At 34.5% G+C, this 72,089-nt stretch overlaps 1 protein-coding gene across 1 annotated transcript; it reads right to left on the minus strand.

Moving 5' to 3' along the window:
• Positions 1-3,384: 3,384 nt before the first annotated feature.
• LOC141712135 (G patch domain-containing protein TGH) lies at positions 3,385-27,240 on the minus strand. Its single transcript, XM_074514952.1, has 16 exons — positions 27,013-27,240; positions 26,683-26,773; positions 26,508-26,602; positions 25,135-25,238; positions 24,888-24,949; positions 24,730-24,804; positions 18,993-19,144; positions 17,522-17,597; positions 17,352-17,438; positions 17,161-17,238; positions 16,486-16,630; positions 7,853-8,342; positions 7,389-7,673; positions 7,182-7,313; positions 5,525-5,725; positions 3,385-4,900 (listed from the first exon to the last, which is right to left on the minus strand). The coding sequence occupies exons 1-16, from the start codon at positions 27,148-27,150 to the stop codon at positions 4,118-4,120; spliced, it is 2,994 nt and encodes a 997-aa protein (XP_074371053.1). The 5' UTR covers positions 27,151-27,240; the 3' UTR covers positions 3,385-4,117.
• Positions 27,241-72,089: the final 44,849 nt, after the last annotated feature.

Here is a 72,089-nt window from a genome sequence, read left to right on the forward strand (position 1 = left end):
TAAAAGTCAAAACTCATATAAAAATGTTTTGTTTTTATCTACTCAAGTTAATTCAATCTTTTTTACCTTCTTCCTCTTTTAAGTATATATTTTTACTTTATATAAAGAATTTTTTTATTATTTTATTCCGATTACAAACATAGTTTACTTAATTTTGTGACCTTACTTTTATATACTCACTTTTTATTTTACAATAATTGTTATTATTTGAATCAAGTATAAATAATTTTTATTTCAATAATAGTATTTTCATATTTTTTTCAAATAATTGTATTACATTAAATTATTATTTTATCAAAAATATTAGTCAATAAAACAATTTCAGTTTACAAATTAGTGCAATTTGATTAGTTTTGGTTAATAAAAGATTACAATATTAGGAGTAAATCTGCAAGATTACAAAGTTGATTTTTAATGTTGACAAAGTTAGAGGCGGAGCAAATTTTTACTACATTTAATATCACTCATTTTTTTAAATTTATTAAACACATAACAAAAACCGAACTCTTAAAAACCATTGCACACCCATTTTGTGGGCTCTGCTTAAGTTTTACCCATACTTGAACAATGTTATTGGGATATAATATTAGAATTGTTGGTTGGGTGTTTAAACAAGAAACTGCCCCAAAATTACTAATTTATAACTAGCATGGCAGGGGGTAGACTACCTAACAAGAAAAATGTTTGGACAAACAAACATGTTACAAGGGTCACAATCTTCGGCTGAATTTTTTCGGCCCCAACTGTCCAAAATATCCGGATGCGCGCGAACTGTCCAAAATACCGAAGGATTACACATTACATTACTGCGTATAAAACCTCAAGTTTTTTTAAAGGATACGCATGTGTGTTATGCGTATTCACTTTTTTGAAAACAATAAATACGTATTTCACACATGCGTATTCCCTAAAAACAAAAAAATAAATACGCATTTCACATCTGCGTATCCTTTATAAATTTTAAAAAAACGAAATTCGCATGTTAGACATGCGTATTCAACATTCAACAGGTAATTTGGACACTTCGTCCCGTCATATGATATTTTGGATACTAAGCTCCCAAATGGTGAATATTTTAATTTTTCACCCAGCTTAGTAAATACATTGTTTTGTTTGTACTCCAATCACCTCAACGGACAATAATTAAGTGGTCTTAGTGGACCTTTGCCCACTCAACACGGTGCATCTCGTCAACAAAAAAATGAAAAAAAAACAACTTTGTGCATCTTGGTCATTGATGTCACAAAACCAGTAAAATATGGTCGTTTGATTTACAGACTATTATGTAGTCTCATACGTATTTAAAAAATAGTGGCAACAAATTATTTACGATTAAAAAAATAATAAAATATTCAGTATCTAAAACTATATAAAAAAAGACCTATCATATACAATGGCGTTTTGAGAAAAAATAAAATATTAAGAGCAAGAAAGAATTGGCACTACAAGTACAACTCTACAAGAAAAATCTAGCAGATACTTGTTTCTTTTAAATACTACTTGTTAATCTTAAGAATTGTATACATTATAAATGGTATTGTACATTTAATAACTCCAAGAATTGATATTTTTGCATTTATATATAATACAATTAATACTTATTTTACTAAAAATACAAAATATATATATATAGTTACATATCAAAATTGAAAAATTGAAATTAAATTTTTGAATTTTTTTCAGGTAAACTTGTTACTATTATACGAATATACTCATAGTCATAGATAACAATATTCAATTAGTAAAATTTAGCAAAAAATAATTTAATTATCAATGACTAATTGACTACTTAGTACTCCCTCCGTACCACAATACGTTTTCCATTTTGACTTTTGTCATTGTTCACATTAAGCGATTAACTATTAATTTACGGTTAATCTATAAGATCAAACATAGTCATAAGTGATCTTGTTGTATTCGTATTTACGAGTATTTTAATACAATGAAGTTTTTATATTTAATACTAATATGAAATTAAGAATATTAACAATTAAAAACGTGCATTGACAAACATGTCCGATAAAAATGAAAATAGTATTTAGGGACACGAAGTACTTACTACTGTAGTAAAGGAGGCAGAAGTGGTTGGGGATCAGAAGATTGATGACGGATAGTAGCTGGGTAGTAGGGCAGATAACGGTTGGTTAGTACGGCAGTTGGCATGCATCTTGATTACCTAATTTATTCGACACACACTCATTTTTCCGCGGTCTAGAAACAGCAAATCGATTGTAAACGGAGGGAAAATTTTTTAACACTTAATCGGTTAAGCAGATGTTTAACCGAAATTTTAAGCAGGTCTATAAGCGGATAAATAATATTTATTTAAAATTTTAAATATAATAATATGTGTAATACCAAAATAATAAAAATAAATAAAATATCAAGAATATAAATATGGATTTCTCTTAAAAATTATATATTTTTTAATTTTTTAATCAAGATCATTGTTTTATTAAAATAAATATTAATATTTATAATTAAAAATTTGACAAGTCAAAATCGGTTTGACTACTTAATGGCCGTTTAATCCGCTTAATAATCGGTTAATTCGATTAAAAGGCCGGTTAATCTTTAAAAACGCTTAATAATCTGATTAGTATAAAATCGAAGCGATTTATGATTCGATTTCGCTTAAACGGCCGCTTAATGCGCTTTTTAGAACACTGATATTTAAAGATACTGTTATAGAAACCCGAATTAGTTTTCAAAAAATTTATCGGATGGCCTACTAGGTACCTCAAATTAATTTTTAAAAATTTTCCCGAATAACATGACACGATTTTGGTCATATGTTTTGCTATTAAAAAAACTATCAACATGTTAAATGTAAGCATTTTAGAACAATTTTAAGATGCAATTCTGAATAGCGAGCATTTTTTATGTTTAAATCACTCACACGCATATCGATTTTATTTGGTAGTTGCCTCTTTTTCCATATATACTTATGTAGAATTATATGGCGTGTATTATCGAGTCTGATGTTTTGCCGACCGGATTTGGTAGTTTTTTTTTCCATATATTTGCAACTTGTAGCGGCACTTCACAATAGTATTGGAAGATAAGTTTCAAAGATTATAACAAGAGGCTGAAAGCCTACCATTTCAAAGTATGATCAGTCTTAGAATTAAAGTGAGATTACATATATCCTCGGCAGCTGGAACTCGGGACTAGTTTCTGAAAGCATCGATCCTCTTAAAATGCGGTTGTGTCTTTAAACTCAGCTAAGCAATTATGCAAATCTATTCGTCAATCATATATTCATAGATGTGTTTTTTTTTTGCACTATCATGCTCAGTGCCACAGTCGTCAGCTGCCTTTACCAACCCCATTTGTATTTTTCCTACCTATCTCTCTCATTTTTTAATATTTTGTAGGCAGAAAGAAAAACAACACTTTATTGTATCATATACATATTGAATTATAAAATGATATTCCATTCATACAAAACAAAGTATGATTGCCAATATTGGCTAGACCTTTCATTCCTATAATCAAGAAACAAATTCTCATTGCCTTGGTTGAGTTTGCAGGATGTCAAGTGAAGGGAGACTAAATTAAAGTGAAATGAAATACTTTACCTTCTTAGCATACCAATCAACATGATAGGGAACAATTATAATTGCAGTGTCGGTGTCGTCCAAATGACTAACTATTTGACTCCAAATTTGAAAACAATTGTGGGAACCCTTAATCCTCAAGACAGTACAACAATACCCACATCACAAGTACAAAAGCCAAGTATAGTTGTAAGAAGTATTCTGGCACTTTTCTCATCGTATATCCACTTGCCGGTAACTTAATATTTTCACAAGCTTAGCACTCCAGGCAGATACATGAAGTTGCATGGGCCACGATCACAAATGTAGCAAGCGCATTAACATATTTCTTCAAATGGATATGCTCCTTGCAAATATCGTACAATATTAAAGCTGCATAGCTAAAACAATAGGATATCCATCTTTCCATAACTAGGGTTCTGAACCTTTTCCTGATAATGTCATTTCCAAATTCGATTCCCTTTTAAGTAACAATATAATAATATATCAAAACTGAAACTTGATATTCCACCTTTCCTGTCCAAGCTTTACGAACAAGAGCCTCTTAATCCGTCTTCTCACTTTCGCTTTTCTCTCTTGGAATCTCTGTGATCTTTTCTAGACCGGTGATGAGAACTGCTAGGAGATCTCCTACTTCTATGCTTGTGATGCTTAGAGTGTTTTCTACTGCTACTCTTTTCCCTAGAAGAATCATTTTTCCGCCCTCTGGACCTCGAACGATGTCGATCTTCATAATCATCAGACGAATCAGTTGTATCCCCTTCAGAATATCTACTTTTACGGCGACGACTTTTAGAGCTTCTTCTGGTTCTTTCATCGTCTGATGAAGCACTGCTCCGATCTTGCTGGCCTGTAGACGTATTTCCCTTTTTTGTTTCTTGAGGAACATCAAGTCTACTTCTGACAGAAACATTCTCAAACAATCCAGTCCCCCTTGTTTGGCTGCCACTTCCTTGTGTACTGTTTCCAAGGGCCCCACGAGATGCATCATCATGACTGACCTCCGCATGATATATGTTGTCGTTTCGAACCTTCTCTGTTTTAAAACCATCGTCAATGGCACTTGAGGGTATGGATGACTTCCTATCAAATGATAAGATGCTACTGTCACTATCTTTACTGTGTATATTGATGGCTTCCTTCCCCTTGGAATTATGCTCTGACTTTGAAAGTTCAGGAGGAACCTCTAGGCCTAACTCTTTGCCCAATGATTCCAAAAAGTCACCTGCTATTAAACGACTTAAAGTTGTATTAGCAGCGTCCGCATTCTTTTGTTGATGCTCAACTTTGTCAAGACCAGAATCCTCAATCTCATCATCTGAATCATCAGAAAATATAGCCTACACAAGAAAGATATTCAAATACCAACCTTTCAGTTGTGGTTGATGTAAAAAGTGCTTGTAGAATGAAGTGGTCATCGTAGATTGTCTACATCTTATGAATAGTTTTACTTCGGAAAAAAAACAAAAAGCAAAATAACGCATATGCAAATGCAGATGTTATCTAATAATTTTGTAACAGGTTGGTAAATACTGTAAGATTCCTTCGAGCACAAGGCAAGGAATGTATAAATATAATAGATAAACCGCTTTACTAGAAGTTTTTTGATGCGCGAGTGAACATTCCAAGATGATCGATGCGCTCAAAGTTCACATGTTTGAATTTTGACAATTAGTGCCACTTGTACAGTTTACTCATGAGAACTTAATAATGTTTGAATTTTGACAATTAGTGCCACTTGTACAGTTTACTCATGAGAACTTAACAATGAGAGATTAGATGACCAGACTGTACGGATCGTTAAGAGTAGATAATGTATGCTCAATAAATTTAAGAGATCCTACATATATTCATAGAAAGAGGTACTTATGATGCATGGTGTAAAACCCCTACACATGGACACATCTATTAGTGCAAGAGAACCAATTTAAAAATATTGAATCCTATGCATATTGTTAAATTACCTTGTAAAGATCGACCGGCCTCTCGACATTTTCAACTTCCACTTCAACCTCATCTTCTCTATCGGCTGCTCCGTTATTATTTTCATTTTTAGATTGGGATAGAGATGCTCCAGCATTTTCCTCTGGTTTAGCATCTTTAAGTAAATCTGGCATGAAAATGAGAGAATCCATCTTACTCCTTGTCCTTGGTGCCGGAGGTGGCTGCAAAAATTATGTATCGTAAAAATGTCAGTTTCCACATTAAAGCCACAATGAAAAATAATGGACACCAACTGATATATACTTTAGGTGATGTGTGCAACGGGTAAAAATTTAAACTATGACTACGAAAGGGCATACTCGATCCATATATACGTAGCTAATCAGGTATTCCATTTGTGTGCATAAAAAATTTGGTGCTTGTTTGGTTGCACATAGACACTAACTTACCATGGGGAGTTGTACTCCCTTTCCATTAAAATTCCTGGGAAGTGGCATGAACATGTTTGGCTGACAACAGAAGATTTTGTACTTCCTGGCTATTTATTTCCTCTGATTTGGCGGTTTAACCATATACTTCCCATGTAATATATTCTAAATAAATATTGTGCCCTTCACAATTACTACTTTTTTGAGTTATAAATATGTTAGTTCACTGTTAATTAATTACAAATAATTTGGTGTTTATTTTATTTATTTTCTGTTTATAAAACCAAAAAGACAAATCGACTTGGCAGGATCATGTCTATTTTCAGATTTATTTAATCCGTATAGAGTCTTTAACAAACATAAATATTAACATTATAATATGTGAGTTTTTTATGTCAGGATACAATATGTGAGTTTTAATTTCATTTTTGTTAGTTTTTTTACAAGCATTTCTGTTAGTATTCTAATAAATTGTAAGCGTGCATTTTAAAATTTTAAATGAATTAAAAGTTGAACTTGCAAAAAAGTTACAGTAAAATAATCATAGTTTAATTGCAGATTCCAATACTGGTGAGGACTGAAATCTTAAGCACCCACAATTATTAAATGGCTTGAAAGTAAATATTAATACAATGGACACCTATAAAATCTACTTCATTATGAAGAATAAAATAATAAAAACAACAGAGAACAAATTTTAATAATAGGAGTGCCTTGAAGTTTATAGGTGAAATAAGAATCAAGTAGAATTAATGATGAAATCTAACTCTAGTTCTGAACTAGAACAAAGGGAAAAAATGGCTATTAGACACTTAAAAATTTTATTATTTCACCAAACAAATCTATTTAAATCATACCGATGTTTATAACATCAAAACTGATAAGATTTGTCAGGAATTGGGATGCACTGTAGGATGGCTAAAATTTTAAAATTTATTTATATGTTGGAAATAATAAATTATTATAGGTTATGCTTTGTGGATTAATTTTAAATTAGTAAGAGCTATAGATTCATGTCAGTTTTATATTATAATTTAGACTCTAATTCTAATTTTGTAGGTTAATTTTGTCTGATACAGAAAGTGTGATTACCTAGGAGTGGGTGGGTTCGTGACTTCGCACGTTACATGGGTATTTGTACTTCCCATGTAAGGGACTTCCTACGCTACATGAGCAGTCATTGTACAAGAGCTCAAGCGTATTGTGAAACCTAAACAATCAAAGGGCCATCAAATACATAATTAAATACCTTGCCCATGTAAGGATCAATCAAATCAAAGCGCTTGCACAGAATAGATGCAGGCCGCCACTGAAACTCCTCTCGTTTTGGATACAGTTTCTTCGTTATCAGTTCTTCTTCAGCTTTCGTAACACCAGCTTGCTGCAGAGACACTAGATCTAATATTGGCAACTTCAGCAAAGGTAAAACATGAGATAAAGACGGTGGAAAACATACCTCTGTACCACCAGAAGTAAACTGCAGTCCTGTAGTCCCTGATAAGTTCACAAGTTGCTGATCAGGGAGATTCATTTCATTTCCCCACTTCCCTTTCTCTATTGCAACAGCTGCAGCCTCGAACTCCAATCTCTCACGTGCACGATCTGCTTCAGACATGTAACTAGATCCACCCGATTCTTTAGAGCGGAGACCGCCGCGATATTTTTCCTTCAGATACTGCTCAAATCTTGTCTGCTTTGGAGGATCGTCACGGAAAGGCTTTGCAACCTCTTGGGGCTCGGCCTATATATTATAATGCAAAACTTGAAGTACATATTTGGGAAATGCTTTTTTGCAGGCACATATAGTATGAAAAAGCTATAACCCAGAGTGTACCCAGAACCATACAAAGAAGGCTGGATTGGGCAAGACTAATATAACTATTGAGTGGCTATTGAAACAAAGAGGATAAAACAACTCACAAATGATACAGGAGTGGTGAATGTATCAGAAAGATTGACTTGAAGATTAACCGTGGCACCAGAACTGATAGGTGAGCTTATGTTCCTGGAGCTTTTTTCCAGGGGCTTCTCTCCTAAAATCTTCCCACGACTCTCTGCAGTCATTTTCTGCTCAGTTGGATACAACTTCCCACCAAACAGCTGTTTACTGTGATCATTACGCTTCTGGTTCTCCTCCCAGAGCTTCCTAAAATAGTACTGATGGCCATCTCCTCCATTTAGGAAAGAAAACAAGGGATTAGATTGGTTCTTCTCACGGGAAAGATCCTCAAATAGTTTTCCGCAACGGGAAACCAGGGTTGCAACTCCTTCAATCAACACTTTCAAATCCTTATCTCCTGGAGGAGGCACTTCAGGGGGAGGTAAATCAGCAAGCTTGTAGTTATCCTCAAGTGGGGCAGAGAAAACATGACGGGGTACAAAATCTTTGGGAATTTCTGGGGGATTGAATCTGGAAACGGAAAATACAGAACATGATTATTATCTGATTAAATATTAATTATTCTATCAAATGAGCTAAGAAATAAATGACAATTTCAGGTCTGCATCCTGCCTTGACTAGTAATAATCAGTGTGAATAACCTCTCAAAGTAGCTGCAAATAATTAATTTAATATGTTACTGAAATCCTCTAAGATTCTATTCTTTGTGAAATTCTGTAAAATCTTGTTACCTTGGCATTATTTTAATTGTTGTTGGGTGCAGTAAAGCCGAAAAATAAGATTGAATAATATCATTCTTTCTTCAAAGCATGCAAGATTAAGAAGCCTAAGAATATCTTTGCTGCTTCTATAATAAAATCCAAATTTAGAATTCTTTTAAGAATAAAGACACAATAAATAAATTGATAAATTAATATATATAAATTGATATATATATATGTAGAGTGCTACTCCACTAGAAAGCCCCTAATAATGAAAACTAGAAATTGATGGTATTTTTGTAATTATTTACAATTTTCGTAACTAAGGCCCCGTTTGATATTGCTGTTGCAGACAACTACAATAGCTTTTTGTTGAAAAACTGTTAGAAAGGTGTTTGGTAAATTCTAAAAGCTGTTGTCTGGAAAACCGCTTCAATATATATATATATAAAAAGTAGGATACACGGAAGGTTAGGTTGCGCTTTAAGATCGTATGAATCTATTTTTCTAATTTTCTTAGAGTTTTAGAATTTTAAATATTAAAACAAATATCATTTACCTATTAGAAGTATAGAAGTATATTAGGTGTCCGAATTTATAGAGAAGAATCATTTACATATTTGAAGTTTGAAGTAGAATACGAGAATTCGAATTTATGGAGGAGACATGTATTTTTCCTACATATTTAAAATATAAAAGAAATTGTATCTAAAAAGTTTGTCCGCATACAATCTTTTTTCTTTTGCTCTTTTTTTTTCAGCGGGTACATGTTTTCACGTGGTTCAGCTATATGTATTGTATAATTCTTTTTCTTTATGCATGATTTGGTTTTATAGGTGCATAATTCTCTTTTGTGATCTTATGATTTTTTGTTTATGTTTAACAGATTATCAGTATTGACTGTATATGTTATAGGCATGTCCATACAAGTGATAGTAACCAATCCTATTGATTTACTTAATTTTTGTTTATAGTTTGCATGTCAGTAATCATTGTTGAGTTTTCAACGTAAGGTATGTCCATACAAGTGATAGTAACCAATCTTATTGATTTACTTAACTTTTGTTTATAGTTTGTATGTCAGTAATCATCGTTGAGTTTTCAACGTAAATTTTGTTTAAATGCATTGATGCATGTGTGTGCTATTTATGTATAAACGTGTATATTACGTGGTTTATGTTTGATTTAATCACTCGATTTTACCGTCTTAAATTGCTCTTCATAGTGTATTCAGGTAAAAAATCAAATAATCTTTTTCGCAGAAAGACAGAAATTGAGACAAGTCCAAGAAGCTCGAGACAAAGAATATGTTCTAATGCGGTAACCTACACTTGTATTATACAAATTATTGAGAGTGGAAATTGTTTAAATATATATATTTTATTTACTTAGTTTTTTCAATCGTAAAACATCCATTTACATTGATAATAAATTCTTATAGTTGAGTTTGGAGATTGCTATCTTATAAGTTTAATGGATGAGGTTAGTCAATCATGACTTCTCAAGTAACATAAATTTTCTTTACATTTTATGATTTACCATCCATACTTATAAATGTATAAAATTTTTATAATAAATTTAGGTGTTCATGTTCATTGCGTTAAGGTATTGCAGAGCTTTGATGAAGCACTGACACTAAGTTTTCTAAATATGGGCATAACTTTTGGGTTAGTTTAATTAGTTCTGCGAGTGGTTCATTTACTAATAATTTTCACGAAAATTTAGTAAAAGAGGATACACGAAAGTTTAGGTGGCGTTCTAAAATCGTGTCAATCTATTTTCTAATTTTTTAAGAGTTTTAGAATTTTAAATATTGAAAAATAAAAAATAAATTATTTAACATATTATAAGAAGAATAGATGTTCAAATTAATGAGGAAGAATAGTTCAAAGTTATAGAAAAGACATATAATTTAAAGTTTTATTTGAAGTAGAATAAATGTTCGAATTTATAGAGGAGAAGTGTTCGAATATACAGAGGAGAAGAATTCAAATTTATATAAAATATATATAATCAAAAATTTTATTTATAGTAAAGTGCGAATATGGAAAATAAATTGAATTTATTTAAACTATATACAAACATATATAATCAAAAATACTATCGAAAATTAAAAGTTCTATTTATAGTATAATAGAATAGAATTTTAATATTAAAAAATAAAAAAATATATCATTTAACATATTAGAAGTAGAATAGGTGTTTGAATTAATGAAGGAGAATAGTTGTTAAAAGGTGAATTATATTTGTTTAACATATTTAAAGTGGAATAGGTTTTTCCAAAAAAAAAAGTGAAATAGGTGTTCGAATTTATATGAAATAATAATTCGAATTAATAGGAAAATAAATAGATAAAACTACTTATAATAAAAAAAGGGTTAAACAATTCCTAATTAAAAATTTGTCTGAGCCAGAAGTATACGTAAGAAAGCTATTCTTATATTTCAAGACTAAAATACAATTCTGCATAGCATACTTTTGCTTTATAATTTATCGTATTCCAATTTTTAGGATCATTATGTATTTTATTATGAATTTTACCACTTTTATTCGTTGTGATCAGTACGATGCCTGATGAACGTCATAAGCGATGTCAGGATAGAAGTATTTTACCATACGACTTTACATGTCAATCAATCTAATGGTGAATATATCATTTCGCACAGATTTTACATTTAATTATGTTTTTTAAATAACATTTATGGCAGTAAACTGAAATTTTTGTAATCTTTTACTACACCTTTATTTTGTACATACTATGAATAATATCCATTAATATTTGTGCGATAAAATTGTTTTTATGTCTGTTACAATAATAAATTAATGAAAAAATATATCATGATTTCGTAAATATGAAGAAATGAAGAAACACATTAAAGTTTAAGATTTTTTTTTTGAAAAGCGGAATTCATTAGATTAAAAGGAGGAGTACAAGTCAGCTTAATAAAATAGTTTAAGACTTTTATCGAGCCTCTTATTTATTACTATTATTTATTGTTAAGCTTTCAGAGCCTTTAGTATAGAAAAAAATTCTAGAACACATCAATTTTGTTAGTATTTGTTTTATCGCTTCTTACAAGAAAAGAAAAAAAAAAGATCGGGCCACCAAGATTTAACTTTCAATTGAAATTCATCAAAACAATGAATTTGTCTTGATCTAAAGTTAATAAATATTTAGAAACTTATTTTAGCTGTGTATAAAATCACTCATAGGTTTATTATGTAATGTTAAGTTAAAAATAACGTAAAAAATAATTAGATAATTAGATGAGGCATCTAAGATCGTTTTAATCTTTTTTTTTTTACTTTTTTAAAATTTTAAATATTAATAATTAAAATATGTTAAAAACATGTTATAGGTAGAAAATATATTCTAATTTATAAAGGAGAAGAGTCTAAATTATCTTTTAACATATATTGTAAGTTGAAAAATTATTCTAATTTATAAAAAATAGTTCGTTTGGATTTTATAAAGAACAAATGTATTCTAATTTTTAAACCCTCTAATATCATCTCAATATATTTTCCAATTTTCTTAGTTTTAAAATTTCAAATACTTAAAAATAAAGTAATGCTCCCTTTTAACATATTAGAAGTTGAATAGATATAGAAGAGAATAGTTAGAATTTATAAACAAGATGTGTAATTAAAAGTTCTATTGGAAATAGAATATGTGTACCAATTTATAGAGGAAAAAAAGTTCAAACATATATAACTAAAAATTATATTTAAAGTTGGAGAGGTGTAAATAAAAATACGTATTCTGAATTATAGATTATAAAGGAGAGAGATTCAAACTATTTTTTTACATATTATAAGTAGAATGACTATTATAATTCATAAGGAGAGGGATTTGGATTTATAAAAAAAATATAATCTATAAAATGAGAGGTTATTAGATGGCTCTAAGATCGTCTCAATCGATTTTTTCTAATTTTCTTAGAGTTTTGGAATATTAAATACTAAAAATAAATAAATACACTCATATAACATATATTAGAAGTAGAATAGGTGTTCGAATCTGTCAAGGAGAGTAGTTCGAATTTATTGACAAGATATACAATTAAAAATTCTATTGAAAGTATGATATGTGTACCAATTTATAGAGGGGAAGAGTTCTAATTTATAAAAAAAATCTATATAACTAAAAGTTATTTTTAAAGTAAAAAAGGTGTAACTAAAATAGAAATTCTACATTATAGATTATAAAGGAGAGGATTTCGAGTTATCTTTTAACATATTATAAGTAGAATAACTATCATAATTCATAAAGTAGAGGGATTCAGATTTATAAAGAAAAAAATACAGTAATTTATAAAAAGAGAGGTTACGTGGCGCCTCTAAGATTGTCTCAATCAAATTTTTACTTTTCTTAGAGTTTCGGAATTTTTAAATACTAAAATAAAATAATACTCTCATTTAACATATTCGAGTAGAATGGGTGTTCGAATTTATAGGTAAGACGTATAATTAAAAATTCTTTTGGAAGTTGAATATGTGTACCAACTTATAGATCAGAATGTTTCAAATTTATAAAAAAATCATTTAACTACAAGTTCTATTTAAAGACGGATATATGTTTGTAATACATAATTGAAAGTTCCCAAATGAAGTAAAATAGATGTACTAATCGTAAATGGGAGAGTTTCAGATTTATTAAAAAAAAAGATATCCTAATTTATAAAGGGAGAGGAATTCGAATTATTTTTTAACATGTTGTAAGTAGAATATGTGTCATAAATTATAAAGAAGAGGGACTCGAATTATCTTTTAACATGTTATAAGTAGGATAGCTATTCTAATTTATGAAGGAGAGGGATTCAGATTTATAAAAAAAAACTAATTTATAAGAAAATGAGTTCGGATTTGTGATATTATAAATGTGAATTTATAGTGTTAATTACTCAACTATAATATAATAATGTCACATGAAATCTGGAACCACATCAATTTTCTTTCAAATAGTTTTTTTATTTAAAACTAGGGCGACGTTGAGATGAAAATGTGTTTCCCCACATGGAAACTTGAGTGTTAACGGAGGAACTGTGTAACAGTAAGTATGTTATGAGAGTTATTAATCTTTTTCTATTTATAGAGTAGAAGATTCAAATTTATACTAATAAATTACATTTATAGAGAAAAAGAGTTCGAATTTATAGAATTGACATGTAATTAAATTAAATTAAAATTATTTTAACTCTTCTCCCTTATAAATTCAAAACCTGGATACTCATTTTATTGATTTTGGTTTCATATGAGAGCGGTACGAAACGTGTTTAACGCACTACAATAGAATGTACTAGCTATTATAATTTGATATATTTATATTAAAAATTTTATTTTAATGTAGACTTCAATTTTTATTAGTAAAAAATTATTACAAAAATATTCCTAATATATATTAAAGTTGGAGTTTCGGGTTTAGGGCAATAGTGCTGGAAAAGAAGGATCGTGTTTAATGAAGTCATGGTTTATTAGAGAGGATCGGTAGTAAGGATCGTATTTAACAGGATATGGTTCATTAGATAAGATTGTATTAACGGTTAAAAATTAATATTAACGATCTAATAAATATATAAAAATTAATTTTTTTTAAAAAAAATTATAATGCCGCCGTGAAGCGCGGCTTTGTGGAATAGTTTGGTCTAAAAGCTGCTGTTAGCAAAAGCATGTCTTCCCATGCTTTTGAAAAAAGCTGTTTTCAGCTTTTGCAAGAAGTAGCTATCAATTTCACCATCAAACCTTCTCAAAACATTATTTTTATATATTATATCTCAAAATATGCATAAATTAAAAAAAATTACCAAACAGTCATCTAATTTTCCTGACAACACTTTTTCTCACAGCACAACAGTTTTCAACAGTACTCCCAAACGGAGCCTAAATCTAAATCAACCCTTCCCCTCTGCCCTTCCCAACTACTGACCTCCAACACCCACCACCACCACGCACCAGCCCACGCCGCCGCTGCTCCTCCCTCCACCACCGACTCACCAACTCCACCTCTGACAACTCTGCCGCCTCCCGACTTCATCACTATCTGCCTCCCGAGTTCATCACTATCCTTGCTTTTGGATTTGGTGATCTAATATAATCTGATAATTATTAGGTGATTCTATAATGATTATTTTTAAATTTTAGTAATTATGGTGTGGTTGTGATAGTAGCCGAACACGGGCTGGTGATTCCATTGGTGGTTGTGGTAGCTGGTTCTAGCCGGATGTGGTGATTCCTGTGGTAGTAGTGGTAGTAGCCCTATGTGGTGAATTTAATTATCCGGTGATGATTTTCATTTTTTGGTGGTGATTTTTCATTTTGATGGTAATTTTTGTGGTAATTTTCCGGCAATTACGTGGCGCTGACGTTGCAGTGGGGTCCCTACTTACACGAGGGCTAAAATGTAAAATTGGGGAAGTTGTTGTGAATTAGGGGGATAATGTAAATTTTAAAAGATATTTTTAGTTTTCATTTTAAGATCATTTCTACTTGATAAAATGCCTATATATATGCATATATACATATTTTGGCTTCTCCCAGGATTTCCCGTCTCCGCCATTTATATAGCATACATTTATTCCTTTATGTGTTGTATATTGCACTATCCATGTCTAGACCAGTCGCATATCTTTAATTACTTTATCCTTAAGTTCTCAAACTGTTTTAAAAAGTTCGGGTAAACTTATATATTATAAAGCACAAGATTCTTGGCTACTAAATTTAACTTAAATAAGGTAGTTGTCAAATTTATATAAGTATGTATGTGTGCGCGGGCGCGTATGTGTGTGCGTGCGCGTGTGTGCAATAAAAGGTAGCTTTCAAATATATATAACATTAATATTTTTATATGCACGAAAAAAATTCTAAGGAGTCCTTGTTTTTTGTGGAGTCCTGGAGTTCATATATGTTCTGCAATTAAAATATGAGTAATTGGCACTTTGTAACCCATTTCTTTGGGCGTTTTTTCAATTCAGATCTATATTATGTTTCCTTACAACCTGCACCTTTAACTCTGAATTTCGCTTTGTTTCGTTCCCCCGGAACAAAATTCTGTAGAAATTGCTAGTTTCACCAGGGGTAAAATCGGGGAAAAAATTCAAGTTTAGGTTGTAACATAATAACCTAATAATTTCAAATTCCAAATATCAAAAACCGATTTTGAAGATGTTATTGAGCTAAAATCGCAAGTTCTAGTAACCAAATCGAAACTCCAATCAAACCCTAAAAGATTCTGGGCTCCAAATCACTAAAAGAAGTAAAAAAAATAAAAATTAAACTCGATTCTAGGGTTCTTACTTTGAATTGGGGTTTGATTTCCGGGCCTTTTTTTAAGAATTTTGATATTACAGGTAGCTTTTGCTTGTTATTTGCAATTGATTCATGTATTTATTTGTGGGTTTGGACTGAGAAATCGACGGATCCGGCAATTTGTTCTTGGAGACCAGAAATTTCCGATTTTACCCTTGATATAAAAGTTAAAAACGATCCAGGGGTGCAAAACAAAGCGAAATTTAAAGTTAAAGGTGAAACTTATAAGAAAACAAAATATAGACCTGAATCGAAAAAACGCCCAAAGAAATGGGTTACAAAGTGCCAATTACTCTTAAAATATTATGAAAAATATTGCAGAAGATATTATTTTGCGAATCGTATTTTATATAAATATCACTATTTTAATACAAATCTCATATATTTTACAAGTAGAACATCTATTTTCTGCAATGTGAATATGTATATTCTGCATGGTTTGCTAAACAATATATTTTGTGATGTTCTACTTAATGTATGGGATTTGCAAGATATTTATTAAAATAGTGATGTTTGTAAAACATGATTCATAAAATCATATGTTCTGCAATATTTTACTTGCAGAACATATATGGACTCCGGACTCCAAACAAATATGGAACTCCATAGAACTTAACTCTACACATTTAAGCACTAGAACAAATTACCTTTCTGTTTGGTAATCAGTGACAGATGCGACTTTGAAACCATGCAGAACACCATGTTCCTTTTCACCCTTCTTTTTGCTATCTTCCAGGAACAACCTGGTGGGCTCTCCAATCTCTTGAACATAGGAACCTCCAAAGTCGTAACCTAGAGAAATTTTATCATTAGATAACGCTAAATGCATCTTCTTGACACAAAAACAAGGTAATACTATAGCCTGAGATGGGTGCAACTCAAGATTGCTTTGGTTTCTGCTGCTAATTGCAGACAACACTGGGAAGATAACACAGACAATTGTAGCCTACGGACAAGGTATTAAAATTCAAGGGGCTGTATGGCAGGTCTGCAAAAGTTTTATGTATATTGTGTTCATAGACAACAGAATCGCCTGACCTAGGGAAATAGAATCTACCAAGCAAGTAATTTCCACAAACAATTCATCACATTAGAACAATCAAAAACATCATCTTACAGTTAAACAACCCTCCTACTTTATCGGTATCCATTAAATTATAAATCTATTATCTAAGCTCACAAGAAAGTGTGAAGCATCTCTTGCTTACCTTGAAAAGTGGTGGATTTTAAAATTCATTTCAAACATAGACATATTATGCATATAATCGATAAAACTGAGTTGTACTAATGTTAAAATCAGATTACAAAAAGGAGATACCCACCTGAGGAATACACATCTTCATCTTCAGCATCAAGCTCTTCAAGTGCTCCAATGCCAAAACCAGGAGCAATTCTTTCTGCTGATGAGTTTAGACCAACTAGTTAGACATGTTCTGGTTATGAGTAACTGACAAGGAATTCAACTATAAAATTGAAAAAGTACATAGAACTGTAAGGAGATAATGGACTTCACATTTAAAGCCAAATAGACTATTTTTCGTAGATAAAGATTTCCCTTGTCCAACCTCCTTAATTTCAGATACACGAGCTCGCTTTCTCTCTGAAAGTGGAATCACAGTAGTTAGCATTAGCAGTTTCAACTTAAAACACTAGTTGAATGGCTTTTGTCAAGGAACTACATACCCCGAAATTCAGGAGCATTTTTAAAAGGATCAAAACCTAAACCATGCATATCCTGCTTTGGTTTGAGCACATAAACCTGAGACAAAGAGTGATAAGTTCACCTATTTAGCTCTTCTTTCCGATATCACGATTCACGGCCATCAATTAAGAATTAGACATAGATGATTTAAGGGAAAGATGCATGAAAAGACATATGATTGTCTATAGAGCTTATTCATGCAATACATAGTCAAATTCATTTTTTTTTCTTTTTCAATGTCACTTTAGAAAACTATGCACATATGAATCTGCAAGTTGTACATAGATCAATCCTATATCTGCGTCAAAGGTTCCAAACAAGCTCACATCAACATATCCTATATGATAGGGATTTAGCCCTTTCATTGACTTGTCCTGCATATATGACAGCTAAATATAAAGCAGTTAGCAATCATACAAACCACTATGTCAAATCCGTGATGTTGAACACTAAACTCCCAACCAGGGATGGGAATAGGAATACGATTTGGAGGAGCGAAAGTTTCCAGAACACTAAAGACAGATGTATGAGACATACTAGCTTTCAGGAAACCAAATAATTAATATTATTTTTTACATTTATTAAAAAATAAAGGCGTATGAAGGCCTACCCCCACCCACTAATTCTGTCCTTTTTCCCGACTAACTACATCAAAGAGTACGAAACTTCTATATAGAATGTGTACTTGAGAGAAGAATATGCTTATGGAGCAAATGATGACGGGATAAAATAAACAAATTTGGAAATGAACTTACTTAACATAGCCCACCCAATTTACATGGAGGGATAAAAATCATGTATTAAAAAGTTGGAAGATGTTCTATAGCTGTAATGGTTTTAGGTCATAGGACTGAAAAGTGGAAAGAGTTCTGCAACACCACTGACACAAACCTCTTCCAGTTCCTTCTGTTACTATTTGCTTCAACTAGTTGCTTTTCTCATTTTCACCCACTATCTTTTTCTCATGTAATTTATTATCTATCTAGGACCTGCCATTTTTCCGCCATGTACATGTATTTCTGTATCACTCTGTTGATAAAGAGACTTTGTTTCTAATTTCTTCTGTTCTTCAACTTTATTCCGTTTGCATTTGATGATTACAACAACCTTCTTTATTACTAAATCCCATGTCATACTTTTTATTATATCGCTATATTAACTCAAATTTCGATATATTAAAGAATTTTAAAATACAGGTAAACTGGTAACCTAGGCCTTAGGACTTTTGCCTCGTAGCACCTTCCAAGATATTTTCAGTAACAATTTTCCAAGACAATGTAAGGAAATAAAATAAAACGAAGTCATGACTAGCCATTTAATATGCTGCATTCTACACATTAAACATAGTCATGGAATTAGCTTTTCGAAAAAATTGTTGGGTAAAATTCAGAGGTCAGACAGAGGCAAACAGAATGGATGATTCTGTTATCAAAATTAACAAGGGAGACATACCGGCGTGTTATCAAAAAGCTGATTGTCAGTACCAGTAGGTATCTCCGACACCTTTTCAGGGTCACCTCTAACAAGCTCTGATTCAGAAATTGGTGCTTGGACATCTTCAGACGATAAAGCCAGAAAAGCTTTTCTAGCTTCCCGTCGAACATCTGCATCAAGAAAACAAAGATTATAAACTGTCGCGCTGTAAGATTACCTTGTTCAATACAAAAACCACCCAAACTCTAGCAGGAATAGATCTTTGAGAATAATTATATATATTTACAGTAAAGAAAATCACTGCTCATGAGGCACTATATGGTAGGGTATTCTTTATGACTAGGACGATAACATCTCAGTGGCACTATGGTCGTCTGATTCTTTCGCTTATGTGTGGATTGTCCCCCGACTGCTCACCTTATGCCGAGGGAAAATTTGTATAGCATTGGAAAACAGATTGCCTAATACCTGTCCCGAGGCAGCTGAAACTGAAAATTATGCTTTAGTTCAAAAACCAGAACAACAATCTCAGAGAGGTGGACAGCAGTTGCAGAAAGAGGATGGACTTCAAACTTATTGTCCACTAAATCACAAAAGATGTGTCGATCTTTGTCCAATCCTATTCCTTATATACAGAAACAAACCCTTTGCAGATCAAGGAAAAGTTTATAAAAGAACACTCAGCTGACATGAAAGAGAAAAAAGTGTGAGAAGGATCGGGGCAAGCTGAGATCTGGCAATGGTTAATTAAATCAAGAATCCTTATATCCAAGAATGGACAGCTGACCGTACCATAGTCAATAAGTTCAGTTATTTTAAACTAACAAATATCCAATATTTACAGAACCTGCCAGCTGCACCCAGATCCTATACCAGAGCAACGCATAGTTGTAAAAAATGAACTCAAGTCCAAAGCCTACTATGGATATTTGTCAAAAAGTCCAAAGCCTACTTGAGCACTGATCTTGCACTTTATTACAAAAAATCCAGCAACAAAAGGGAGCTGGTTTAAGGAGCTTTCAAGAGGGCTCAATACTGTGTTCAAGGCAACAAAGTTTTGCAGACTAAGAAAGCTGGTCGGAAACAAACGGGAGTGCTGGAAATTAATGCTGTGAGTAAAGGAGAGATATCTCACAGGCCAGAGGTAGCCATCTAAAGATCATAAAGGATAAGTAAGTGATAAGGGACAGAATTTTCAGAAAACAAAGATAGATGACTAACAATTTATGAGAGTGGAGGAATCAGACTTTGTACCAACAGAAATCAAGCCAAAGGTGATACCAGCTGAAGGTAATAAAGAAGTCCAGGACTCACAATCCTCAATAGAAGTGTCAGTCCATGCTATTGAGGGAGCTAACAGAACCATCACTTTGACTGGAAAGAGGGGAAATAGGGAATTTTCTATACTAGTGGATGGTGGAAGCACTCATAGTTTTTTGGATGAGAAGACGGCACTGAAACTCAGATGTGAGGTAGTGGACGGATCCTATGCAAGCATTGGTGGCTAATGGCAACCATTTGGTTCGTAAGCATGGGTGTTCTAATTTTGCTTGAGAGGTGGGAGATCAGAATTATTAAACCACTATCAGGACTCTACCTATGGGCAGCTATAATCTGGTGTTAGGTGTAGACCGGCTGGGGTCTTTGGGACCATTAACTTTTAATTTTCAAATTTTGCTGCTACAGATTGAGCAAGAAGGGGAAAAGGTGACCTTAAAAGGGAATACTCAGCCACTGAAACCGAGTTTACAACAAATGTCTGCTACGGAATTTGAGAGAAATTGCCAGAGGCAAGATGGGTTGATGTATATCATTTATGCTTCTCCCAACATCAGTATGCAATCAGCTAGTGGATTCAAGTGAGACGGATCAGCAGTTACAGCAGCTGTTACAGTAGTTGTTGAAAGAGTATGGAGATATCTTTCAACCTCCAGAAGGACTATCTCCACATAGAGAAATCGAACATTCCATAGAATTGAAGGAAGAGTCACAACCATTCTTTATCAGGCCCTATAGACACTTATTTCAGATTAATGAAGTTGAGAAGCTTATCTTGGGGAGTTGAATTCTGGTGTTATATGTTCAAGTAGTTCTCCTTTTGTTCTCCCCTATTGTTGGTTAAGAAGAAAGATGGTACATGGAGTTTCTGTATAGATTGTATATAGATTATAGGAAACTGAATTCTTTGACAATCAAGAATAAGTTTCCTATACCTCTCATTGAAGAGTTTTTGGATATATTAAGTGGTGCCAAACTATTTTCTAAGCAAGATTTAAGAGTTGGAAACCGTGAAGTGAGGATGAAAGCTACGGATATTGAGAGAACAGCTTTCAGAAGTAATCTGGGCCACAAAGAATTCACTGTGTTGCCGTTTGGCCTCACTTATGCTCCAGCCACCTTTCAGAGTTTAATGAACAAGGTGTTTGTTCCATATCTCAGGAAATTCACACTAGTCTTCTTTGATGATATTCTGATTACTCCAAAGATGAAAAGGAACATCGAAAGCAGTTGGAGATGGTGTTTAAAGTAATAAGGCGTCATAAATTGTCTGCTAAGATGTCAAATAGTGAGTTCCTGCAAAATCAAGTGGCTTCCCTGGGCCATGTAATTTCAAAAGAAGGGTGGCAAAGTGGATGAAAACAAGGTTAAGGATATGTTATTATGGGTAGTACCTCAAAGGGTGAAACCTTTGAGGGGATTTCTTAAAATTAAGTTTGTAAAAAATTATGGTACTATTACTAGCCTTTGACAACTCTCCTTCGAAAAGACACCTTCAATTGGACCGAGGTAGCAACACAAACTTTTATGGATCTGAAGAAAGCCTTAGATAGCACTCCTGTGCTCAGATTACCAAATCTGAAGGCATTTACAGTTGAATCGAATGCTTCCAATACTCAAATTGGAGCCTGACACAAGAAGGCAGACCACTGGCCTACTTTAGTAAAGCCCTAGGGGTTAAAGCACAACCATGTCAACCTATGAGAAAGAATTGATGGCTGTAGTTTCAGCTGTTAAGAAATGAACCCCTTTTTTTATGGTTAAGCATTTTTATAAAAAGGAATACTATTTCCACCGATCTGCTTCTCTCTATATACCTGAATCCCCTCTCTCTAGGGTATTTCTCTCTCTAAGACTATCAATCTCTACTGCTTTTACATGCATTTCTAGTTGCAATTCTTTGTTTCTTCACTTGTTTACTATTCTATACTATAAAAACACACACAGAAAATATGTGTCGGAAACCCTGGTTTCTTGTCAGGGTCGAGCAGTTGGGATCATTTTCGAAGATGTGTTACCTTCTCACTTAACATTTAAACTTAGAGAAATTAGATATTATATCTTTCAAAATTAATAGCATATAAAAAGTTGCAAGCTAAACATTAATTACTATATTTATAAGAAAAACTATACCCTGAAACCTGAATAACATCTGCATTAGAATTTATCAGAGATTAATATTAAGCTCAGTTGGAATAATTAGGGGTGAGCATCGGGCGGTTTGGGCAGTTTCAAGGGTCCAAACCTTACCAAACCCAATTTATTAGTTTCCCTAAATTTCAATCCGAACCAAACTGTTAAGTAAAAAAACCAAACCGACCTGATCCGTTTAAAACGGTTATGTTCGGTTTGGTTTTGGTTTAAACCGTTTTTTATTAAAATAAAAATTCAACAACTAAATTAAACTTTAAATTGAACTTGAAAAATAAGAATCGAAAGTTTGAATCATATTAAGATTCTATATTTTAACTTTAATCGTATTTTAAATAGGATATAAAATTACAAGAACTTGACAAATAAAAAGCCAGTGAATAAGATTATAAAAATGTGACTTATAATTTTTATTAATAAAAATTAAAAAAAATGAAAACATAATATATGCATAAAAATTAAAATCTCAATATTTTTAAGAAAGTCTTTATATTGATCCTTTTATATGTATAATCTTTTCTATATATTGTAGATTATAATTTATTATTATTATTATTATTATTATTATTATTATATATTACTCACACATGCATTTTAATGTTTTAATATAAATATTCAGTTCGGTTCAATTATTTTGATCGGTTTGGAGGTAAAAACCGAAACTGGACCGAAAATATTCGGCTTTTAAAATTTCAAACCGTTTACCAAACCAAACCATTAATAAAGCGAAAAAATCAGTTTGGACGGTTTCGGTCGGTTTGGAGGATTCTTGCTCAGCCCTAATAATAACTGCTGAGTAATACATACTATATCCTATACCACTTTGTTGATTGACACTAGTTAGACTTTTATGTAACAAGTCTTTTTACTTCAATGATAATGACTGCATGCCAAAGGAAATTCATACTTTAAATGAAATTTTGCCACCATATACTCACATAGAACTTTATTCAAATTCTATTCTTGTGGTATTTTGAAGGAGGTACCAAAGGCATTTTCCTTTCATGCAATAATGTGTTGTGGAATAATTCATAAATGATATATTAAGTTACTAGCTGCCCTGTAACCTTTTGTTGTGTTTTGGTTGGAGTGAATAAATGCCCTAAAACCTTCTGCTGTGTTTAGTTGGAGTGAATGAAATAGAAGGGAAAGGAATGGGATGATTTTGAACAATTAAAAAGGGTAAAAGTTCATAAGTTTCATTCCTTCATTTCATTTCTAACAAACTAAATTAAACTTCCAACCGCCAAATTCAAGAAGTAATGATCCATTATGATTTCCCCATAAAACCCATTTTCTACCCAAAATTCATTATAGAAAATTTTCTTCACTCATTTGTTTTTAAAAAAATTTACTCCAAAGTTAACAGTTTCCCATTATTATCATCCATTCCATTCCATTTCTCCTCAACCAAACACAACATGAACATTGGGGTGTTAGAAGTTAAATGGATATATTCTAAAATTGGTCTAGGTCGGCGCTTTGACGATAGCCAGAGCAAAGATTTCTAACTTCTACAAAAATTGGCAAAATATGTTTTTCGCAAAAATCCGTGATTAATTGAGTCTAGGAGGAGCTAGGCGGGTTTAGGTGGGATTAAATGGTCAAAAAATGAAGGAAAAAAAAACCTGAACCACAAGTAAAATTGTAAAATACAATTTTTTAATTGGAAACTTGAGCTAATATATAGAATGCGATATTACCTATTTGTATTTGATAACAAAATGAGAATATTTATATAATTACATAGTTTGCGTGTATAAAAGCAATTTTTGCTTATTAAGTTAAATTTTATAAAAAAAATTATTTACATGCATTGCTTCTTTAATATCCGCCTCACTCAAAATTCAATTATTCAGCGTTGAAGAGTGTATCACTAGTATTCCATATTGGAGCAATATTCATCCTTGGTGTCCATACAAATTTTCTACTAGAATACTCGAAGTAGGAGGGTTTAAACTTGATACTTCTCTCAAAGCTACCATATTATTCGTTCTTCTCTTGGAAAATCGGTGAAAACCAATCTCTCCCCAAAACCTCCTAAGGAAATCCTTAGTTCACTGCTGATAAGTGAAAACTATATAAATGACAAACTTAGGCGGTTAGGCCACTGAAAACAAATTTTATAACATGTCAAACATATATAATATAATACCATAGAACTTGGCAAATAGTTTCGGTTGCACTTGAAACAGGAAAGCTAGGTGAGGACATGATCGATATATAAGTACATATATCAAACAATGAAAATCATGTATTTTCCAATTAATGTGTAGAGGACAGTAACTCTAGCATGTTTGTTATAAAATGTACAGATATAGCATACCATACAGTGAACCAGGACGTGAATCCTTTATGGAGCGACCCCGCCTCCATCCCATTTTTAGCAGTAGGCTTACACCTGACAAATACAAGCATGCGATATTATATATCAGGTAGAACTAAAGCTACAAAGAAATATAGTGCAGAAAAAATCAAACAAACCAATAGAATCTGATGCTGGAAGCACTATTTCATCAGGTGCAGGTCCAGGTATAGCCGATGGTCTGAATTACACAGGCAACAAGTTTGATACAGAAAACTTAAATCCAGGAATACGGAAAAGAAACAGAATTAAATTCAACAGAAAGAAGGAATAGATGGTAACAAGCACAAAAACATAAGCAGTGAATATCCTCTTAAAGCACATACACTTGATAAAACAATTATAATAATAAGCAATTGTTTTGACCTTTGTTGTTGTTCCTTCTCAGCTTGTTTACGGGCAATTTCAGCGGCTGTAGAACCAAATGTGTCAAACTGACTGGATGTTCCCAAGGATTCACCATCTAATTCCTAAAAGTAGACAGCAAGAAAATCGATTGGTGTCAGCACAGCCTTTTTCCCTATATATATTAACGATAAAAAGACATACCAAGACTCATTGACTACCATACGATATATATACGGACAACATTTATAATTTATCAGTACTTTATTTTTTAGTCATTTGACAAAAAAACTTAATGAATTTCCTTAATTATATTCATTCTTTTTCAAATATTTAGCAAGAAAAAAACATCTTGCAAAGGAAAATTTAGCTTCTTTGTTCCCAACATTCTTAAAAGGAAACGTACATTTCAAAATTAGTATTCTATAATATTAGTTATTAATGTCAGTTAATGAATCTCTGAGAAAATTATGATGTCAAAAAGAAACCTAATTGTACTGGGACACTAAATTATAAGCACTGAGCGAACGCACAAGCGAACAGCTAGTTTATATGTAAAACAATTGATAAACAGAATTAGAAATCATCATTTGAAAAGGATTCTGATGATTGCATCTCCTTTATTGTTATGAACCCGTATAGGGTTCCAGTTTTCAACAAGTGAGATCTGAAGAATGCCCCAGTCAATTTGCAAAAAGCTTAAATCTATAACTTAATGAGAAGGTTGTAAAACTGAGAACCATGACAGAGTTGGAAGTGGGTCCGATTAGGGTTGTGCTATCTTCAGGACCCAGTAGCAGTTAGGTCTATGCTTTATGCTAACCCCAAAATAAGTAGCAAACATCACCATTAGTTCCATAAAATATTGAAGATAGATTCCAAATTTAAAAAGAGATTTATTTACTTTTCTACAACCTGTTATACTTATCGTGTAGTAGCAGAATGTATTTAAGTATAGCAGATTGTATTGACATCGACTGGTAAAATTAACAGGCGGCCTGATTCAAAACAGTCGGAATGTATCTATATTATAAAAAGAAATAGACTAATTAAAGGGTACACTGAAACCCAAAATTAAAATGGCAGTGTAAAGAGTAGGCAATCAGCACAGAAAATGATACTCACGGCTATGAGGACTATAAGAACCTCTTCTACTTTTATTTTTCTTAAAAGTATAATAACTTCTTAAAAGTCCACATAGTTTATCTACAGTTTTATCAAACCACAAAGGAATCTATGTATTTTTAATCATAATCCTGGCAGGTAGAGAAAACAAGCAAATAATAATCTTATACTTCAATTCATTCACCTTATGTTAATATAACCACAGCGTGATTCTCCACTACATACATAAATTCATAAATACAAGAACAAAACAACATGATAGAACATACAGCCTTCTCATCTTCATCCAAGAAGCTGAGGATACTCTGCTTTTTAATTTCAGCTCTATTCTTCCTCGACGATGTAAACGTCTGCGGGGTCCATCCTACACAATTAAACACAACATAGTCAGCATACACCAAACCCTCCCAAAACCAAACAATTTAAAACAAAACATGGCATTACCTTCTTTAGATCCCACAGTATTATAATAACCAGCAGAAAATCCGCCGCTAAACGCACCGTGAAACCTTCTCCTACCTTCTTCATCTCTAACCTAATAACAACATCCGCATAGTAAATGAACACAATCCTCAACATAACAGTCACTAGTAACTACATCGAAACTCTAATCAACACATAACACAAACTGTACATAAAAAATATATGAACTAATAAAATCGACACGATACTGTACACCAAAACACTAATTAACACAAATTGTGCATATATTTAGCTATTATAAGTAAATAAATACAGTAATTAGCATAAATTAGCGTAAAATTGTAAATATACCTCTTGTTTCCAGGGAACTAGGGTTCGTAACTGACCAGAAGCTTCGGCAACAGCTTTTTTCTTGCGAGTGGTAGAGACGTCGTCTTCTCTCTCGATTGGCGTGCCGAAGAAGACAAAATCATCTTCGTCTACATCCATTTCGATCCGTGATGATGTAATTTACGCCTGTGTTTTGGAGGTATCGACAACAAAAAATGGGTACAGTACTGTGCTTAATTTACTATATGGAAATTTATTTTAATTTAATTAAGTATAATTAGAAAAATGGACAAGGGACGCCGGGAACGAGGGGTTGATGTTAGAATTGTGGAGTATTTATTAGTTCCAAAAAAAAGTTTAAGTATTTGGGATTTATGATTTATAAAGATGGTAAGATAGATGTTATTTATCATATTTAATTTGGATAATTAAAATGGAGCACTGTTTCAGGAGTATTGTGTGATTAAAAAATTCTTTTAAAATAAAAGAAAGATTTAATCGAATGACAATTAGACCAGTTTTGTTGTATGGGGCATAATATTGGACGGTAAAGAAGGTCCAAAAACAAAGACCAGAGGTAGCAGAAATGAGGATGTGGCGTTGAATTTGTGGTCGTACCTTGTTAGATAGATTGCTGACTGGTTTTTTCAGAAGGCAATTACGAGTTACATCTATAATTATGATAAAAAAAAGGTAAGTGAAGGTAGACTGCGGTAGTTTGGACATGTACGGGGGAGACGTATATTGGCCCCAGTGCGGAGAGTTGAAGGTTTAGTGTTGCCGGGTGCGAGAAGGAAAGAAAGACCGAGAAGAACTTGGGCTAACCTACTTTCACTAAATTTGCATTTTTTAAACGTTCAGGGATATATGGTATTAGATAAAAGGACTTGGAGGCGTCAAATTAGAGGGGTTGATTGACTTGTGGGATAGATAGATCTTGTATTTTGAGATGTTAGTAGTATACCGTGTCAGTTTATTCATTTGTTTTCATTCTATTAATATGCTTAATTTTATTATTAGTGTATTCTGGATTTCATATATTATTGGCACAAATCATTTTTTGGTAGATCGGATGTCTTGTTTTTGACTTTTTTTGAACAGGAAATCATTTGATTTATAAAGCAAAAGTTTTACGAGTGTTCTTAAGTAAGATTGAGTTGAAGATATCGAAAGTGTTTTATGTGGGATAAAAATGACTACAAACAGTCATTATTCGTTATTCTGTATTGTATTTTTTTATAGTTATATTACATATTTACATATGTTCACACTAAAGTCGAGGGTCTTTCGGGAAACAACATCTTCATTCTTTTAAATGAGGGAAGGTTGTGTACATCATACCCTTCTCATACCCTTCTTTTGCGGGATATACTGGGTACGTTTGGTTTGGTTTGGTTTGGTTTAGGAAATGAATATTATATTTTTTCTTTTTCTTTTTAAAATAATTAATGATGTAACTTATTGTAAATACTTTTTAGTATTTAAAAATATTCAATTATTAATATTGAAAAATACGAGTGAGGTTAGAGCCGAGCAAAAAACCGAATTAAAACCGAAATCGTGAAAAAATGGATATAACTGATCCGAATAAAACCGATATGAAATCGAAACTGAACAATAAAAAAATGAATCGGTTTAAATGGCTCGGTTCCGGTTATACGTTCCAATCGAACCGATAAAATTGAACCGAACCGATTCCTAATATTAATAAATGAATACTATATTTTACGAATATAATTTATATGTTATTTATGAATTTTAAAAATTTATAACATTATTATAGTAGTTTTCACTAACAGGTCATAGAGATGACTAAAATTATGTCATATATATAATTAGTTTAAAGGAGTTTAGATGGTATGGTTATCAGGGTAAAAATATAATTTAATCTGCTTATATATATCTTGAAATATTAGCGTCACAATATAAATAACTCCATGATTAAGCAAGTTGAATAATGTGATCAAAAAACTATATACAAAAGTAATACATAAATATCATATTAGATAAACAAATGATAAAAATAACACTTTTTTAGACTAAGTGATAATAATACATATTTTCAATATTTTGGCCATTTTTACCAATCAAATACCCATTCCCAAATTGGGTATTTGAAAAATTTTTATTTTCCTATTTTCTTATATAACATTTTTCAAAAAAAATTCAAAAAAAAAATTGGTTGAAGTACCCAGTATGAGAATGGATATTCGGGCATATACCCAATTCTAAGAAAGCGTATTTCATATACCCAGAATTAGAAAGCGTATTTCAACTTTAAAAAAATAAAAGATTATGTTAAATACCCGGTCTGAGATTACGTATTTTAAATACCCAATAAGAAAGCGTATTTCGTTAGCATTTTGGGCGGCATTTCTCAAATTTGGTATTTTGGTCAACAATTACAAAAAATGTGGTATTTTTTGCCATCATCCCATATTAAAGATAATCTATAGAGAACAGTTATTATAACCTATTTTATAGCAGTTATTTTAAAAACGCTATGTAAGTACCTATCTTCTATAGCAATAGAATAAACACTATTGAAGCTGTGTTTTCCAAGTTTAATTTTTTAATAGTGATAAATAATCCAAAATTGTCAAAAAAAGGTAAAGAAAATACCAACAACAAACATCTAACAAAACAACTTCATTCCTATTCTAGAAAAGGAGTCCATATTTAGTTACAAAATTGAAAAAATGTATAACATATTAATTATTTACAAAAAAATTAATGCACAAGATTTTAACATAATGAATTAAAATCTACAAATATATAAAACTTCATGAATAACACAAGATAAATTAAATAAATCAAAATTTATAAAAATAAAAAAATATATCACCAACCTACTAATAAAAATATGAAACACGATTAATTTTTTTACAAAATTTTTTACACATACGTTTTTAAAACTTAATGAATTGAAATTTACAAAAACATAAAAATTCACGAGTAACACAAGATAAGCTAAATAAATCAAAATTTATAATAATAAAAAATTTGATCAACTTACTAATGATTATTATATATTCACCATTAACTTATTCAGTATGTAAGTTATAAATTATGTATGTATTATTATTTAAAATAAATAATTTTAATAAAAATATAATGAATAAACTAAGTTCCGATAAAATAAAATAATCAAACTAAGCTAATCAAAATTAATACTAATAAAAAATAAAAAATTACCAAAAATACTACTTTTTCAAAATTTGTTTGCAATTTTTTCATTTTTTTTTTCATTTTTATTAAAATATGGTTTGCAACCAAATAATCACATATGTAACTTCTTGTACTGTAAAAGAATGGTATCGTTACTCGTGAAATCAAGGCTGGGGTAAAGTGTGGAGGTTGGCAATTTCTCATGAAATGAAGATATTTATGTGGCGTTTCTGTCATAATAATGTTCCAGTGCATAAATGGCTTAAGCCTAAAGGAGTAGCTCTTCCTATAATTTATCCTAATGATGTTGAGCATTTATTACATAAATTTTTTGACCGTGAATTTGCTAATCAATATTGTAATCATGTGTGTGCGCCTACATTATGATACGAGGGAGGTAGAGTACAGTATGTCCCAAATTGATTGCTGAACAAACTTGGAGAAGTTTCACCATAAGAGAACCTCATGATCTGCATTGTACTGTGAGGAATTTGGTTTTGGAGGAATAAGAAAGTCCGGGAAAATAAAACCATTTGTCCTGTTATTGCTATGGAAGGAAACTTCAATGTTATTGCTGAGTGAAAGGAAGCAAGAAGAGCGGAGATTAGGGCTAGTTAGTATACTCGATAGGGTAATAACAAATATGCTAGTAAATGGTTGTCTCTCGAGGAAGGTGTTTTTAAGACAAATAGAGATGCTTTTATGTTTCCCGGCAAGACAACCTTCTCCATTAGTATGGCTCTCACGGATCATCATGGTACCTTCATTGCAGGTACAAATCTATGTCTTAGTGTACCTGGTTTAGTTTTTGAAGCGGGGGCCATTGGAGTTTATCAGGCTATTTGCATCAATAACTCAAAAAATACATAAATAATAGTGGAAACAAAATTTATTCTCAGTGTTCAAGGCATTACAAGCAGGTCTATGAATTGGTTGGAAGTAGGTGATATACTCGAAAGTTGTAGACTGCAGTTATAACATATAACAAGTGGGTCTGTGTTCATTTTATTCCAAATTAAGCTAATAAGTTAACATATTATCTAATGAGATTGTTAGATTGCCATGTTTAGTTAATTATCATAACTATTTTACGTCTCCTCTTTCATGTCTGTTGAAAACTATTATGGGCGGCATTTTGGTTCAAAAAATTTATTCTTTACTCAAAAAAATAAATAAATTAATAGTATTTTTTTATTATTTAGGCCCAGAATAAAAAAAAATCAATATTGGTGCTATTTAATTTGTTTGAATTCCTTTTATTAGTTCTTTAGTTTAAAAATAATCAATTAATATTAATTTTTTACTTCTGTAAAATTAAAAATATTATATTATATTATCTAGCAGAAATGTGAAAATTGTACTGATAAAATTAAAAACCGTGATAAATAAACGGGAATAAGTAGTATAACAATATAAGCGATTTTTTTGTGTTGTGAATTTGTATTATTAGATAATCGATGATTTTTGTTAGCATGTATTTTTTTTAAAAAAAAATTATCATCATTTTACTTGGATGTACTCGTAATTATTTAAAAAAATTGCTAAATGCAATAACTAATTGCACCATGCAATAAGCACTAGTTACAATTAGACCCAATAATTTGGTTTATTGCAAAAAAATACAACATGAAAAATGACATAAAAATTTAGTGTTTAAATTTAATTTTTTGGTACATAAAATAAAAAATTGAACGATAAGTTTAGTATCATATATAAATTTTCACTTCAGTTACAGCAAACAGATATATGAGATAAATATATTCATTAACAAATTTTATAAGATTAAATGTCAAGTTGGCCACTAAAGTTGGCTTAATGTATTAAATTCGTTACTGAACCGAAAACTTGATACATTAAATTGACTTTAGTGATCAACTAAATAATATAATATGTATAAATGTATTAAGTAATGTTTAAATTTGTTATTCCCAGTGGACTAACAATGAGATTTACAGAAGGGGGTTGAATGTAAATCTCAAAACTTTTTCAAGTTTTGAGCAATTTGTAAGACTAAGTGTTTGAGTGATCAAATGTGTGTGAATTGCTTGGAGCTGATGCAGACAGATATATATTCAAACACAAATGTAATGAACACACAGAACTTAAAAACTTTTCTGGTGGATTTGTTGTTCCACCAGAGATATGTTATTTCAGAAAATCTGTGATTCAAAATTAAATCACAGCTGCTTCCTAGTACAAACTAGATGATTTTCTCTCTTGATATTTCTAAACAGCTCAGGGAAAATTCACTTCTAATTACTAGCTACTACTTGGTTTATATAACACCAAGTTTACAAGTGAAGACAAAGATAAAGTACAATAAGACAATAGATCTCCACTTGTTTCTGTTCCATTTTTATCCAGTGTAATATGAAATTATCTGTTGAATTTCCATTATGAACCAGACTAAAAACGGCTGTTTTTTCTGCTGTTCCTGAAATAGGCTACCACATCTCTGTCAATCCATGTGCCTCTGTCAGCTTTGTTAACTGTCACTATCAACTGCTATGAGATTGAGCATCCGTTGAAGCTTTCATCCGTTGATGACTTTATCCGTTGATGCTCTAGCAATGCATCCGTTGATGGCTTTATCCGTTGATGCTCTAGCAGTTGAAGCTTTATCCGTTGAAGCACTTATCCATTGATGGATATTATCTGTTGAAGCATTAGAGACATCCGTTGAAACTTAGTTTCTTATCCGTTGAAGGTCTTCAATATCCGTTGACACTTCTTCACTTATACAAAATTACAAGACATGAAATATTTACAATTAGCCCTCCTATTTGTACATCCATTAGTAGTCAACATGACTAATTATCTCCTAACAACATCTAAGAATTACAGCTTGAAATCAGAGAGTGAGATGTGCTACAATACCAAACTTATTGCTAAGTAAGGCTACTCCTTCAACGGATAGCCAAGATGGTCTTATCCGTTGAGGCTACAAATACTAGATTTCTACTTAAGTGTTTTGCTGAACTTATCATCAAACTAATACACATATTCCTAACAATCTCCCCCTATTTATGTCTACTAGAACTGTAGACATAAATTTGGGTTTAGCTTGATGATAACAAAACACTTAACAAATATATAAACTATAACAAAGCAGAAATTCAAAAGTGCTGCAAAAGTGTATATGCTGAGATGAAATTGAAGAAATACATTGTTTCCAAGGGTGCTCCTTTAGCCTGAGCAAATTACTTTCTTTTCCTTTGATCCCTGGTTCTCTTTCCTAGCCTCCTGTCATTCTCCTCTATTTGAAGTTGAAGTTGTCTGTAGAATTCAGCTTCATCTTCTTCATTGATATCTAACTTAGATTGCATATCCTTGAGAGTTTCATTACTGGCAATCTTTAGCTGATCTTCAATTCTGAAAAATCTCCTGATTCCTTTGTTGTCTCTGAACTCCATTAACCAATGAGGTGATTTGTGAATTGTAATACCTCTCTCTTGAATGAGTAAAGTTCTAGGCAAGGCATTGGGCTCCCTCCAAGTTTTTCTTATGTTGGCAATCTTGTTGAGAATCTCAGTCCTGGCAGTTCTGGTAAAGCCAGAATCCTTATGTATGGCTGAGTAGACTCTAATCAAGGTAGAGTAGCCTTCATTCAGAATTCTGTGAAGAGGCCATGTTCTTTCCCCAGCTCCTTTGTATTTGAACACTAGTCTTTCTGGTAGTTGTCTGTAGGTTGCTATTCCCCTTACATCCTCCAGCTCATCCAGATAGAGTTCAATGTCTGAAAATTCTTTTATGTCACAGATGTGAACATAATCATCTTTAGAGGTTTGAGTTTTAGGCTTAGGCTTCTGTGTGAATTTGATTGAGGCTTTAGAGGGTGTTGATTTGATTCTTCTTTTCTGCTTCTTTGATGGTGGAGAAGAGGTTAGGAAGGTGGGCAATTTGATGGTGTCCCGATCAATTGGTTCCTCCTTGGGAATGATTGTTTCACCATGAATGTTCATGAAGGGGTCAGGTACAATGGGTTCAGGAATAGAGGGTAGTGGTTTGGATATTGATTGGGTTTCTTCAGTCTTATCTACCTTCTTTCTCTTTACATTGACCTTCTTTCTTTTCCCTTTTTGCCATTCTTCCTTACTTCTTTCCTCCATCTCAGTACCAACCATGTCCCCCATAGCTTCATCTTCACCTTTGTCTTCAATTTCTTTCTGTTCTTCAGCCTGACTTGACTTTAGCTGTTTTTCAAGCTTTGCTTGTGCTCTTTTGTCAGCCTTTAGCTGTTTGGCTTCTTCCTTCAACCTTTTGGTTTCTTCCCTCTTGGCTATTGAGAATTTGGGATGTCCTTGCATCACACATATGCTCTTTCCCTCTCTGAAGATAATAGCCATGTTTCTCCTTACAGCCTCATCCATGGTCTCTTTGAGATATGCAATACTTCTTCCTAAAAGCTTGTCCTCATCAGCTTTTGGAAGAGGAAAATCCACCTCTTTTAGAGGATTCTTTGTAGAGTCCTTATTGGATCTGTTGTTGGGCTTGAGAACCATAGGTTGCAGATCTTTGGAAGAAGTTTCTCCATCCTTATGCCTCCCTACTGGCTTGAGTTCCATAATAATTGATTCCACTTTTGTGCTATGCTTCACAGATTGTGATTGAGAAGTTGTAGAACCAAATATTAGTTGCATCTTATCATCAATCTTCTTCCTTTGCTCTTTGACTTGCAATTCAGCTGCTGCTATCTGGATTAGATCAATTCCATCTAGATTTCCTTTGACTTGAATTGGTGGAGAAGTTGTGATGACAGGAACTAGCACTTGAGAAATCTGAACTGTTGTAGATGGCTCTCCTTCCCCTTTCCCTTTATTCTCCCCCTTTTTGTTATCATTAAGGGTAGGGGTCAAGCCTTGTGCTTGTGCCAGCTGCATGAGTAGATGTGTTTGAGTTTGTTGATTCTGAAGAATGGTGACCATAGAGTCTTCAATGATTTGAACCCTATCTTCCAATCTGGCCAGCCTCTTGTCAGCATCAGATGCCTTCCTCAGTCTCCCCAACAAATCTTGCATAGTACCATAGGGTATAACTGAATCCAATTTCTCAGCATTGTAGGATTTCAGATCAGCAATGTCCAGCTTGAGCTCATCCACACTTAGATTTTGCTGGTAATGCTGCAACTGCAAGAGATGCAGAGATTCCAGATGAGCTTGAAGAATTGCCTTGGTACCAGCATCCTGAGTCTCCTGAATGGCCTGCTGAATTGTCATGACTTGTTTGACCAAAGTGACACCAAACTCTCCTGGTGTTGATGGTTTTGCCCATGCCCATGCAGGAAGATTAGGAACAGAACTTGGGCCTGCTACTCCCCCTAAGTTCATGCTCTCATTCAAAGAATTAGAGTTATCATCATTACAATTTACTCTAAATTCTTCAGATGGCTCACCAGCTTTAGAAGGCAGCCTGTTGACAGCAGCTTTGTCTCTGAGAAGAGATTCTGAAGTGTGTACAATGTGTAGTGTCTGTTCTGCCTCCACATTGCCCTGTGCAGCCAATAATTGATAGGCTGAAACAGGGTGAGTAAAAGTGTCAGCATCCAAGGAAATGTTATCAATGACAGCCTTGTAGTGTTGCTGAAATTGTCTTTCCTTATCTGCATCATCCACTTTCATTAACTCACTAGCAATGGCTGGATCCACCCTTATAGCTTCTGTACCTGCCTTTCTCTCAATTTCTCTCTGTTCTTGCATCAGGGGCTCCCCCTGGCTCACACACACCCTCACACCCTCACCTTCACCTTCTAAGGTGACACTCCTCTCACTTACTTTTGCCATGCTGGAAGAAATAACATGCATTTGGTGACTCTCAACCTCTCCTTTTGCCTGGGAGTAACCCAGCCTCTCACTCAAAAAATCACTCCCTTCCCTCAAGCCTAAAAGTGATTGTACAGTTGCCATGTCCTCTACAGTTGGAATTGTTTCTGTTAAGTGTGTAGAGGCCATCAACGGATAGGGAGTATCCATTGAAGTAGAAACTGATGGTATCAACGGATAACTGCTGTTAAGCTTATCCGTTAAAGAACAACCACTTGTCAACGGATGAGAGATATCCGTTGAGGAAGGAAATGATGTAGAGACAGAAAGTGACATAATTGTTGAATCTGTGTGGATTGATTTTAAGTGTGGTGACACAGATTCTGCAACTACATCTGAAAGAATTGGCTGATGATCCAACAAATCATCTAAAAGATGATGATCACCAGGTTTTGAGTGGGGCTCCTCCCTGAGTTTTAATGAGGGAGAATCAGGAATTGATGTGAATATCATATCCACATCCAGAGAGGGTGTTGGAGAGTTTGAAGAATGGTGTGTTTCTATATTGAGAGAATGGGGCTGTGATTCCATATTTGCTGGAATCACATCAAGCTGAATTTGAGAAGGCACAGATACTGGTGGATGTATCTGTGATGTGTGTGTCCCTTGTGTGGAAACTAGGGTTTTGGCCTTCTTCTTCCTTGAAAAGGCTTGAATTGGTAAATGTGTAGCTTCAGTGTCCCTCCCTCTTTTGTTCTGTGTCCCTGGTTGGGGACTATTTTCAATAGTTGCATCCTTTTGGGAGGATGCAACTAGGGATGTGCTGGACTCCTTTTGAACCACGACAGTCTTTTGAGAGACTGTGGCTTGGCTGGTTTGGGTACCACTCACCTCTCCCACCTTATCCTGGGGGGCTTTTTGATGTTCACCCCTCCCCTCACCACTCACACCCTGTTCACTCCCTTCAGGGTTTTTGGTAGTTGTTACAACCGTTGTCTTTTGAGAAACAACAGAGGTAGGTTTCTTTGACTTGACTTTGGAAGCTTTAGATTTGGTGGCTTTGGTAGGAGCCTGTTTGGACAATGACACAGGTTCCATAGCCACACTAGAAGGCAAAGAAACATTGGGGTTGGAAATAGTAGGAGTTATAGAAACATTTACCTCACTTACCAGTGGTGCATTCATGATTGGCAAGTATACCAATGACACCTGGCTGTTGAGGTTCATTCTCAAAAGGTCTGCAAGGACCCTTTTCTCTTGTGCCCAGCATTTGAGTTTATTATTCTCATTGGATATAACCAAACCTTCAGCAACATGGTTAGCCAATAACATAAAGAATCTAGCAAAGTAGATGTTATGTGGTCTATTAGCTTTGTTGCCTAATCGGGAACCTAATTCTAGCATAACACAGTTGCTAAAATTAAAGTACCTATCAGAAACTAGCATATAGAGCATATTAACAAGAGATGAAGTGATAGCATCAAAATTGCTAATCTTCCCAGAGAAAACCTTAATAAAGGCATCTCCAAGAAAACTCCATTATTTCCTAAGGCCTTTCCTTCTAATACTACCTAAACTAGCAGAATCAAAAGCATAGCCTATGGAATCTAGCATTGCAGAGACATCTTTATCAGTATGAGGTGTCATGGCATTATTCTCAGGCAACTTAAAGCAAGATTGTATATCATCACAATTAATGAAATAGTCCTTACCTTTGAGAGAGAAGACAATAGTCATATCTGTGGAGTTGAACTCTGCAGTTGTCCAAATCTCCTCAATCACTTCACAGTAGATGGTTGGGGCTTCCAGCATTGCATAGCTCAGTTTGCAGTTCTTGATGAAGTCCATCATCTTGTGATAATCAGAATGGGCTTCATTCTTTTCAACCAAGACTATGAAATTATTCTTTTCATAAACAAATCCCGTTTGAGATATAATTTTGACTACTGGTGCCATTGTTGTGAGTAGAGGTTGCAGAGAAAAACTTGAGAATTGAGAGAGAAAGAGAATGATAATTGCAAGAAAGCGTAAAGTGAAAATAAGAATTCGATTGGGCTTTTATACTTTCTTGAATTAAAACACAAATAAAATAATTAAATGATACTTTTAAGTAAGTGATAGCCGTTCAGGAATAAATGAAACTGTAGAAATTCTGAAAACTACCGTAAATACAAATACATACATCATTGTATATCTGTATCAACGGTTGAGTAAAAGAATCAACGGCTGTGACTTACTGACGTGACACATCAACGGATAAGGTAAATAGTTATCCGTTGATGAACAACACTATTTTATCCGTTGAAGGATAGAATTACCAGAAATGTATTTGTCTTTCAACGGATAATGAATATGCGTTGATAGAACAATTTTGGCTTTTAACGGATAGGGAATATCCGTTGATAGGATAAGTCTTGATTAAAGCCAACTTTGTTCTTGCAGCAAATTCATTTCAGGCTACAAGACAGATTACATAGATGACATAGATTATGAATAGTTAAGCATACCTAACTCACTTACTAATCTTGTGAATGTTGATTCATCAAGTGGCTTGGTAAATATGTCTGCAATCTGTTTTTCACTTGGAACAAAATGAAGTTCCACTGTACCTTTCATCACATGTTCCCTAATGATGTGGTACTTGATATCAATGTGCTTGGTTCTTGAGTGCCGCACTGGATTTTCAGTAATGGCAATGGCACTTGTGTTGTCACAAAATATTGGAATTTTGTCAACAGTTATACCATAGTCAAATAACTGGTTCCTCATCCACAGTATTTGTGCACAGCAACTACCAGCTGCAATGTATTCAGCTTCAGCTGTTGATGTGGAAACAAAATTCTGCTTCTTGCTGAACCATGATACAAGCTTGTTTCCTAGAAATTGACAGGTGCCTGTTGAGCTTTTCCTGTCTATTTTGCAACCTGCATAATCTGCATCTGAGTAGCCAATTAGATCAAAACCAGACTCTCTAGGGTACCAAATTTCTAGATTTTGAGTCCCCTTGAGATATCTGAAAATTCTTTTAATAGCCACTAAGTGAGATTCTTTAGGGTCAGCTTGAAATCTAGCACAGAGACATGTAGAAAACATAATATCAGGTCTACTGGCAGTTAAATATAAAAGTGAGCCAACCATGCCTCTATAACTTGTAATATCCACAGACTTTTCAGCCTTGTTTAATTCAAGCTTGGTGGCAGTGGCCATGGGAGTTTTTGCAGGTGAACAATCCATTAAGTCAAACTTCTTTAAAAGATCATAAATATATTTAGTTTGACTAATGAAAATTCCACCACTAACTTGTTTAACTTGTAAACCAAGAAAGTAAGTTAGCTCTCCCATCATGCTCATTTCATATTTACTTTGCATTAATTTAGCAAACTTTTTACAAAGTTTATCATCTGTAGATCCAAATATAATATCATCTACATAAATTTGTACAAGTATCTTAGAGCCATTAACATTTCTAAAGAAGAGAGTTTTGTCAATAGTACCTCTTGTGAAGTGATTATCTAGAAGGAACTTTGATAAAGTCTCATACCAGGCTCTAGGTGCTTGCTTTAGTCCATAGAGTGCTTTCAGCAAATAATACACATGGTCTGGAAAATTTGGATCTTCAAAACCTGGAGGTTGGCTTACATAAACTTCTTCCTCCAATTCCCCATTTAGAAATGCACTCTTGACATCCATCTGATAGACTTTGAAATTTGCATTAGCTGCATAGGCTAGAAAGATTCTGATGGCTTCAAGTCTTGCGACTGGAGCAAATGTTTCATCAAAATCTATTCCCTCTTGTTGAGAATAGCCTTTGGCAACCAATCTGGCTTTATTCCTTATGACAATGCCATTTTCATCTATCTTGTTTCTGAATACCCATTTTGTGTTAATAGAACTCTTGTTCTTTGGCTTGGGTACCAGCTTCCACACTTTGTTCCTCTCAAATTGGTTTAGCTCCTCTTGCATTGCTAAAATCCAATCTGGATCCAAAAGAGCTTCTTCCACTCGCTTAGGTTCCTCCTGTGATAGAAAGCTACTATACAGACATTCATCTTGAGTAGCCCTTCTAGTTTGTACTTTAGATGTAGCATCACCAATGATCAGTTCAAAAGGGTGATTCTTGGTCCATTTCCTTTGAGGTGGTAGATTAGCCCTTGATGAGGTTGCCTCAGTATTGTCATGATGTGAGATAGAATGTTGATTTGTTGAAACTCCCCCTGAGTTGCTGATCCTTTGAAAGGAATTGGGAGTTCTATCAACTGATGAGGTGAATTGATTATCCGTTGACAGACTGTGATCAACGGATGCTTCGTTATGAACTTTAACGGATGATGTACTTTGTCTTTCAACGGATGCTGCATTATGACTTTCAACGGATGTAGCATTCTGTGCATTATCCAAAGGCAGACTCTGGTTTCTTCTTGAGATGCCTTCTTCATCATTCTCATCTTCACTATCATCATAATATATCTCAATATTGTCAAATTTGAGTTCTTCATGATGTCCCTCATCTGTTAGTCCATCAATCTTTTTATCATCAAACACAACATGTACCGATTCCATGACAATGTTGGTTCTTAGATTGTAGACCGTATATGATTTTCCAGCAGAATAACCAACAAATATTCCTTCATCAGCCTTTGCATCAAACTTTCCTTTGTGATCAGATTGATTCCTTAAGATGTAACATTTGCAACCAAAGACATGTAGAAAGTTTAAAGTTGGTTTTCTTCTCTTGAATAATTGATAGGGAGTCATGCATTTTGCTTGATTGATTAGAGAAATATTCTGAGTGTAACATGCACAGTTAACAGCTCAGCCCAAAAATAAGTTGGGAGTTTTGACTCCTCAAGCATTGTCCTTGCAGCTTCAATTAGTGATCTGTTCTTCCTTTCCACCACACCATTTTGTTGTGGAGTTCTTGAAGCTGAGAACTCATGCATGATCCCATTTCCTTCACAGAACATCTTCATGGTTGAATTCTTGAACTCAGTTCCATTGTCACTCCTAATGTTCCTTACTTTGAAATCAGGATGATTGTTGACTTGCTTGATATGATTGATGATGATTTCACTAGCTTCATCCTTTGATCCAAGAAAATAAACCCATGAAAACTTTGAGAAATCATCTACAATCACTAGGCAGTATCTTTTCCTTAAAATTGACAATACATTGACTGGTCCAAAAAGATCCATGTGTAGAAGTTGCAGTGGTTCATCAATTGCAGATTCAAGCTTCTTACTGAATGATACTTTCTTTTGCTTTCCTTTCTGACAAGCATCACACAGTCTGTAATAACCCCAATTTTTGAGAAATTTTGAAACCCTTATGAATAGTGTTTTTGCTGAACGAGAAAACTTTTCATGCCACGCTATGTAGGGGTTCTGTTATTGATCTTATGGGATATTATTAGTACTCTATGTGGTATATAAGTGTATGTAAAGATCGTCAGAATCCAAATCCGAACACTTTGATTTTTCCCGAAAATCCACTAGATACGGAAAGAATCGAGTATAAGGTAATAGGATAAAAAGGATTTAAATTAAAGGATTATAAGAGAGGATCATAAAAGGAATACAATATATTGAGAATGGTTAAGGGAACCTAAGTAATAAGATCCCGGGCATGATCCCTCAAACGATAAATGAAAACGAAAGTTAAGCGAACCGTATAACAGATCAGCGGTCATTAGGCAAACGATTAGGAAGTTAATCAAAGGGATTAGTGGGAATGATGTCATCCAACCAATAGAAAGAGGACAAGGAAGGGAGGATGACATCATGAGGATGACACAAGCATGACATGGGAAGGAAGGAGATGTGGTGACTTTTTAACCACACAAAACCAAGGGCAACTAGGTAATTCACTAAAGCAAACAACAAAAATCAACCAACCAAAAGCAAATCAAGCCAAAACACAAAAATCTCTCTTCTTCTTCTTCATGCTCTCGGGTTTTTTCTTAAAAAATGAAAGTCCAAGCTCCTCCACTTACTATTTAGCAAGGTAATTATCTAAGCTTCCCCATGGATAGTTACATACTTCCTATAAGTTTAAGCTTCTAATTCCAAGCCAATCTTTTTCTATAAATCATGAAAGAAGATGGTGAATAGTGTTTTCAAGAACTAAAATTTGTGTTCTTGAAGTTTTGTTTAGATTAAGCTTGGATAAGGGCTTTAAAGGTGATTCCAAGCCATTCTCTTGATTCTCCACTCTCCAAGGAAGGTATAAACTACAAACCCTAGCTTTAGTTTTGAGTAATTAGGATTGAATGTGTTTGATATAGCATATGTGAAGCATGATGCTTGATTGGTTGAAGTTTGGTTGAGTTTGTAGAGATTAGTTGGTTTTGTTGCATTGTTGGAGTTTAATCTTGGTAATTAGTTAAAGAACCTAAGTAAAGCTTTTAGTTCATGTGAGGAATAAGTATAAATGGTTAATGTGGATTTGTTGGGGCTGTTATGATGTAGTTTGGAGGGATATTGGTTGTATGATTGATTTGGGGTTGATTTGTGGTTGGTATTGAATGGTTTAAAATTGGGAAAACGCGTAAACATAGCCGTCGTAACGTCCGATTTTCTTTAGACTGTTTTTGTGCATAACATTAGGACCCGAGAACCCCCTGCTAGTTTATGACCACTGCCATGTTTAGATAGCTCATGTTACGAGCTTCGTTTTGATATGTAGTTCGTTCGATTCCGATGCACGGTTTAGGAGAAACGACCGTTTCAAGTAACGGCGTTTCGCGAACGAAACTTTTCCCCTCGCCTTACTTTGAAACATAGGTTAAAGACCAAAAAGGGTTAATTAATGTATGAAACATTTATGGTAAGTGTGTTAGGCAGTTGGTAAGACACTCGCGAAGGAATCGCTTTAAAACTCGTAAAGGTTAAATTATTAGAAATGGTGGAGCCGAGGGTACCCGAGTGACTTAAGCGAATCAGTGAGCGCAAAACAAGCGTTAGAGTCTAAGTTAGTTAAAGTATAGATTTACAAGTGATTTTGGTTTAATTCCAACTTACTTGTTGTTTATAGGTTACCAGACTCGTCCCGAGCCTTTTATCACCCCAAGTCTCTCAGGCAAGTTTTCTACCCGTTATACTGTTGTTGTGATGTAAATATATGTATATGCATTATCTTGTGATAGTGCATGATTGTTATTAGCAAATTTTGCGATATATTGGAGCATGCTGATATGGTATATATGCATGTCTGTTTCGTAATCTGGTTATCTATCTGTTGATTTCAATGCTTATAGTTGCATAATACCTATGCTAGAAATAAGCAAGTAGTTGCGTATACCCTTAGTATAGGGGATAAAAGGTGAACATATTTCTAAACCGGGAGTCGATGTTCCCGAGTATATTATATATATATATTTATATATATATGGATATAGTTTTTAAAACTATGGATCGAATAAGGTTTATTCGATACCTTTATTTTACTTAATTGAATATTAATTTGAGTATTCATTCGAGGGCTTATGACTCAGTTTATTTTATTATTTGAATATTATTTGAATATTCATTCGAGGGCTTATGACTCAGTTTATATTATTATTGAATATTACTTGGATATTCATTTGAGGATGTATGACTCCTTTATTTTATGAATATTATTTATAGTATTCATTCGAGGTATTATGACTCCGCTTATTACTTAATAATATTCTTTATTGTATTAAAGAATAAGGTGTCGATAATCAAACTTATTTTTGATTATTCAAATAAAGATATTACTTTCGTATAAGTATATCTTTGATTATTTGCTATTCATTTCAAGTATAAGTTTTAATACTTCTACTTTAATTATTTTATAAAGATTATTCTTTATGGGAATATTATTTAAATAATAATATTCAGACATTTTCTAAATATTCTGGGGACTGATTTACTTCATTAAATCAGCTTCACTCCAAACATTCTTAAAAATGTTTTGCGAGTCTTCAAAATGATTTTTAAAAGTTAGAGCGGGTCCCAAAACTCATTTTTTTAAGATCCTCCTTTCGAAGGGGATTTAAATACTCGCTCAAAACCTGAGGGATCCGGCTCTGTGGTGTGTTTTATATTCGCAACAAGGTTGCTATTTTGATAAATGAATTGATTACTTACCCAACACTCGGGAAGTAAAATTCTTGGAACAAGTTAATCCATTAACAGGCATCGCCTGGGAAATATCGGTGAGTTCTCCTTTCCAAATAGATACGACTTCTTGGTGGAGCCGTATCAACAAGTTTCTACTTGGGGAAAGTGGGGACAAGCTTTACGTTTCAGAGTCATGGATTTCATCTGAACTAGGAGTGGCGTAAGTGGCCGAGTAGCGCCGGCCCAGCCTTATTATATTGGCCCAAATGGCCTGGAAGTTCCGCTAAGGCGGTCCATTCCTTAGGAGTTCAGTGTTCGGTTGACAAGTAAATCCGACAGGTTCTCCTCTACATGTAGAAAATGGTGGGGTTGTACTACTACGACTGATCATCGTAAGTGGTCTTCCTGGCGCGGCAAACTCCCGTAATGAGTTCATCATCCAATTGGATAATTTCTGCAACACTACCCAGAGCACTTCGATAGAAAGGCTACGGTTGGGCGATTGTTGAGTGTTGGCAGGGTCAAGTTTTCAAAATGATGTTTACATCAAATGAAGTATCTCGTAACTTCATTTTATTTTGATAATATTTTAAAGATTTAATCTATTCAAATCTTGTCTTATAGTCTCATCTATGTGATGAACTTTTGAAACTGATTATAACTTGAACGGTGGTAGTTCAAGTAGTATTGAGAAAGATATAAGTATATTGGGGTATTTGGTAACCTCATCTTTTAAACTTATATCTAATTAATAATTGTCTTATGTATGACAAAGATTTTCAGAAAAACGTTGAGACAAGGTTAGATATATTAGATCACCTTGCAACGATATTTTTATACAGTTATAAACTGGAACGTTGTGTATATTATGCATGGAAGAGGACTTCCAATATTTTGAAAAGTATATATGTATATATATATATACTGAATATTTTGCGACTTCATCGCATTAAGATATCAACTTGGTTCATTTCTTTTGACCGAGACTTTCATGAGTACTATGAGAAAGCTCATATATTGTTAAGCATTATACATATTATTTTGGTGGGCTTGCTGCTCACCCTTGCTTTCTTCTTTCATCACACAACATCAGATAGACAAGATGAACCGGACCAAGCTTCCGATTCGCAAGAGGTTAGGGGACGTTCCGCAGTTTTCCAGAAGCACTGATGCCGCCATAGCTGAGGTAGGAACTACCAATAGGCTAGGCTTCCAACTTTTGATGTATCAGATTATGTATATTTATGAATTGTAATAATGGCAAAGAAATGTAAATTCATTCAGAAACCTGTTTAAGGTGTATTGGCATATAATTGTGGAATAAAACGACTTGTGATTATTTTTGGATATTCATCTCTGAGACTATAACTTGTGGTGTGTGTGTTTATTGTGGGGTCAAAGTACAGAGTAGTTGATTATTTATTAAGATTGGGTGTTGTTAAGGGAAATGGAACTCGTGACGACCCGGATCCCCGACCCCGGATCTGGGGGTGTTACAGAAATGGTATCAGAGCTAAGCGTTATAAACCTCAGAGATGATGGGGCGTTAAGATAATAAGTTCACTAAGATAATAAGAACTCTTGCCAAGTTCATAGTCGGGCTACCTAACGTAGCACTGACAGATAAAACCCTTACGGGAACCCTTATAAGTATCGTGATAGTAACATAGTTCGTTCTCGTATAGGGCAGCGGAGCACTGAACCTTGAGGTTCAGGAGCATCAGCATGAGGATGTTTTATTACAAGTTGGAGATCAAATTGTGAATCCGATGGAGTACCCTAATGAGGGACCGGATGAGGTTCAGATAGAGAATGTTGCGGTTGAGGATGTTATTCCGGAAAGGATTGTGGCTGAGGAGGATCTCATGGAGGATCCTGATGAGAATGAAGAGAGGACCGCTGAGGAACAGATGACAGTAGTCAGGGCGACTACCAGAGCAAGAATGGCCGCGAGGGTGGCACTAGAGGATGAAGAGTTACCAAGGGCACAAAGGTTAATGAGGGCAGAAGGAGTGGGGCCTTCCACGACCCCAATTATACCAGTATCAGACCCTCTTCCAGAGGCTCCTGTAGACATCCATGAGGTTCCACCAATTCCTGTCCCATCCCCTGTACAGAGCCCAGCACATACTGAGGAAATGCCACCTTTATCCCCTGCACCATTGTCACCTGATACCGTACTTGGTTATCCATTTGGATCTCCTGGGTCTGCACCACCTGCACCCCATGGACTGCTAGATGCTACCACTCAGGCTTCTCTTATCGCTGATTATCATATGACTTTGGGTGGCCTGTCAGAGGCCCGGAATGTTAGGAGTGATCTGTTGGATCGACTTACTGCACCAAGGATTGAGGGTGGGATACTTCCGGCAGGATTAGCGTATAGCATGGAAAGGATTGAGGCTACCACCCGTGTTACAGCTAGAGGCCATCTTGAGGGTCAGGTTGATCCAGCTCTACTTGCGACTATCTTAGACCTCATCACCTCTGTGATGGAGCAGGTTAGGGATGTCGTGCGTGCTCGCATCTCTTAATCCATGGTAGTGTGCAGAGCCAGAGCAATCAAACAAGGGTTTCATGTAGCACCGCTTTCGGAGGATTAGCCTAAGTAATGAATGATTAGTTTTAATGACGAGATGACTATCTATGGTAGTACTTTTGGGATAGGAGCGATAAGTTCATATGATGTAATCCTCTTTAATATGTTCAGTTGTTGTACCCTCGAACAAATGGTTATGTATATATTCGTTAATTTCAGTTCAGATCAGTTTGTTTGTGATAAAATCACATTGTTAATTGCTCTATTAACACTAAAGACAGTGTCATGAAGTTTATCAAACTTGAGAATTCATAATTTGCAATCGTGCAAGGACTAAACGAGGGGAAGACTTAAGCAAAGTAAGTAAGACAAATATCCGGAGATTCTCAAAATTTTCCAAGTAATATGCCCCCACAAGGAATAAGATTAGGGGCAAACCTTGAATGTGATAATCAGGGAGGTCGCGATTAAGATATAAAGAATCCGGAATATAATAAAGTGGAAAATGAAGATTTTAAATTAAAAGATGACCCCAATTATGGGGAGTAGGAAGAAATATTTAGACTAAGACAGCAGAAGTCGAGCGAGATAAGGAGACCCGAGACGGTACTCCTATACGGAAATCCATGAACCTGTCTAAACAGAACTTATATATTATCCCCAACCACCACCCTGAGGAGACAGTGCGGTGGGAAATTCTTTCATGACCTTTAAGTCGCTAAGCTCTCAGAGTTCCAAGGAACAAGCTGACCCAGTCGAGGCAAGAGCCTGGCTAAAGGAAATAGAGGAATCATTCGAGATTCTAAATGATTGACGAACCACAAAGGACTGTTTTTGTCACTTACCCTCCTAAGAGAGAGACCACCCGTTGGTGAAAGACCAAGAAAGGCACGGAGCCAGAGGTTAGAATAAACTGATTTAAGTCCAGTCAATTGTTTTCGGGAAAGTAATTCCCAAAGATAAGGAGATAGTGTAAAAGCTTTAGAGCCAGAACAAAGGCAGACAAGTATGATAAATTATGAATCTAAGTTGTAAAAGTTGTCAAGATTCGTTCTGAGGACACGAATCCAGAATGACGGGATGTTTGAAATCAATGCTTATATTGTGATTGGTTTGTGAAATAATGATAAGAGAAAGGAAAATAAAAAGGAACTGAAGTGGAAAGGAATATAAAGGCAATAGAGTTTGAGGAATGATAAGGGAATTGGGTATGAGGAAACCCTAAAGACTCGTAGCAATAGAAATAGATAAATATGCATTCGTCAGGATGAGGGTGATTCACCATGAGTTAAAATTGATGGGTGAAGGCATAAGAGATGCATATATTTTATCCCCTTTAAGTTGGGAGGATTTGAGGAAACATTGAGATAGTTCGAAGGATAAATAGTGAGACGCGGATAGACTGAGGAGACAAGGAAGTAAGAAATTAGGAAAATTGGATGAAGGAAGTGACCTTCAAGAATGTGAAGTGTAAGACCGGTGGCATGATACCCAGGAAGGGAGACGCCAGGTATGAAAGATATCCCAACATTGAGATGACTGTTGAGATAAACAACAAAAGTAAATAAGGATTTATTAAGAAGAAGTTCACGTTGAACACGACCAATATCTTCCAGATCATCCATGTGATCATTACCAAATCAGGAAAGAAAAGCGGATAACCATTTTTATCTTTTGGAGGCCATGTGGATTGACCTTAACTTGAATAAGGATGCTATTGTGAAATTCGGTATAGACTATCGAGGTGGAAATGATTGAATAAGATACCCTTATCAGGGATATATGACTTTATTTATCCATGGAAGGATGCTTGTACCTTTTTAAAGGTGGAATTAAGGATAGAACATCGATAACTTAAAATGAATCCTAGGGGAATGCATAAAGGTTGGCATTTCACCCTTAATAGGGATAGTATGAGTTTTGACAGTATGAATTGGAAAGGGTTAAGGTAATAATAACCTTTAAGGATCAGTGGAGAAATTTTTCAGAAGTAAATAGACAATGGTTCTAGTATCAGTAAATGGTATTTGATATGCCCTGTATATAGGGAATACAGGAGGAACGATTGAAGGATAACCTTAGAGGTTTACAAGGAGAAAGGAAATATTCGAAATTCTCAAGAATAAAAATGTTGATAAAGGAAATATGACATAATTATAATGTTGCCAAGTGGGGCACGTGTTAAACCACGAGAAAGTATGGATCGAACCAGTAATGGTCGAAATTATTCAGGGCAATTAGGACTTAAGATAAAAGATGTTCTAATTATGATTGAGAGTCAGTCATGACAGTGATTAACCTCTAAAGACTGAGACAACAACTTATGGAAAAATGGTGATTTTTTTTTTACTTATCAGATGTTAAGGAAAACATCTTCACATAAGCTGTGATTGAAATAAGGTAGAAAATTTAGTTGAAGGTGGTTAAAATGACATTGACTGTAAGGAAATTTTACTATCAGGAAAGGCCAAAGAGGTGGCCGACACTTTAAAGGTAAGAGGATAATTATAGGCGCTTGTGCCAAAGGATACAGTGATGATGGTTAAAAGCTGAAGGTTGTATTATGGTTTGGAAGATTAACATTCCTTCTGATGACTGTGCAATACCCAGCCGTAATAGTAGTTAGTAAAGGTTTAATTCGTGTAATCGCCATGAGCGGGCTATCTATCTCAGAAGATACTATCTTGAGATAAGCCAGGACCATATTTCAAAAAGGACTAAACAAACCTTTGAGTTAAGTCTTCTATTGAAGGCATATGATTAAGAATGGTATTAACCTGCTATCGTTGCTTTGAGCGAAACTCTTCTGCAAATTTTATCTGCTTCATGTCATGTATGTATGTCAGAATCAGGAGTGTACTCCATGAATCATGAATGGTGATTATGTTACCTCCTTAGAAGGATTTGATACGACATGTATGGACTCCGTATGGTTAGCTATTAAGATTTCATGGAAAATGAATGACTACAGTAGGTCAGTGGTGGACCATAGTAAGGCAGCAATGATTCTGCGAGTAATGAGCTGGTTACAACCGTGAGAGTTGTATTGGAATGGGTGTTGAGATTGAGTACCACTAATTGGGTAGTGGTAGTGTATAAGTTATCATTGATAGACTAATTAAGTAGAGTATCTACCTATTGAATATTTATTCTTTCTTATCAATAGAGAGCCGTATTATTATACGAGGAAGGTTGCGATGCAAGCATAGAATTCTAGTAACGATGATGTCTAGAATGAGATCCCAGGTTCGATTTTCGATGTCGAGGGAGTTTCAAAGGTAATTGTGTATAAGCTCGAGGAAGGGCATGGGTCCATAGAATGATGGACGGGATAGCGAAAATATTTAGGCACGTGAAATACGATGCTATAATACTTGATGTTGATATAAATACATATATGTTTTGTTCTCCTATGACAAACCTCTATAGTTCAGAGGTAGATTCCAAGCCAGATATTTTGTGGCAGTATATTTTTTCATATATACAATTCTCTTCAGTTCGTTCTTTTCTCTTCTTTTCATTTCATGTAAGCTGAGAAGAACAACCCTTCCAGAAAGGGGAGGTATTGCCGAATGACTATCTATCTGTGTGATAGAAGCCTAGTAGGATACCAGCTATTGTTTAATTGCTTGTCAAGTACTAAAGGCTGGCCACCTTCTGTACTAACTATGCGATATAACAAGTGTTCATGATCTTAGTGATCTCTCAACAAATTCCTTTACTTCTATTTGATTGATCAAATTTTGGAAAATAGAAGCAACTGAAAAAGGAGTAATAAAGTGGTGGTAGTATGCGGAATGGGAACACATTCGTGATACTAAGGTTGACGTGGTTATTAAAAGGCTATAGAACGCTAACGAGCAAAAGTATAACCAGTATAATATTAGGAATGGAAGATAGTAGTGATTACGAACTGGAAAAGAATGGGTATTGAGAAGCAAAAGTTCTAATGATAAAAGCTATAATGAGAGTCTGTGCAATAGACTTGAAAGAATTTGGAATGATCACTTAATGCGGATTGAGTTATCTTACGACAATAGATCATATGTCATTATCGAGATGTCGCCTTATGAGATCCTTGAGGGAAGATAATGTCGATCTCCCTTATGTTAGGATGAAGCTGTAGAGCGCAAGATGCTCGGACCCGCAGTAGTCCAAAAGACCAAGGATATGATAGATCTAATCAGAGGACGGCTGGTAGTAGCCCAAGATGGACATGATAAGTATGTTGATTTGACACGAAAGGATAAAGAGTATGAAATAGGGGACCTAGTAATGTTATAGGTATCCCTTGGAAAGGATTGATGAGGTTCGGAAAGAAAGGAAAGCTAAGTCTACAATTTGTTGGACCCTTGGATATATTAAGACGTTTGGGAAGTTAGCATATGAGCTAGCCCTAACCCAGAACATGTAGCAGGTCGTAACGTGTTTCACGTATCAATGTTAAGGAAGTGTAATTCAGATGCCAGATAAATAGAGGCATATGAGCGCATAGATATGCAACCCGACGTAACCTATATGGAGCAACCAGGAAAGGTTATAGAGTGAAAAGGAACAAGTGCTTAGGAGAAGGATTATCAAACTAGGCAGAGTTTGATGGTAGAACCACAATGTGGGAAAATTGACTTGAGAGTTAGAAAGTGTAATGCTAAGAAAGTATCCCCATTTGTTTTCTATCTGATTCCGGGACGGAATCCTTTTAAGGAGGGGAGACTGTAATAACCCCAATTTTTAAGAAATTTTGAAACCCTTATGAATAGTGTTTTTGCTGAACGAGAAAACTTTTCATGCCACGCTATGTAGGGGTTCTGTTATTGATCTTATGGGATATTATTAGTACTCTATGTGGTATATAAGTGTATGTAAAGATCGTCAGAATCCAAATCCGAACACTTTGATTTTTCCCGGAAATCTACTAGATACGGAAAGAATCGAGTATAAGGTAATAGGATAAAAAGGATTTAAATTAAAGGATTATAAGAGAGGATCATAAAAGGAATACAATATATTGAGAAAGGTTAAGGGAACCTAAGTAATAAGATCCCGGGCATGATCCCTCAAACGATAAACGAAAACGAAAGTTAAGCGAACCGTATAACAGATCAGCGGTCATTAGGCAAACGATTAGGAAGTTAATCAAAGGGATTAGTGGGAATGATGTCATCCAACCAATAGAAAGAGGACAAGGAAGGGATTATGACATCATGAGGATGACACAAGCATGACATGGGAAGGAAGGAGATGTGGTGACTTTTTAACCACACAAAACCAAGGGCAACTAGGTAATTCACTAAAGCAAACAACAAAAATCAACCAACCAAAAGCAAATCAAGCCAAAACACAAAAATCTCTCTTCTTCTTCTTCATGCTCTCGGGTTTTTTCTTAAAAAATGAAAGTCCAAGCTCCTCCACTTACTATTTAGCAAGGTAATTATCTAAGCTTCCCCATGGATAGTTACATACTTCCTATAAGTTTAAGCTTCTAATTCCAAGCCAATCTTTTTCTATAAATCATGAAAGAAGATGGTGAATAGTGTTTTCAAGAACTAAAATTTGTGTTCTTGAAGTTTTGTTTAGATTAAGCTTGGATAAGGGCTTTAAAGGTGATTCCAAGCCATTCTCTTGATTCTCCACTCTCCAAGGAAGGTATAAACTACAAACCCTAGCTTTAGTTTTGAGTAATTAGGATTGAATGTGTTTGATATAGCATATGTGAAGCATGATGCTTGATTGGTTGAAGTTTGGTTGAGTTTGTAGAGATTAGTTGGTTTTGTTGCATTGTTGGAGTTGTAAATCTTGGTAATTAGTTAAAGAACCTAAGTAAAGCTTTTAGTTCATGTGAGGAATAAGTATAAATGGTTAATGTGGATTTGTTGGGGCTGTTATGATGTGGTTTGGAGGGATATTGGTTGTATGATTGATTTGGGGTTGATTTGTGGTTGGTATTGAATGGTTTAAAATTGGGAAAACGCGTAAACATAGCCGTCGTAACGTCCGATTTTCTTTAGACTGTTTTTGTGCATAACATTAGGACCCGAGAACCCCCTGCTAGTTTATGACCACTGCCATGTTTAGATAGCTCATGTTACGAGCTTCGTTTTGATATGTAGTTCGTTCGATTCCGATGCACGGTTTAGGAGAAACGACCGTTTCAAGTAACGGCGTTTCGCGAATGAAACTTTTCCCCTCGCCTTACTTTGAAACATAGGTTAAAGACCAAAAAGGGTTAATTAATGTATGAAACATTTATGGTAAGTGTGTTAGGCAGTTGGTAAGACACTCGCGAAGGAATCGCTTTAAAACTCGTAAAGGTTAAATTATTAGAAATGGTGGAGCCGAGGGTACCCGAGTGACTTAAGCGAATCAGTGAGCGCAAAACAAGCGTTAGAGTCTAAGTTAGTTAAAGTATAGATTTACAAGTGATTTTGGTTTAATTCCAACTTACTTGTTGTTTATAGGTTACCAGACTCGTCCCGAGCCTTTTATCACCCCAAGTCTCTCAGGCAAGTTTTCTACCCGTTATACTGTTGTTGTGATGTAAATATATGTATATGCATTATCTTGTGATAGTGCATGATTGTTATTAGCAAATTTTGCGATATATTGGAGCATGCTGATATGGTATATATGCATGTCTGTTTCGTAATCTGGTTATCTATCTGTTGATTTCAATGCTTATAGTTGCATAATACCTATGCTAGAAATAAGCAAGTAGTTGCGTATACCCTTAGTATAGGGGATAAAAGGTGAACATATTTCTAAACCGGGAGTCGATGTTCCCGAGTATATTATATATATATATATTTATATATATGGATATAGTTTTTAAAACTATGGATCGAATAAGGTTTATTCGATACCTTTATTTTACTTAATTGAATATTAATTTGAGTATTCATTCGAGGGCTTATGACTCAGTTTATTTTATTATTTGAATATTATTTGAATATTCATTCGAGGGCTTATGACTCAGTTTATATTATTATTGAATATTACTTGGATATTCATTTGAGGATGTATGACTCCTTTATTTTATGAATATTATTTATAGTATTCATTCGAGGTATTATGACTCCGCTTATTACTTAATAATATTCTTTATTGTATTAAAGAATAAGGTGTCGATAATCAAACTTATTTTTGATTATTCAAATAAAGATATTACTTTCGTATAAGTATATCTTTGATTATTTGCTATTCATTTCAAGTATAAGTTTTAATACTTCTACTTTAATTATTTTATAAAGATTATTCTTTATGGGAATATTATTTAAATAATAATATTCAGACATTTTCTAAATATTCTGGGGACTGATTTACTTCATTAAATCAGCTTCACTCCAAACATTCTTAAAAATGTTTTGCGAGTCTTCAAAATGATTTTTAAAAGTTAGAGCGGGTCCCAAAACTCATTTTTTTAAGATCCTCCTTTCGAAGGGGATTTAAATACTCGCTCAAAACCTGAGGGATCCGGCTCTGTGGTGTGTTTTATATTCGCAACAAGGTTGCTATTTTGATAAATGAATTGATTACTTACCCAACACTCGGGAAGTAAAATTCTTGGAACAAGTTAATCCATTAACAGGCATCGCCTGGGAAATATCGGTGAGTTCTCCTTTCCAAATAGATACGACTTCTTGGTGGAGCCGTATCAACAAGTTTCTACTTGGGGAAAGTGGGGACAAGCTTTACGTTTCAGAGTCATGGATTTCATCTGAACTAGGAGTGGCGTAAGTGGCCGAGTAGCGCCGGCCCAGCCTTATTATATTGGCCCAAATGGCCTGGAAGTTCCGCTAAGGCGGTCCATTCCTTAGGAGTTCAGTGTTCGGTTGACAAGTAAATCCGACAGGTTCTCCTCTACATGTAGAAAATGGTGGGGTTGTACTACTACGACTGATCATCGTAAGTGGTCTTCCTGGCGCGGCAAACTCCCGTAATGAGTTCATCATCCAATTGGATAATTTCTGCAACACTACCCAGAGCACTTCGATAGAAAGGCTACGGTTGGGCGATTGTTGAGTGTTGGCAGGGTCAAGTTTTCAAAATGATGTTTACATCAAATGAAGTATCTCGTAACTTCATTTTATTTTGATAATATTTTAAAGATTTAATCTATTCAAATCTTGTCTTATAGTCTCATCTATGTGATGAACTTTTGAAACTGATTATAACTTGAACGGTGGTAGTTCAAGTAGTATTGGGAAAGATATAAGTATATTGGGGTATTTGGTAACCTCATCTTTTAAACTTATATCTAATTAATAATTGTCTTATGTATGACAAAGATTTTCAGAAAAACGTTGAGACAAGGTTAGATATATTAGATCACCTTGCAACGATATTTTTATACAGTTATAAACTGGAACGTTGTGTATATTATGCATGGAAGAGGACTTCCAATATTTTGAAAAGTATATATGTATATATATATATACTGAATATTTTGCGACTTCATCGCATTAAGATATCAACTTGGTTCATTTCTTTTGACCGAGACTTTCATGAGTACTATGAGAAAGCTCATATATTGTTAAGCATTATACATATTATTTTGGTGGGCTTGCTGCTCACCCTTGCTTTCTTCTTTCATCACACAACATCAGATAGACAAGATGAACCGGACCAAGCTTCCGATTCGCAAGAGGTTAGGGGACGTTCCGCAGTTTTCCAGAAGCACTGATGCCGCCATAGCTGAGGTAGGAACTACCAATAGGCTAGGCTTCCAACTTTTGATGTATCAGATTATGTATATTTATGAATTGTAATAATGGCAAAGAAATGTAAATTCATTCAGAAACCTGTTTAAGGTGTATTGGCCTATAATTGTGGAATAAAACGACTTGTGATTATTTTTGGATATTCATCTCTGAGACTATAACTTGTGGTGTGTGTGTTTATTGTGGGGTCAAAGTACAGAGTAGTTGATTATTTATTAAGATTGGGTGTTGTTAAGGGAAATGGAACTCGTGACGACCCGGATCCCCGACCCCGGATCTGGGGGTGTTACACAGTCCATCCCTTGTGAATTCTACTAGAGGCATTCCTCTAACTAAGTCCTTTTTGACTAGATCATTCATTGTCTTGAAATTCAAATGGGACAGTTTCTTGTGCCATAGCCAACTTTCAACTGGACTTGCTTTGCTGAGAAGACAAGTAATGGATTCTGCATCTGTAGAGTTGAAATCAGCTAAGTACACATTCCCTTTTCTAACTCCAGTTAGAACCACTTTATTGTCCTTTTTACTTGTGACAATACAGGCTTCAGAATTGAAGGAAACAGTATTCCCTCTGTCACATAGTTGACTAATGCTCAATAAATTGTGTTTGAGACCATCAACCAATGCAACTTCATCAATGATGACATTTTCTTTTGAAATCAAGCCATATCCCATAGTGAATCCTTTGCTGTCATCTCCAAAGGTTATGCTAGGGCCAGCTCTCTCCTTAAACTCTGTGAGCAGGGTGAAATCTCCTGTCATGTGTCTTGAACAACCACTGTCCAAGTACCATAGATTCCTTCTTTGTCCCTGCACACAACAAAATCAATCAAGTTGATTTTGGTACCCAAGTTTCCTTGGGTCCAGCCTTGTTAGTCTTTTTCCTAGACTTCATTCCTCCTGCATCTTTTGACTTAGGTAACTTTGGGTCAACCTTGGTCTCAGATGTGGTTGGTTGAAGTGTAGGGTTAGTCACAGAATCATTTAACACATTTGATTGAATTTGATAAGGCATAGGTTGTGCAAACATGTTATTCCACATAGGCATATTGTATGGCATTTGAGGCATACTAAATGCAGTAAAGTAAGGATTGTTAATGTATGGCATGTTTGCAAAATGTGCATGGGGATTCTGGTGAGACATAACAGGCATAGCATGCAGAGGTGACATAGACATGTTAGGCATGGAGGGATTTGAAGGCATGGGAGCATTTTTAACAGATTTGCAATTATCAGATAGGTGATTAACACTTTTACAATGTACACAGCTTTTTCTAGGAGCATACCTATCAGGTGTGTAATTGTTATGTTTATTAATCCCTACCTTCCCATTTCTTTTAGATTTTCTTTTAGTTTCCTTCTTATCCTCAACCAACTTAAGCCTATCTTTCAACTGATCTAAAGTCATGTGTCCTATATTCACCTTACTGACATCTCTGGATGTGCTAGCTCCTTCTTTGACAAAGTTCTTGAGAGTTGAATCATTCTTTTTATTTTTAAAAGAACTTGCCTGTTTTAATTGATGAGTCTTCAACGGATGCTCCTTTTCTTCCTTCAACGGATAACTTTCATCATCCGTTGATTCCACATCCGTTGACAATCCATCAATTAATTCTAACTTCTTTTTGTTTTTCTTCCAGGCATCCTCACAGAATGACTCAATTCCCTGAACCTTGGCAATTTGAACACCAACATCCCTAGATGTTTTCCAGGCCTTGATTACCTCTTGCTCACTTTCTAACTGTTTAGAAAGAATTTCTACTTTCTTAACAGCTTCTTCTAGTTCACTCTCAACAGTCAAGCATTTAAGTTTAATCTTTTCAAGCTCAATTACCTGACTCTCTAACACAACATTCCTATCACTTAAAAACACATTATTTTCTTTGATCCTAGTATTTTCTTTAGCTAGTGATTTAAGAGAAACACGCAAATGATATAATTCATTGGACATATCATTTATGGCTTCATTGCATTCATGTTTAGAAAGCTGAGAGAGATCAGTAGTAATTACCTGGTTGCTTGATGAACTAGTTTCATTTTCATCAGAATTAGCCATCAGGGCTAGGTTGACATATTCCATATCATCATCTTCATTTACCCCATCTGCTGCCCAATCATCTTGAGTGAGAAAAGCTCTTTCCTTTTGTTTGAGCAAATCAAAATACTTCCTTTTGTAATCAACTTGCTCAAATTTCTTTTTCTCAGAATTTGGCTTCCTACACTCACTTGCAAAGTGTCCACTAATGCCACAGTTGTAACATTTGAACTTTGATTTGTCCACCATGTTTTTGTTTGGCTTAGTGAACTTTGTGTTTTTTCTGAACTTCATCTTTGCAAACCTCCTGGACAGAAAGGCCAGATGTTCATCAATATCATCAGATTCATCCTGACTGGAATTGTCTTCATCCTCAGTAACTTGCTCTTTACCCTTGCTTGATTCTGATTTGCTTGTGCCAATTTTGAGACTTGGCATTGTCTTTTCCTCATTTCTGGCTTCAACTTTTTCACTGTCAGCTACAAGTGCAACTGATCCTCCTTTTCTTTTTCCCTTTTCCAACAGCTCATCTTGCTCCATCTCAAGTTCATAAGTCTTCAAAATTCCATATAATCTTTCAAGTGTGAAGTCCTTATAATCTTGAGAATTTCTTAGAGAAATAGTCATAGGCTTCCATTCCTTTGGTAGAGACCTCAGAAATTTTAAATTGGTGTCCTTGACTTGGTACACTCTCCCATACAACTTTAATCCATTCAATAGTTTCTGAAATCTGTTGAATGTATCATTCAATGATTCTCCTTCTTCAAAATGAAAATATTCATATTGTTGAATGAGAAGCTGTATTTTGTTTTCTCTAACTTGCTCAGTGCCTTCACAGATAAGCTGCACAGTATCCCAAATTTCCTTAGCAGTTTGGCTATTGATGACATTGTCAAACATATCTTGATCCAGACCATCAAACAAAATGTTCATGGCTTTCTTGTCCTTGTGGACCTCTTCAATATCTTCAACAGTCCATTCTGCCTTTGGCTTGGGAATAGACTGTCCAACAGCAACTGTAGCAGTAGCAGTTGTGGCCACCTTGTGTGGGATGTGAGGACCATTCTCAATGCAGTTGATGTAGCTTTCATCTTGAGAGAGAAGATGTAAATGCATCTTCACCTTCCAGTGATGATAGTTATCTCTTTCCAGGATTGGAATCTTTACACCAATATCCTTCTTACTCATGATGTTAGCAGAATAGATCTTTAAACTCTTTGTATGTTAAGAGCTTGCTCTGATACCAATTGTTATTCCCAGTGGACTAACAATGAGATTTACAGAAAGGGGGTTGAATGTAAATCTCAAAACTTTTTCAAGTTTTGAGCAATTTGTAAGACTAAGTGTTTGAGTGATCAAATGTGTGTGAATTGCTTGGAGCTGATGCAGACAGATATATATTCAAACACAAATGTAATGAACACACAGAACTTACAAACTTTTCTGGTGGATTTGTTGTTCCACCAGAGATGTGTTATTTCAGAAAATCTGTGATTCAAAATTAAATCACAGCTGCTTCCTAGTACAAACTAGATGATTTTCTCTCTTGATATTTCTATACAGCTCAGGGAAAATTCACTTCTAATTACTAGCTACTACTTGGTTTATATAACACCAAGTTTACAAGTGAAGACAAAGATAAAGTACAATAAGACAATAGATCTCCACTTGTTTCTGTTCCATTTTTATCCAGTGTAATATGGAATTATCTGTTGACTTTCCATTATGAACCAGACTAAAAATGGCTGCTTTTTCTGCTGTTCCTGAAATAGGCTACTACATCTCTGTCAATCCATGTGCCTCTGTCAGCTTTGTTAACTGTCACTATCAACTGCTATGAGATTGAGCATCCGTTGAAGCTTTCATCCGTTGATGACTTTATCCGTTGATGCTCTAGCAGTGCATCCGTTGAAGCTTTCATCCGTTGATGGCTTTATCCGTTGATGCTCTAGCTGTTGAAGCTTTATCCGTTGAAGCACTTATCCATTAATGGATATTATCTGTTGAAGCATTAGAGACATCCGTTGAAGCTTAGTTTCTTATCCGTTGAAGGTCTTCAATATCCGTTGACACTTCTTCACTTACACAAAATTACAAGGCATGAAATATTTACAATTAGCCCTCCTATTTGTACATCCATTAGTAGTCAACATGACTGATTATCTCCTAACAACATCTAAGAATTACAGCTTGAAATCAGAGAGTGAGATGTGCTACAATACCAAACTTATTGCTAAGTAAGGCTACTCCTTCAACGGATAGCCAAGATGGTCTTATCCGTTGAGGCTACAAACACTAGATTTCTACTTAAGTGTTTTGCTGAACTTGTCATCAAACTAATACACATATTCCTAACAAAATTTATTTTTAGTTATTTAATAATTATAAAATTTTATCAAAAAGGCATTAGACAAAATAGTAAATTTTCCAAGGGTGATCATGGTAACTGTGGATGGATTTCAAGAAAGGAGAATAATTGTCAACATAAATGACTCTGGGGTAGACAGATGTATACATGTGTCCCTTAACCATCTCATAACAAGAAGGGTATCTGAATTGGACATTCTGATCAATAAAGTCAACAGATTGATTCAAGAAGATACTCTCTTGCTAAATGAATTGAAGAAGGCTCAAGTAGCTGCTTTTCCAGAAGCATATCTACAACCAAGTAAGAGAGTGGTATACATCTGTCCAACCACCAAAAATTGCAAACATTTCCAAATTCCTAAGCAATGTGTCATGGCAAACAAGAAACTGATAATGACTTTAGAGACAGACTTGAAGACAAAGCAACACAAGAATGTTGAAGATGAAGACATGATCAAGTTGCTGGGGAGATATCTGAAAGATGCTGAAACCAAGTTGCCCAAAACTTAAATCAATACTAATGGTGACTTGGATGATGATGAGCAGAAAAAAGATGGTCACAAATCTTCTGGCTCAAATCCAAGCCAACCTTCAAAGGCAACTAACAGCAAGACTGAAGAAAAGAAAAGAGATGACGAGAAAATGGGAGATGAAAGAAGAAGGAAGATGGTGAAGGCTCAAAGAAAAATGTCCTACCAATCCAAATCCATCAAACTCAAACCTCTAAACTACAAGCTCAAACATTCAACTACCTTTGACCTCTAAGCCTAAACTTTTGTATAAACAAACTGCAAACACCCTACTCAAAATACCAATCACTTATAGCCAAACCACTATGAAGAAAATATCAAACCTACCTTCATTTAAGCCACCAATCAAAACTCATTACAAGACTGTTGGGAGAAAGCCAAAGAAGCTACAAGTTGAAGAAATGACTATCTGGAATTGCTTTGATCAGACTGATTTTTTACCATTAGACTGATGCACTACAGATGATGACTACTTTCAATAATTAGATGAAGAAATAGTCAAAGTCCAGGTTATATCTTATACAGAAGTCAGAATATATTACCAGGATGGTACCTTCACTCTACTTGGAAGTAACTTAATGGATACACTTTCAACCACATAATTCAAAAGGGTGATTAGCTTGATGAAGGATAAGGACACAATTACAAGGGCTTGGAAGGTTGTGTTGTGTGTATGGGTGAGAGAAATGGATGAAAGAAATGCAAAAGTAAGGGCTGAAAAGGAAGAAAAAGATGAAAGTATGCATAATAAATTGCAAGATTTGAACAAAGGTCAAATGAGCTCAAGGCAAAGGGAATGAGTAGAATTTCAAAGGATGGGCACTTTCTGAATATCAAGATTGGCAGTTACTCAAGATTCAGAGTTAATTACCTCAATGGATACAAACTGGATGATTGGCTCAAACTGGTAGAAGCCTTGAGAGGGACTCAAATTATTTAAGAACTCAATGTACTTATAAATCTCAAAGACCTCATCAGGAAAGAACGAGGATTTCACCTAGTTTTTGTTCTATACCAATGTAATTGCTCATTGTATAAATGTTGAAAATTATCAAGCCTGTCAATTTTTTGTACATTTTATTCCTTTTATTGTCTCATTGTAACTTGGGGTTAGTCTTGTTAACAGGCATAAATTTGTGATAAGCAAGCTTCTCACAAATTCGGGGAGATTGTTGTGCAAGACATGCTTGTACTATAACAAGACCAAGTCATATTGACAACCCTAAGATTTAGTTGTATGATAGTCTAAATTTGTATTATGTATTATAGTACTTGAGTCTGTAAAAATTTTAAAGATCATACTGGAGTATTTTTCTGTGAATAGTCTCAAGCCTAAGCATAAACTCTGGAAGAAGATCAACAAGATCATGACTCAAAGAAAAGATGAAGAAGCTTGGAGTTTAATAAATCTATTTTAGGAAAAATGTTTTAAGTCAAGATATCTACAAGTCACATATCAAGTCATATAGTGAAGTCATTCCAGAACTCCATAATGACTTATCGAGAAGTACAAAATGGATTATAGAGAAGTCTCAGAGATATCGACAAGTCAAATGAAAATATGAAGATTGGAGATATCGACAAGTCATTTCTGCATATAGAGAACTCAGAGATATCGACAAGTCAAATGAAGATATGAAGATTGGAGATATCAACAAGTCAATTTCTCATTAGAGATCTCAGAGATATCGACAAGTCAAAATATATATAGAGATCTCAGAAATATCGACAAGTCATTTCTACATGCAGAGTTTTAGAGACCTCGACAAGTCAAGTTCACTTATAGAGAACTCAGAGACCTCGACAAGTCAAAACACTTATAGAGAACTCAGAGATCTCGATAAGCCATTATACTTATCGAGATGTCAGTTCTCTATACAACAAACTGGAGATCTCAATATGAACCTCAATTGCGGAATGCAGACAAGTTAAATATTCAAGATTATCAATCAACAAACGATCAAATCACTTAGATTGAAAAGTCTAAAAAAGTAGCTTGAAGAGTGCAAGATCAAAGGCCAAGATTAACTGACAAAAGGAAAGTCATAGACCTACACGATTTGCAAAGATTCACTAAGCTAGAAATGGAAAGCTTTTAGAGATAACTTAAAGTAGGGTTTAGTACATCTTATTGCATGATGTGTAAACCTGTGTTCACTAATCTATAAAGTAAACACTGGTCCTTTGTTTAGTAGTAACAAACATATCTAGATTTTCTTGTAACTCTCTCAAGATAGAAGTTGAGTTCTTTACTTACAAAAGAACCCAGAAATTTGTAGCAATACATACTTAATTTTAATACAAAGTTAAGTGAGTTTTGAAAACACATGTGTTTGTTGTGCATGCTTTATTATTTCTGTTAAACACAATATCTCTACAAATTAATCTGCTTTATTCACCATCCACAATAGTTTAAAAAAGGCTAAAATATCCAAAACACATTCACCCCCCTCTGTGTTGTATTAAATATCTAACAGAAAGCCTTCATGTAATGTTCGACGACACTGAGTTAGCAAGCCTGCAAAGAGAAAAAGATTCTGAATCTCTTGAATTTGAAAATCTTTCAGATGATCTTTTGAATGAAGAAGAACCTGAGATTGCTCGTATTATACCTACAGTACGTGGCAATAATGATCCTAAATCAAGTGGTGGTAATGATAATTATACAGAAACCCCTACAAGAACTACTACTCAAAGATCAGAATCATCAAGTCATGATGACAGCAACTCAATGGGAGCAGGAAGAGGATCTACAGTTCACACGCAACATCATGCTGATTAAGGGGAAACATCAACATCTTATATGCTTATACAAAGAGTATAAAACAGAGACCATCCCTTTGAGCTGATCATTGGTGATCCTGACACAAGAGTGAGAACTAGACATACCACAGAATGAATGTCACTTTTCAGGGTTTCTCTCAGCTCTCAGAAAAGGAACCTAAGAAAGTAGATGAGGCACTTGAAGATCCAGATTGGGTTATTGCAATGCAAGAAGAATTCAATCAATTTGAAAGGCAGAAGGTTTGGAAGCTGGTACCCCGTCCAAAAGATAAATCAGTAATTGGCACCAAGTGGGTATTTAGAAATAAGTTAGATGAAGATGGCACTATAACAAGAAATAAATCCATAATGGTAGCTAAAGTTTACTCTCAAAAGAGGGAATAGATTATGAAACCTATGCACCAGTAGCAAAGCTTGCGACAATCAGGATGTTTCTGTGATTCGCAGCACATTCAGATTTTAAAGTCTATCAAATGGACATGAAGAGTGCATTCCTGAATGGGGAGTTACAGGAATAAGTGTATGTGGAACAACCTCCAGGTTTTGAAGATCCAAATCTGGTAGATTTTGTTTTTATTCAAAGCTCTTTATGGACTCAAGCAAGCACCAAGGACATGGTATGACACTCTCTCTAAATTTCTACTTGAAAATGGTTTTACTAGAGGTGTTGTAGATAAAACTTTGTTTCATAAAATGCATAAATATGATATTATATTAGTTCAAGTATATGTTGATGACATTTCATTTGATTATATTAATGATGATCTTTGCAAGATGTTTTTTAAGTTAATGCAGAGTAAGTATAAAATGAACATGATGGGAGAGTTGAACTACTTTCTTGGATTACAAGTGAGTCAAAGAAAAGATGGTATATTCATTTTTTAATCCAGGTACATCTAGGAATTTCTCAAGAAGTAAAATCTGGAAGATTCAACTCCGGCAAAGAGTCCAGTGCCAATAGCCTCTAAGCTTGATCATGACAAAACTGGTAAGAAAGTTGACATCACAAGCTACAGAGGTATGATAAGCTCATTATTATATCTTACATCAAGTAGACCAGACTTTATATTCTAAATATGCCTGGCCCTAAAGAGTCTCATCTGGAAGCTGTTAAACGGATTTTTAGGTATCTTAAGGGAACTCCAAATCTTGGCATTTGGTACCCTAAAGGTACAGTTTTGACCTTGTTGGCTATACGGATTCAGATTTTGCAGGTTGTAAGATTGATCGGAAAAGTACTTCAGGAAGTTTTTAGTTTCTTGGAAGAAGGTTGGTATCTTGGTATAGCAAGAAGCAACACTTAGTATCCACATCAACTGTTGAAGCTGAACACATAACTGCTGGAAGCTGTTGTGTTCAAATCTTGTGGATAATGAATCAACTCCAGGATTATGATCTATTGATGTCAAAGATTCCAATATTCTGTGACAATACTAGTGCCATAAAAATCTCCAACAACCCAGTTCAGCACTCAAGAACAAATCATATTGATATCAGGTATCACTTTATCAGAGAGTATGTCACAAATGGCACTATGGAATTATATTTTGTACCCACAGAGGATCAAATTGTAGACATCTTCACAAAACTACTTTATGAAAACTATTAGATATATTTGATAATGTCATGTCTAATATGATTTATGTTTAGTTTTCAGATCTTACTTAAACAGGACAAATCAGTACTTAACTGAAATCAGCACTTATACTGAAGTCAGAACTTAAGTCATCAGTACTTAAGGTTCAGAAGATATCTATCAGAAGATAATATCAGGACTTAAAGGAAACGTTCAGATAAGGAAAGCAGCCGGTTTACTGGAAGAGAAGATCGAGACAAAACATAAGAAGAGATATGCATGAAGATGGAATTCTATGAAGAATAGAATACTTGAAAGAAAAGATATCTGATTGATATATTTTAGGAAGCAAAATTATATTCCATATCAATTAGCGATTATCTTGTAACTGTGTAGTATATAAACACAGACATAGGGTTTACACTATAAGTGTTATTATTATCAAGAAGATTATTCATTATAACCCTAGCAGCTCTCGTGATATTTGTTCATCACTCAGAGAGGACAATTCCATACTGTAACATAGTTTATTGTTTTGAATAAAGTTTATTTTCTGTTACTTGAGTTATTAGCGTTCGATTTGATTGTGCTATACACTGTATTCACCCCCCTACAGTGTGTGTGACCTAACAAGTGGTATCAGAGCCTATCTGTTAACACACAAACAGTTTAAGATCCAAAAACAATCATGTCAGAAGTAGAAACTCCAACTAAGCCCACCAAAACTGAAGAACCTCCAAAGATACAAATTCAAAGCCGATATGAGACTATTAGAGTTCCCATATTGAGACCATCTGAATATCCCATATGGAAGGTGAGGATGACCATGTTTCTGGAAGCTATAGATCCAGAATATCTTAATAGAATCAAGGAAGGGCCTCACAAACCAACCAAGCTCGCTGTTGCAGTTGCAGGTGAAGCAGCAAAGTCAGTACCAAAGGAAAAGAGTGACTACACTGCTGAAGATATCGCATCAATTACTAAGGATGCTAAGGTACGACACTTACTGCATAGTGCCATTGATAATGTAATGTCAAACAGGGTAATAAACTGCAAGACTGCAAAAGAGATATGGGATGCCTTCGAAACAAGATGTCAGGGAACTGATACGATTAAGAAAAACATGAAGACAATACTCACTCAAGAGTATGAACACTTTGACTCAAAGGTTATTGAGTCATTGACTGATTTATATGATAAATTTGTCAAACTCTTGAATGATTTGTCACTGGTTGATAAGGAGTATGATCTTGAAGATTCAAACCTTAAATTCCTGCTGGCTCTTCCTGAAAGCTGGGATTTGAAGGAAACAACAATAAGAGACAACTATAATCTTGATGAAACAACTCTTGATGAAATTTATGGAATGCTCAAGACTCATGAACTTGAGATGGAACAAAGAAGCAAGATGAAAGGAGGAAAGTCAAGGACAGTTGCTCTTAAGGCTGAAGAAGAATCCCCCAAGGCAGCTACCTCAAGGAAAGGCAAGGGTAAAGCTCTCTTCACAAAGTCTGATACTGAGTCATCAAGTTCTGAAAGTGACGATGACTCAGAATCTGAAAGCTTGCCTGAGACGGATGCTGATGAAGAGATGATGAAGCTGTGTGCTCTTATGGTGAAAGGAATCACAAAGATTGCATACAGGAAGTTCAGGAAGGGAAAGAAGTTTTCCAGGAAAGGCGCAAGTTCTGATAAGAAGAATTTCAGAAAATCTGAGGGCAGAGGAGGAAAGTATGATAGAGGAGATTATACAAATGTCAAATGCTACAACTGTGGTGAGAAAGGCCACATATCTCCTGATTGCAAGAAAGTGAAGAGTGACAAAGGTAAGGCTCTTGTCACAAAGAACAAAAGCTGGACAGACACCTCAAATTCTGAAAGTGAGGAAAATTATGCCTTGATGGCAAATGCTGATATGGCAAGTGCTAAAAGCAGTTCTGAAGCTGCTGATTTAAAGGTACCTCAAACTACTTATGCCTTTCATACTGATGATATTAATGAGTTGAGAAGATATCTTAAAACCATGTTCATTAGCTATAGAGATCAAACTTTAACATGTGAAAGATTAACTTCTGAAAATCTTGTTTGCAAAAAGAGGAATGATTATTTAGAATAAGAGTTAGTCATGTTCCATCAAACTCAGAAAGATAGAGATGATGTTTTCTATGTTAGAGATGGAGTGCTTAAAATGAATGAATCTCTAAAAGCTGAGTTAGAAAAGGAAAGAGAGATTATCAGGACTTGGACTAACTCTGGCAGAACAACTCAGAATTTGTTAAGTAGTGAAAACTGGAAAGAGGGCTTAGGTTATGGAGAGGATAAGAATGATAAAGGAACTGTAGATATTAAGCCTATAGTTGTTAAACAAAAGCCAAAGTTAAAACCTGTTAAGTTTGTAGCTGTAAAGTCTGATACTGAGAAATCAGAAGTTAAGAAGGAATTAACTTCTGACAAACTAAAACAGGAAAAGATAACTGAAGTAAACGTAGGCTTAATGACAAAGAAGCAACTTAAGCATAAGCTGAAAGATGTTAAGAATGCAAACAAGGTAAAATCACCTAGGAAAAATAGGAATGGAAAGGAAGGTGTGAATAAAAGTAATGATTATAAGCCTGTTCCTGATGTCCTAGAAAAATATGTCATAACTGTGGAAGTTCTAACCATCTGGCTTCTTTTTGTAGGAAGAATAAGAACATAAACTCCTTACCTTCAAAGTCAGGAGTTAAAAGTCAGTCTGTTAGATATAAGCCACAAAATCCTTGTTTTCATTGTGGTAGTTTATGGCATTCCATTTATACTTGTAAGGAATATCATAGTTTGTACTATGATTATTATCAAATAAAACCTTCTTTAAAGAAAGATAGCATTGTTCCTTCTAGTGTAAGTTCTGATTCAAAGTCTGATAGTGTAAATTCTGATAAGAAAAATGTTAACATAAACTCTGATGCTAAATCCGCTGCAAATGTTAACAAACTTAACAAGGCCAAAGGATCCAAGCAAGTCTGGGTCCTTAAAACTAATCATTAGTGGTCTTTGTGATTGCAGGGCAACTAGAAAAACATCATAGTTCTGGACAGTGGATGTTCAGGACATATGACTGGAAATAAAGCCCTGCTATCAGACTTTGTGGAGAAGGCTGGCCCAAGTGTTTCTTATGGAGATGACAATATTGGAAAAATATTGGGATATGGCAATATCAATCTTGGGAATGTCATCATTAAAGAAGTAGCTCTGGTCTCAGGACTTAAACACAATCTGCTGAGTGTCAGTCAAATCTGTGACAGAGGTTATCATGTGGATTTCTTTGAAGAACACTGTGAAGTTGTAAGTAAATCTACAGGCAAAGTTGTTCTGAAAGGATACAGGCGTGGTAACATTTATGAAGCCAAGCTTTCAACAAGTACTGATGGTTCTGCAATCTGTCTGATGAGTAGAGCATCAATTGAAGAAAGCTGGAATTGACACAAGAAACTCTCTCATTTAAATTTCAATAATATAAATGAACTAGTCAAGAAAGATCTTGTGAGAGGACTGCCAAAGTCAGTATTTGCTTCTGATGGCCTTTGTGATTCTTGTCAGAAGGCTAAACAAAGGAAATCCTTATTCAAGAGCTAGACTGAATCATCAATTCTTGAGCCTTATCACCTTCTACATGTTGATCTATTTGGTCCAGTAAATGTCATGTCTATTGTAAAGAAGAAATATGTTATGGTTATAGTGGATGAGTTCACCAGATACACATGGGTGTATTTCTTGCACACAAAAAGTGAAACTGCATCTATCTTGATTGATCATGTCAGGCAACTGGATAAATTGGTCAAAGATTCTGTGAAAATAATAAGAAGTGATAATGGTACCGAGTTCAAGAATTTGATAATGGAAGGGTTCTGCAAAAACCATGGAATCAAACAGGAATTTTCTGCTCCTGGAACTCCACAGCAAAATGGAGTTGTTGAAAGAAAGAATAGAACTCTCATTGAAGCTGCACGTACAATGCTCGATGAAGCAAAGCTTCCAACCTATTTCTGGGCTGAAGCTGTGCAGACTGCTTGTTTTACTCAGAATGCAACACTTATTAACAAGCAAGGAAAGACACCATATGGGATGATGAAGAATAAGAAGCCAAATCTGAAGTATTTTCACGTATTTGGATGCAAATGTTTTGTTCTTAAGACTCATCCTGAACAGCTATCCAAATTTGATCTAAAAGCTGATGAAGGAATCTTTGTTGGATATCCACTTTCCACAAAAGCCTTCAGAGTCTATAACTTGAGAACAAGAGTGGTCATGGAATCTATCAATGTCTCTTTTTATGATAAGAAGATTACTGGACTTGAAGATTTTATTTATCATGATCAGCTGAGATTTGAAAATGAAGTCTTAAATTCTGATACTGAAAATCCTGACAGTCTAAATCCTGATACTGCAAACTCTGATGGATTAAACTCTGATGTTTTTGAAACTATGGTGACTACGCCAAAAGAAGATGCACCTATGCAGGGGGAGTATACTCAAGATATAACCACATCTCAAGAAGCATCAGAACATACATCTGGCTCTTCAAGTTCTGATTCGTCAAGTTCTGATAAGCCAAGTTCTGATAGTTCTGAAAACTTAAATTCCGAAAGATCCAACTCAGAGAGCATAGTTTCAGGGGGAGCATCAGAAAATGTTGATGAAGATAGCATGGATCATGGATGAGCATCCAGTTCTAGAGAAAACCTTCCATCTGCAAGGAAGTGGACTAAATCACATACACCTGACTTAATAATTGGAAATCCTAATGCAGGAGTCAGAACTAGAACAGCTACTTCAAGTGAATGTCTTTACAATTCTTTTCTTTCTCAGACTGAACCAAAGAAAGTGGAAGAAGCTCTTCAAGATGCTGATTGGGTGCAAGCAATGCAGGAAGAGTTAAATGAATTTGAAAGAAACAAAATCTGGACCCTAGTGCCAAGACCAAAGAACATATCTGTTGTTGGTACAAAGTGGGTATTCAGAAACAAAACTGATAGTGATGGCATAATTACAAGGAATAAGGTAAGGTTGGTTGCAAAAGGATATTCTCAACAGGAGAGAATTGACTATAATGAAACATTTGCACCAGTTGCTAAATTGGAAGCCATAAGGATATTTTTGGCTTATGCTGCTCACAAAAATTTTACTGTCTTTCAAATGGATGTGAAAAGTGCTTTTCTTAATGGAGAATTGGAGGAGGAAGTATATGTTGAACAACCTCCAGGCTTTGTAGATTCCAAATATCCAGATTACGTCTACAGGCTTGATAAAGCACTCTATGGCCTTAAGCAAGCTCCATGAGCATGGTATGAGACTTTAGCTCAGTTTCTTCTGGAAAGTGGATTTAACAGAGGAACTATAGACAAAACACTGTTCTACCTCAACCATGGAAAGGACTTACTTCTGGTCCAGATATATGTTGATGATATCATCTTTGGTTCTACAAATGACAGACTTTGCAAGAAGTTTGCCAAACTGATGCAGTCAAGATATCAAATGAGTATGATGGGGGAACTTAGCTATTTTCTGGGCCTTCAAGTCAAGCAGAATGAAGAAGGCACTTTTATTTGTCAAACCAAGTACACCAGAAATTTGCTGAAGAAATTTGGAATGCAAGATTATTCAAGTGCATCCACTCCCATGGCCACTGCAACAAAACTGGATAAGGATACTGGTAAATCAGTAGATATTACTGATTACAGAGGAATGATTGGCTCTCTACTCTATCTAATTGCTAGTAGACCTAATATCATGTATGCTACCTGTCTTTGTGCAAGATTTCTAGCAAATCCAAGAGAACCTCACTTAACAGCTGTGAAAAGAATTTTCAAATATCTTAAGGGAACAGCTGATCTGGGATTGTGGTATTCCAGAGAATCAGATTTTAAACTAATAGGTTACTCAGATGCAGATTTTGCAGGTTGCAAAATTGACAGGAAAAGCACAAGTGGAAGCTGCCAATTTCTTGGAGGCAGATTGGTTTCTTGGTTTAGCAAGAAACAAAAGTCAATTTCCACATCAACTGCAGAAGCAGAGTACATTGATGCAGGAAGTTATTGTGCACAGATTCTTTGGATGAAGAATCAGTTACTGGATTATGGGTTAACATATTTTAAAATCCCTATATACTGTGATAATTAAAGTGCTATTGCTATGACAGGTAATCCAGTTCAACACTCAATGACAAAGCACATCAGCATTAGGTACCACTTCATAAGGGAACATGTGGATGAAGGTACAGTGGAATTGTATTTTGTTCTAACAGATCAAAAACTAGCAGATATCTTCACAAAACCACTGTGTGAAGCTACTTTTACAAGATTGATAAATGAACTTGGAATGGTTTCAGGTTCTTTCTTTAAATCTGCTTAGTTTTGTTCTGATGCATCAGACTTTATGATCAGTATTTACAGAAATTACTCTCTTTGTGTATTCTGTGCTTAATTGAAAATTGCTTAAGTACTGATTGTTGTCTGCTGTGAATTTCTAAACTCTGATAGTGATATGACTGTTATGTGACTATTCTATCCTATGAGGATAACTGTGCTAGATGTTGACCTAGTAGTCTTCAATATACTAGAGATCCCATGTTAGAAGTAATTATTTTTGTGGAAATCCATTGACACAAGCAAATGTTAATATTGAGCTTAGTTAAGTTTACTTTGTCTATCTTATTACTAAGTCAAAAACTAGAATAATGCTTCTCATCTGTTAAGTTCTGGTGTTAGTAAATCTGCTGAATGTACTAAATACTGATAAACCTCAATTATCAAAAGAAAAAGAAAAAGAACAAGGAATAAAAATCAGGTACTCCTTTGAGATCTAGAGTAAAAATGTGGAAGGGACGATCCAAGTGCATTGCTGGTATTAAGTAATATACATCAGAAAAGCAACTAAATATTTTTCTTGGTGACTTTTCACACTCTATGATTACTGGAGAAATACTCTGATAATAGCATAAATTCTGATAAGCAGTCGTGACTCACTTACACTGAGAAGCCACTGTAAAATGGAATTTCAAAAGATGCATAAAATAAGCACAAAACAGTTGAGGTGGACTCATGCATGAACTCATTCAAAAGTCAACTTTAGAATAATGACAGATTTTTAATAAAGTTCTTAGTTATGCCTTATTTTTAAGATGTACTGAAGTGACTCGGATTTTACTCTCTGTCTGATATTTTGCTTAATGCACACACTTACACTCCATATGAATAATGAAAATTACTGTGGCGTTCAATGGTGTTTTAGATGAACAGCTTATGTGTCAGATTGCATAAATTCTGAGGACAGGTTCTGATGGAAGTTCTGATGATTAAGTTCTGAAGAACCGAAATCAGAATTTGTATGAAGAATCACAGAGATAGGCATTCATTTTTCAAGTTAAGAAATCATGTTCTGATGACTGTTAAGTTATGATATAAGTCTAAGTTTTGATATTAAATTCTGATCCTTTACTTGGCTTATTTGTGGCTGCAATTTGAAACAGTCTTCTTTTTCAATCAGAATATGTTTGGGTGGAAT

Source organism: Apium graveolens, chromosome 3 (genome assembly GCF_009905375.1).
Source record: "Apium graveolens cultivar Ventura chromosome 3, ASM990537v1, whole genome shotgun sequence".
NCBI classification, from domain to species: domain Eukaryota; kingdom Viridiplantae; phylum Streptophyta; class Magnoliopsida; order Apiales; family Apiaceae; genus Apium; species Apium graveolens.

Bases quoted from the DNA above. Each gene is read 5' to 3' on its own strand.
- LOC141712135 (XM_074514952.1), bottom strand. From the start codon at position 27,150: ATGGATGTAGACGAAGATGATTTTGTCTTCTTCGGCACGCCAATCGAG. The intron at 25,239-26,507 runs GTATGTTCTATC...GTCTACTTTTAG, and splicing joins TGGATGAAGATGAGAAGGCT to GAATTAGATGGTGAATCCTT. The intron at 19,145-24,729 runs GTATGCTATATC...TTCTTGATGCAG, and splicing joins ACGTCCTGGTTCACTGTATG to ATGTTCGACGGGAAGCTAGA.